This window comes from Sceloporus occidentalis, unplaced genomic scaffold, assembly GCF_023333645.1.
Source record: "Sceloporus occidentalis isolate IW3139 unplaced genomic scaffold, rSceOcc1.0.p SCAF_55, whole genome shotgun sequence".
Taxonomy (NCBI): Eukaryota; Metazoa; Chordata; class Lepidosauria; order Squamata; family Phrynosomatidae; genus Sceloporus; species Sceloporus occidentalis.
Genome location: NW_028317035.1, coordinates 4,333,278 through 4,405,366, shown reverse-complemented (window position 1 = coordinate 4,405,366; position 72,089 = coordinate 4,333,278). Strand labels below are relative to the sequence as shown.

Genomic DNA, 72,089 nt, shown 5'->3' with positions numbered 1-72,089 from the left:
ACATCGAGGCATTACAGCAACACCGTTTAAGCTTAGAAAGTGATCATTGATCACTTTCTAAGCTTGTTTAAGTCTGATGACGTGTCAGGCACGTCATAGGTCGTTAAGTGACCGTTTTGCATGACGTGCCTGACCCGGCAATGGACGTTAAGGGGTTAATAACATGATAATTAGGGAGCAGGGCTCTGCAGCCCTGGAGCCCTCATTACAATGTGCATATTCAGCCAACAGAGGGGGTCATAAGAGGTTCTGTACAAACCTTGCATGAATGATAACCCAGGCTGGCTGGTCAGATGTTCTTTCCTTTGTTGTCTATATGTCTGTATAGCCTAATAATTTCGTGACCATTTTCTAACAGTGGACTGTATTAATTGTCTAACGTATTACTGTAAAAGTCTAAATTTGGTTTAGAGATGACACCCCACATGTTCCTAATGAAAAACTTGGAGAGGAACCTGTGCTGAAGATTGTGGAATGGTTAACAAATCGAATTCGAGAGACTTTTCCAGGTAAAGTACAATGTACTTTAAAATATAGTATCCCAGTACATGGAGCTATTAGAATTGTAAGCTTATTAATAAAAGCTCATATTGTATGCAATTACCTACTTACATAGTGAAGTTAGAAACATCAATCCCTTGAAGTCAACCTTTTCAAGATATTGCTAGTTGCATTTACCCATATGCATTTGGAAAAATAATCTTCCTTTTATTTCCCTGGTCACCACATTCCTTTTCCCCACATTGTGATGAGGCCCTGTGATGGGCAACAGTTTTCTCTTAAAGTTCTTCATTCCCTTTATTAATTTGATGATACTTCTCTGTACTTCACAGCAACCAAAGTTTATCCAGCTTTGGGAAATCATGATTTTCATCCCAAAAACCAACTTCCATCACACAATAATTCCATTTACAACAAGATTTCAGCTTTTTGGAGTCCATGGCTCAACAATGAATCCATACCGAGTTTCCAAAAAGGTAGAGTGTAACAGTTTGGGAAGAATTTAGTATAAGACTATTCAGCTGTCAGGAGTATGGGGTATGGGCCATACCTAAGAGTGGTATTTTAATCCTAAGGGCCCTCCTTACCACCTATTTCTGTAAGTCAAATTGTTATGTACTATTTGTTATTTTCCTGTTTACTCATTGTCCAGCACTACGGAATATGATGGTGCTATATCACACCATAAATAATAAAATGTATATTGTCATGCATTTCATGGCTAGTAAGGATTCAAAGTTCATTAACTATTTATTTTGGAAAGTGCAAGCAAGATGTGTATTCAGTAGTTTGTAGGATGCTGTAATTACCCAACATATTCATAGAAGGACATGCAGAGACACATACAATTTCAAGATCTCATGGTTTCCTTCACCAGATCATATCAAAGTGCGATATAACTGGTGATTGTGGAACGCAATTGGTGTTAAGGAGCAGTATGTGTGCCAAGTGTTCAATAGATAAGTCTGTTTTTGAGATGTTTCTCTTAGCTTGATTCTCAAATACATTTCCTGAGCTGACAATTTGCTCTGCAAAAATAAATTCATATTTGTCAGTGACTAGAATGTGAAAAACGTATCTGAGATAATAGGTATGGAAATGCCTATCTCCTTTTTTTAGGTGCATTTTACAGTGAGGACATAGTGAATATTGGAACAGGTCGCATAATTGTTCTGAATACCAATCTGTATTATGACTCTAATAGTGCTACTGCCAATATGGAAGATCCTGGTGATCAATTAAAGTGGTTAGAAGAACAATTAACAAATGCCTCGCAACTAGGAAAAAAGGTACATCTGTTTTTTGTTGTTGTTTTTTTATCAATAACACGATTTAATTAAACATTTTACGATTTTATCATGTGCCCTCACCCACACCACACTTAACTGTTGTCCTAATGTTTGTTTGTTTTTCAAATGTACATTTTTATTAATTTCATTTCTGAGAATATATACTGAATTGTGGATACACCCATGTTCTTGTTTATATATTTATTTTTAAATTCCTTTTTAAATAGATAATGAAGTCAGCCTCCAAAAGGTTTAGCTTCTGAAACTGATCCTTAATTACTCTTTAGTGTGTAAGAGACTAAAACCTGACTTGGATCATCACAAGACTTAGGTCTTCTTGAGCTCAGCTTGAGAATGGAAAATGTACGCATGCACTAAAAGATGTTATATAACCTATTGTAACTTGTGCTTCAGGTACCAATGATATCACATACTGACTGTTTTGCAGGTATATATTGTGGGTCATGTCCCGCCAGGATATTTTGAAAAAAAAAGAGGAAAGCCTTGGTTCAGAGAAAAATTCAACAAACATTATGTGGATATAATACAAAAGCATCATGGTGTAATACAGGGGCAATTTTTTGGACATCATCATACAGACTCCTTCAGAATGTTCTACAGTAACTCAGGTAATTTGAAATCAAAGAGTTGTGTACAGACTCTCTTCACAAAGGATTGGGTTTGCTTTAAAAGTCCACAGATTAATGTTTTCACCAGGATTCTTTTGGTGTCTTGTGTCCCGCAGTTTTTTCTCATGAGATGCACTGCTGAGTTCAGTCCATCAATCTGCCAAAGTTAGAAGTTGTTCTGCAAATCAAGAATTCTCTGAGAACTTTCACGCTTGGCACTATTCAGAAACCGGTTCTCTCCTTTTTTAGTTTATGCTGAACTAATTTATTAGTGAATACAGACCTATGTTGCATATTAATATTACAGTATCAGTAACTTACAGTATCAACTTTTGCTACATTTGACTGATTCAGTATTGCATTTATGAGGGTTGGTGCCCTAGGCTAGAGACAGAGCAAGGCCCCCAACTGTCCCTTCAGATCAACCTTATGCAGGGTCTCTCCCTTGCGCCACGCGCCCTCTTTGCTGAGGACTAGGCATGGTATCTCATCCCAGTGCTTTGGGTCAAAAGGATGTTTGAGTGAAGAGGCAGGGTGAAGCGAAGATGTGCTGGCTTGGCACAGACCTCCATAGTGTAAACAGGTCAGTTAGATGAGTGCTCTCCCAAACCAGTCCATTGTGCCATAGCCCATCTACAAGCCTGATTGCTCGATACAGTGATCCCCCAAAAGTATTGAGGAACAGGGGCTGATGTCCTACAGTATATTGAATACAGATAAAAAAGTTACATTTTGAAACAAATAAACTAGTATTTAGAACAACTTTTCTACTTAGCTGTTTTTTTTCTACAGCTTATAAGAATCCAGAAATTCCATGGACCTATATATGTGAATGTTATGTAATGCTCTTTTTAGCTTTCATTTTTTGTAATTTTTGAATTTGTTTTTACTAAAGAATAATAATTGGGTTCCATAAATTGTACACATATACAAACACACTTAATATGCCGTTTGTTATTTTTGAAGCTTAAAAGTGATTCAAAACATGCAATTTAAACTCACAAGTATTAATTTACACCATACATCTAACTCCAATAAAGATCCAATTTTTGTATCATTCCTTGACAAGGTAACCCCATAAGCAGCATGTTTATTTCACCTGGAGTTTCTCCTTGGAAGACTACGCTGCCTGGGGTAGACAATGGAGCCAATAACCCAGGAATAAGAGTTTTTGAATATGATAGAAAGAACCTTAAGATTTTGGTGAGTAGACTAGATATCACATTGTACATAATGGAGTTAACCTTTGCTTAGCTTGAATGCGCTTGTCTTATATATAACAGTATATTCTCAGAGAGGGGGCATGGCTTGTTTGTCTGGGGAATAGATGCTTAACTTGTGTGTTCCCTACAGAGACTCAATTTTTTTTAAGATAGTTATCACATCTTTATATAGCTTGCATTGTCACAACCTTTACATTGCCATACTTTGTGCAAACCATGTCCTTTTAACATATAATTAGCCTGTCATCACATTTCCAAATAAGCCGATAGAACCAACGGTTAGTAAATATAATCTACAATATAAGGCATGGTATATGGTGGATGGTGGCTAAATGTGTAACATTAACACATTTCTGGGTGTTGTCAGAAGGCAGTCTGTTACGTGTGAATCCCACTTGTGGCTTCCCAGGCTTGGGGATTGTAACCATGTAAGCTTCGGACACCTCCCTAGGCATTTTATGAGCTTGCATCAGATGCTCTCATAAAATAGCTAACAAAATGATAGCCTTCCCAACAGCTGCTATAAAAATTTGCAATCAGGTCCAGGGGCTTTTTGAGGTTTTAATGATTTGATCAGCAAGGCCAACTCTTCCTCAGTCACTGGGCTGATAAGGACGCTCATTTGATGCTGATCTAGTCTGGAGATTAGCAGTGATTTCAGGAAGGCATTGATCTCCACTAGGTCGGGTTGGTGAAAGTCAAGCACTAAAGTGTATAACTTCTGATATTAGTCTGCAAATCTATTTCCAATGTTCTTAGGGTTATAAATTGTTGTTCCTGAAGGGAATAGAAGGTAGTTGGTAACATTCTGCATTGTCCGTTCTCTCAATTTGGCCGCCAGCATGGAATCCGCCCTATTACCCTTGGAATAATAGTGTTGCTTCAGTCTGCGGAGCCCCAATTCAGTACCTTGGACTTAAATTTTGTAAATGTCATTCTTGAGTAGTTGAGTTTGTTAGTATATATTTTCCATACACTTGGATTTGTTGAGGAGCTCCAGCTCCAGACTTCTAATGACTGCCTTGTGAGCTAACCTGAGTTTCTGGGGACACGTCCAGCATGTTGTTGCGTGAGAGATACAGAGGATAGTTCTGTAGCAATATAATCACAAATTGCTTCATTCAGTCCACTAATTACACAGGAGCATGGTCCAAACATGACATCCCACCAATTAGTGCTTCTGCAACTGCTTGCAGAGTAGATTGACCTAGTAGATTCAGATCAATTATCGAATAGCTGTGTTGGACTGCTGAGTAAAATGTGTAGTCTCTTCCCAAAGGATGTGCATTTCTGCAGAAATCAAAGAGGGAGAATTTGTGTAATACTTTAGAGAGTTCTTTGCCTTGAGTGTTTAGGGTTTTCAAATATTTGCCAGAGTGCATCGCTGTTGAATCCATGGAGGGGCATAGAATCATTTTGAAATCCCTACAAATAACAATACTTCTTTTTCTGACCGTCTGTGCTTTTTCTAAACCAAAAGATGCCCCATATCAATGGAGAAAAAAAGGTGCATGGGGAAGGGTTGGGAAGTTTTCCTCTTATGTATAAGAACAAACAAGCATCCTGCACAATCAGCCACAAATGTTATGTTAACATCCAAAAAATAAAACCCAAAGGAAGCATTTGAGCCACTCCTAAATCTGCACACAAAGGTGCGGACATTTATCTACAGGGTGGGGGCCCTGAGCAAGGCACTGTCTTTTGCAAGGGAAAGCTTGTGAGCATTTTAACATTGTTGTGTCGCAATATAGATGTAACTGAGGAGAAGGCCTTGCATTTTTTCATCAAAGCTGCTGACAGGACTGGGAGGATGTTTCAGCTGTCATTTGTAGTTGGCATGGAGCCCATTTTCCTCACCGTTTATATGAGAAACTCTTTAGTAAGAAAATAATACAATGGAATGATCACATCTCCCAGGTAGCCGTCAGCAACAGTTTTTGGTTTGGGAGTTCTGTGCGCGGAATCCAATAAGTATAGAGACATATACATGTACACTGCCCTTATACACACACATATACATGTACACTGCCCTTACACACAATCTTGCGGAACTCACCGATACAAGCAATTGCACTTTACAATGTCGCGCTTGCATCGCCACTTAAAGCACGCTTCGTTTTTGTCAGCACAGTCATGCATATTAAAAAAAAACAACACATTGAATTAATTTCCCGTGAGACTCAGCCAGACATACTACTTCCATGATGCTGACTAAGCATCATAGGAAGTGCAGCAACAGTAAAGCTGCAGATGCTAGCTGTGAACTAAAATTCCCATGATTCTCAGCCAGCCAGGTGTCCACTATAATGCTGGCTGAGCGTCACTGGAAGAGTAGTCCACAGCAGCAGAGATTTTTTTAAATTAAAAAAGGCTAATGTTAGCCTCCCTCCCAGGACCCTTACACACTGACTTTACACATACCTGCCCATAAACACACATATACACATACACTGCCCTCACACACACCTGCCCATAAACACACACATACACATACACTGCCCTTACACACACACATATACATGTACACTGCCCTTACACACACATATACATGTACACTGCCCTTACACACACACATAAACGTACACTGCCCTTGCACACACACACACATATACATGTACACTGTCCTTACACACACACATATACATGTACACTGCCCTTACAAGATGGTGTAAGAGGAGCAGCAGTAGTAGTAAGGCCACTGGGCCTGGTCAGGCAGGTACTGGCAGATGATGGAGCAATGAGATATCCCTGGATATTAAGCAACTCCAGATCCAGGACCGAAGGCTTTGGGTTGAGCTAATATAAGTTATTGTCTAAGCGCTTGTTACCACAGTTTAGGAAAGTTATAAATTCAATTTCAGAGGGCTCTCAGTTCGATCCATATTCACTGGTTGCCAATATTACTCTATTCCAATGGAGGGGAAGGACCCTACACTGCATTCAAATTACCACTTGATTTCTTTGCTTAACTGTCACCTTGAGATATTTGCCAAGGTACTAGCATCTGGATTTAAATCTGTATTGTCTCAGCTTATCCACCCTGATCAAACAGAGTTTGTCCCTGGTAGCCAGGGATAACATTATTGGAACCTTGAACCTCATGCATATCGCCAGTATTGTTTACCTCTATCCATGCCAAAAAGGTATTTGATGGGGTGAATTGAGATTTTTGACAGCCACCCTGTCACAGTTGGGCTTTTGTAATGGACTACTGCGTTGGTTCTTTTCCCTCTACTCTTCTCTTTCTGCATCAGAAAAAAATCAGAAGTAATAGACCCTTATCTCACTCTTCTGTCATCTCAAATGAAAAGAGGCAGTGTTGTGCCTTCTCCTCACTCTTGTTCATACCCTACAGCAATTAGGAGTAGTGCAGATGAGTACATAAAATATTAGCCTATGACTTGCTTTTTGTAGTACAGGTGTCTTTCCAACTCTCCAATTACAATTGCCCCCCAGGCCGCCCCAAAACCTAAACTAAAGCAGTAACCAAGCGGAGTCACGTGACTTCACATCACGTCACATGACCCTGCTCCGTTCCTGCTTCCCCTGGGCGGGACAAGATAAATTGTTTGCACAGAGCAGGAGCAACACAGAGGGAAGCAGAGGCCCCTGCGGAAGTCTGAGAGCAGCACCGAAAGATCAGCAGTGCAGGTAAGGGGGTGGTGGAGGCTATAGGAACAAGTATATGTGATTGAGGGACTGAATGAGTATCTGTGAATGAATATCTGTGAATGAGTAAATTAATGAGTATACGAATGAGGGAATGTTTGTAAATGAGGGATGCTGGCTGGGGGCATCACATAAATCAATACTAAAGGGGGGCTGAGTGGTTGGATAAATATACAATGTGGGGCTAGCTAGGGGCAATACACAATGGTGTGGGGGCATTAGACTAACCACATCGACCATGTTTTCCAGGACACACGTAATTTTTACATATTTCTGACCAGCCCAGATAAAATACTGCCCAGCAGTATAGGGGATTATACATCATGGAAGGAACCAAGTAGTCAGATATACAGCCCCCATACTGCAGGACAGCATTTTATATGTGCTGGCAGCATCAATACACAAGGAGGGCAGCTGGGGCCATTACATAAATGAATACTAAAGCGAGGGACAGGTTGGGGGCATAAATACACATAGTGCTGGCTGGGGGTGATACACAAGGGGGCACAAATACAAAAGGGGGGGTCAAACACAAAGCAGTGTGGAGAATACCTTTTTAAATTATTGTTGTAGCTTAGCCCGTCTGGATGTGGGTGTCTGTGTGGAAGAGCCGGTCCTGGTGTGTGCGTTTGGGTGTCAGTGTGGCAGAGCCTGTCCTGGCATGTGTGTGTTTTGGTGTCGGTGTGGCAGAGCCTGTCCTTGTGTGTTTTTGGTCATCTGTTTCCTAGCACTTTACTTATTGTAGGAATAAATAGAACTATTTAATTTTTACTTATCCAGAGATAAAACACCCTCCTGAATTTGTAGTCACTTCAGAGGACAAAACTTTCTAGACCCAGAAATCAGTGAGAGGAAAAGTAAAGGTTTTGTGTTATTTATTCTATTTCTATCTGCATATTTTATTAAAAAGGATTAGTGACACTAACTTGTGGCTTCAGGCGTCCCATGTATGATGACTTTTTTTTAGAGTACTTATGTATTGCCAATCCCATCACATTACATCAATATGTGTTAGAAAGTTAGTAAAAAGATAGGCATTGATGGTGGGCTGATTCATTGGCGCAATGGGCCACTTGACTAGACTTGCTCCCCAAGCCTTAGGCTGCCAACCCTCCCCTACCAGGCATCTGTCTTTTCCAGACTATCCCAATTCATATTCCAAAACCTCTTTCAGGAGTTTCTGGTCTGGGAATTCTGGGAACAAGCACTTCCTAGGGCGGGTACCTCATTCTTTCCCCTAATGTGCCCTTGTTTCTTTCTCCTTACCCCTTTCCTTTAACCCCCCCTTTTTTTTTACTATACTCAGAGGGCAAATACTCAAACACAGAAATTGTGTCACATAACCGTTCCGTAGACAAGATGTTTATTTTGGAGGTTATTATGTTATGCTTTCCGCCTCGAGTGGGGGCATAGTGTTTATGTATGTTCTTTGCTTTCCTTACCCAGTCTTGTTGAATCACTTCAATAAAATGTAATTAACAAAAAGAAGTGTATTCTCCACATATTCTCTGAGAGTGTTTCTAATCTGTAGAAAACAACAGAAGCCCTAATACAGCTTTAAAAAAACATTCAACCATATTATTTTCAAACATCTTAGAAATTGGTGCTCAAAAACTCTGGCTGCTGTGGAATAAAGCTTCCTACATAAAACTATATTTTTTACTCAGAATTTATCAATATTCAGTGGCCATAATTTTCCTTTTTAACCTGAAATTAAACAATGCTCTGTCACAAAGGAATATGCAAAATAGTAAAAGGTAGTTATTAATCTACAGATTATCACATTATAGATAACATACTCTGGTGCAACTCTAGGGGCCCAAAGAAAAAAACCTATGGCCACTCAGTTTGTTATGGAAGTTATGAAAAAATAACTATACTTAACACTAATACACGTGATTGTTTAACATGTGAAAACATTATCGTGATGATGTGACCTTGTGAGGAATCTGTCTCACTTTTCTCACAACCTCTTAGCCAAATTAGCCAGTTATTAACTGCTAATATCTCTGACTGAACCACTGTCACAAAAAAATCTAGTAAAGGAAACTATGAGTAAATAGTCATTATTGCATCTGCAGGACATGGTCACTTACTATCTGAATTTAACTTATGCCAACACTGTGGCTCCAAGATGGGAGAAGGAATATCGTCTAACAGAAGCATTCCAGGTTCCTGATGGATCTGCACAGTCCATGCACAGTGTTCTTGAGAAAATATCCAAAGACTCTTGTTTTCTTCAGAAATATTATGAGTACAATTCTGTCAGCTATGACTTGGAAACCTGTGAGGATTCCTGTAGGGTGGACCATGTTTGTGCCATACGTGAGGTGGATTTCATCAAGTATGATGAGTGTTTAAGAACTGAAAGTTCGTCCTGTAGACCCCTACTACAAAAATCATTGATTTCATGTGTGCTAATTATTTATTTGAAATTTCTGATATAAATGTGATTTGAAATCACTTTTGATTTATGTTCTTAAAAAATAAGAATACGTTTATTGATGTTCAAAATCTTTATTTAAATGGAATCATTGATTTCACCCATGCATGACATTTTGCTGCTATAAAATATCAAAATCCTATTACAGTATAAAATCATGTAAAACGGCTTGGATTGGTAATTTTCTGTGTAGTCATGTTTGTCTTAGATACCTTAAAGTATCGGGTAATTTACTAGACTTGTGCATGGCGAACAAAATCTGTTCGGACAAAATTTTCGTTTTTGCCACATTTGTTTCCCGGCCTTTTGGCTTGGCCAAACTTCAGGGCATTTCTTAATTTGGAAACAACATTTGAAAGGTATTTTCAAAGGGGGAGATCCCTAACACCTTCTGGACTCACCTTTCACCTACAGCAGCACCATTCCAATAAGGAAGAGTTCTACCAGCAACAGCAGCACTTCATCAATGGATACACACAGGGCACATCAATTACAGTTGTGTTCAAAAGTTTGCATACCCGTGGAGAACTGGTAATATATGTACCATTTTTAAAGAAAACATGTGTGCAGGCAAAACACATTTCTTTTATTTCTTATGGGATTTGTATTCAGCTGTAGGTTATACCAGAATGACACAATCATAAAACATGGCAACAAAGGAAAAAAATAAATTAAAATTAAATTAGTTCTTAATATTGTGTATTAGTATTTCCTGCAGATCCTAGGCGACAAACAGTTCCAGAGAATTATGGCTAAGACCTGGTCAGGTACAGGGCAAGGGGAATACAGATCCAATAAGTCCGGGTGACACAAGGGTGGAATTATACTCCTGGGCACAACCAAAACAGGTAAACATAACTGAAGGAGTCAAAAGTACCCTGCAGCCCTGGTTCTGTGACACATACACAGAACAAAAAATAGATCTTTATTTATTCCCTATAATTAAAAAAAAAAATCATACATTGATATACAGTATTTAAATAAGGCTTGTTGAAAGAATTTGAAGCCTTAGACAAATAATCATCAAACCCATATGGAATTTGGCAGTTAAGGGGGGAGGTATAATCCTAATGAATAAAGAATATTATGATAGAGAGCCAACAAAATTCTTAGTGATACTAATACTTACCAAAAAATATCTTTTGATCGCACGATACAGTATGTGATCGAACTACAAACTTTTTTAAATAAAGGAAAAGATGAAAATAATGGAGAAAGGGAATTTTTAGAGATGAACCCCTTGACGACCAGCGACGTTCCAGGTACATCACGGAAAAACAGTTACTTAATGACCAATGACAAGCCATGGCATTAAAGATGGTTAGAAAGCGATCTATGATTTTCTAACAAAGAAGTTTCCAAGAGGGTCATTCCCTGCAGGATAAATACAGGTACTGCATTCAACCATGTAAGTCAATGGAGCCCAGCTTTCTAATGTGATTAGTTAAAAAAAAAGAATAAAAAATGGAAAAAATAGCTAAAAAAAACAAACATAAAAATGTGGTAACATTTTAAAAAAATTATACAGTGATGTCACCATCATGGGAACCATCCAATTCCATCAAAATGTTAAAAAAAAAATAAAAATCCAAAAATATGAAAAAACAATTTGTGCAAAGTTAGCGCTGTTCAAAGTGGGCGGCTTCAAAGATGTCCCAAACAGGGCATAGGCACAGACTGACCAAAATGAAAAAAAGCACACTTCCCAAAACAACCAGAAAAATCCATGCATGGGTGGTATCTCTGTACTCAAGAGATGCTGCTGAACACATATTGGGGTATTGTTTGACAGTGAAATATCCCAGGAGCTGTAAATTCACACTTGACGTCTAATGTGTGTGTAAAAAACCCCAGAAAAAATACCACTACAAATTTTGACAAAGGCTGGTGGTAAGATTAGTGCACGAAATGGGTTAAAATACCAGCATTTGAAATACCTTGGGGTGTTCAGTTTTCAAAAATATATGGTTTGATGTGAGTAAATAGCCGGCTTCAAAGATGCCCCAAATAGCACAAGGGGCAGAATGACCAGATAACAACCTTGGGTAAAAAAAATAAAAAACAGCCTGGTCTTTAAGGGGTTAAATATCCTAATGTCCCTTTTTTTTTCTTTCCAAAATTGATAAGGATATAAAGAATCCCTTTGGGAGACTGATTATTGCAAGAACAGAATGGATAACAGCAAATGTCAGCTCTTTGTATACGTGTATTGACCATAGAGAGGGACTTCAATCCATGAGAAATATACATCGGATATGGATCCTAAACAGATTGATTTCATTTGTGAGGCAGCTATGTTTATTCTTACACATAAACAATCTTATCTTCAAATATGTGGCACTGCCATGGGTACCAAATGTGTCATGTTCTGCAAATCTTTAATGGAATCCATCTGAATCCCAAAACCAAGGCGGCAAAAGCAAAACGAAAATTTTGTCAAATGATTTTGCTCACCATGCACAAGTCTACTGTGAACCCCTAGGCTAATCACTTCCACAAAAGGAGTCAGTAAACCTGGAGTCCACTCAATAACCCGGGAACAGAGGTCTCTTTTAGTGCTAAAGCTGGAAAGGGTTGCAAAGTAATCTTAAAAAGTTGAGATATTCAGGTGATTTAGTACTGTGACTACGCTCCCTAGAAGTAGACACCCAGCCAAAACGACTCCAACGGCACAACATAGAATGCTCAATGAGGCAAAAAAAACAACAGAGTGACAGCTAAAGGCTTCAAGAAATCGTTGGAACTAGTTAACATCTCTGTTCATGAGTCTACCATATGCAAAACATTAAACAGGAATGGCGTCTATAGCAAGACACCACTGAGGAAGCCACAGCGTTTCAATTTAGCATCTCTGTTTACCTGAAGTTTGTCAAAAAGCATCTTGACACTCTACAACACTACTGGAAAAATGTTTTGTGGACCAATGAAACTAAATGTTGAATTGTTTGGGAAAAACATGCAGCACTACATATAACATAAAAAGGGTACCACATACTCACAAACATCATCCTGATGGTGAAGTATGGGAAGGAAGCATCATGATTTAGGGCTGCTTTGCTGCCTCAGAGTTTGAACAGCCCAAGTTTATTAAGGTAACATACAGGATGTCAGAGTAGCTGCCCGCCAGCTGAAGCTCAGTAAAAGTTGTGTAATGCAGCAGACAATGACCCTAATCAAAGTAAATTACCTTTTGGGGCTGCCCAGTCACAGGCCAGACCTTAACCCATTAGAGAATCTATGGAATGACCTCTAGAGAGCCTGCACACCAGACATCCTAGGAATATGGCTGAGCTTAAGTAGTCCTGTAAGGAAGAATGGTCTAAAATTTCTCCTGAATGTTGTGCAGATCTTATCAGTAGCTACCGTAAGTGCCTGTTTGAGGATATTGAGGCCAGATTCTACCAGTTATTAAATCCAAAGGCTCACTTATTTTTCCACCAGCACTGTGATTGTTTGAGTGTGTACAGTAAAGATATAAAAGATTATCATTGTTTGTGTGTTATCATCTTAAGCACATATGTTTGTCTATACCTGTGATTTAGCTGTAGATCAGATGAAATTTTAAGAGCAATTAACGCAGAAAACCAGGTAGTTCCAAAGGGTTTACTTATTTTTTTCTTGCCACTGTGTATACCCACCTGATTGTTGAAACATATTTTGGCTTTTCAGACATTGTTCTTTTTACCAGCCTTGATGTAACAAAAAATATACTGAAATTTGATTTTACAGGCCAGTTTTCCTCCAAATTGCTATGTTGAGTGCTCTATTTTCATTTGTTAATCGCAAAGAGAGACCTTCTGATTTATTAGGTCTACAAGGAAATGGCGTTCATTAGCACACTTTACACACAAAAAATGTCCTCAGCTTTAGTGTGCGTCAATAAAAGGGGATTAAAAATCATTTAGTAGGGAGCAAATGGTTTCCATATTGATAATACATGGTAACTGAGCTGGTTTGTTGTACACTGTTACAGGAACACCACTTTGCCTGCCTGGAATAATCACAATGAAACAAATTCATTTTCTAATATTTTATAGCAACACAGGAAAATATTTACAAAAAAAGCATCAGACCTTTGTTCAACAAATTCTTAAGCACTAAAAGCCTCTGAACATTTTTATTACAATTAAAAAACATTATAGCTATAGAAATACCTTACAAAAATAACCATATAATTGAATCTAGTAAAGCACTTGATAAATTAAACATTTGATCATTAAATGAATGTGTTGCTTTATAGTATATATTACCCAATACTATAAATTTTGTTCTTTGTAAACACAGATTTGAATATTTTTACATGGTGAGGTTATATTCAAATTATGGAATTTTTTACTATGCTATAATTTAAAGGTGACTGAATTTTTAAAAAGGAAGGCTGAATGGTATATGCAATATTTTTATGATCAAAAGACAGACATACTTCTATAATTCACCGCTGAGAAACCACTTTGGATTGAAGAAATTTGCTGTTTCTCTTAAAAACAAAACCTGGACAATCATGTAGCTGAATGCACATTCAAGTTTTTTTTTTATCCCACAAGTCTTTACACATACCACTCTTTTCTAGAAATAACAGAACCATCCATGTGCGATACCAGGTCACCTTCATTGTCATTACAATGGTTTTTCTTGTATTGTGATATTATAGGTATGTTTTTATCAATGTATGTATTCATAGGTTGGTGAAACTGTTCTTGATATCGGTTATACGCATCAATGTTAAAATCAGAATTCTGATCATGCATGTATTCATTATAGATATGATTGTTTGTTTCAAGGTTGACTTCCTTTTTCAAATTTTCGCTAAAAGGGTTTACATCTTCATGTTGAAGAACATCAATCTGTGACTCTTTCTGCATATCTGATGGAGGGATGTAGCTCTTCGTGAAGTAGTCACCACGAAATGTAAATTTGCGCCTATAATAGATAACTCCACATAACACAATCAGAAGAATCAGGAAAAGACTCCCTCCAACTACACTTCCAACAAATGTTCCAACATTCCCATCCTGTATTGTTGCCATGGTTGATTCTGGAAAATTAAGCATTTTATAAGTTGCCTCTAAGTCTATGACGTCAAAAGCTGACTTGGTTGGTGGAATTGTAGGAAGTAAAGTGGTAACAGGGGGAGCATCTAATGGAAGAAGAAAAAAAGAAAACAAGCTGGTTACCAATTATGTGATCAAACATTTCAAGGCTTAAATAATTGCTTTGAAAGAACAATGGAACAACTTACCAGTGGTAATTAACAAAAAGCAATCATCTGCACAAGGATTCACACTATATGGTTTATATGTAATTAGATCAAACTGTACCCCTATATGTGTTATCCACAGAACAAAACCTTTAAGGTGTGTCTTAAGGGAATACTGTATTGCTTACACATGGTTTTATGTATTACAATGGCATCTCTTCATGAATCCATTGGGTCTATTCACTAAAGCAATAACTGTAAGAAAAGTTTCCATGATAGTTGACGAAGGGTGCGTCGAATAACGAACATACGAACACGACGGCGGCAAAACGTACACGAAGATACACAACACAAAGAATCTTCGTGGCGAGCAATAGGCTCACTCACACAGCCCTTTAACTCCTGGTGCCGCAACCTAGCCTGGGGCCTGCTCCAAGAGTTAAAGATCCGTACAAGCGACTTTATTGGTCGTTCGTACAAACATTTAACTCTCGGAGCGGGGAGAGCAGTAGTCTCTGCTGGCCAAGTTGCGGCACCAGGATTTTAAAAGTCTGTACGAGCGACTCTATTGGTCGCCAGCATGGGGCCTGTCTGCAATCAACCAATGAAGTACAGGTGTGAACACAGGAAAGAGTGAATATTCTCGGAATACCAAGATTCCTCCCCCGCAAAGACGATTAACTAAGCCCAGCTTTCATTTTTTGTTCAGTGTCTGTGCAATAGTTTTAAAATTATTTACTAGAGTGAAAACATTAAAATTTCTCCTTTACTGAAGACTAGAGGGTATGTACAAATCACTAAATTTGTATTACATTTTCTAAATTGCATACATGAATATAATACTTTAGCAGATGTACATTGTTTTTAATATTCTTTTGCATTCAACTCACCTACAATAGTGATGATCTTTTGGCCGCTTTTCTGACCAAGGTTATTGGCCACTTTGCAAATATATATTCCAGAAAAATTGTGAGTAAGTGGGTATGTAAAATGCAACGTATTGTTAAGAGACAATAACCCCTCGGGCCAATATCCATCTGACCTGTATTAACATAAGGCAATGTTAAAAAAATGGTATTAATACCACAAAGGGTTTGGGGAGAACATGTACATGTTCAGTATGTTGTCAAACAGGAAATAATTTGGGTTAACACATGCACTGCTGTATACAAATAAAATCAGCATTACAGACACTATATTTTCCGTATTCAAGCTATTAATGCTGTTAAATCACTGGAACACGTCACGTTATAAAACATAACTGAATCTTTATACTGACGACTCAGACGCTGTGGACTGTAAATGGTGAAAATAAAACTGTCTTTACCATTGCAGGAGCTTCAGCTATTCTCTGTCATTTAATAGGGATATTTGTAGTGTGCTGATGCAGAAAGGGTTAAACCAGATAATATATAAATGCTGGCTAGGATGTGTGGATTTGGTTTGCTGAAGTAAGCAAATGCTAGGTAACTTTCTGGCTTGGCACTTCATCATAAATAGGACTGCCCAGGGATTAAGATTACAACCAAGCAGGATTTTTTTCCCCCAACAAGTGTTACTGTGGGTTCTTGGTGTTGAGATAGCATACAGACAATGTAAGGGAGCATGATAAAATCCTAATAGTAAAAAGATAAATTACAGTCATAGGTGTACACATAACAATTAAGGGTGGGGTACAGGTGATGGAAAATCTCTACGCCTAAAAATAGAGTAGCAGAGGCATTATCAAACACTAGTCTACACCATCCAGACAAGGCAGAAGGACTTGTTTTTTCCTCAGAAATCTTGAAGTGCTGCCATAACTGCAAATTATGTTAATAATGATCATCTTTGGCAGTACGAGTAGCACCTCACCATAACTTTTATGTTATGTTTTTTTCTTGTATTGCTCTTAGCCTCAAGTAGTAAGCCAGTATTATCACAACTTCATGAAGGGTTGAACTTGATGGACCTAGGTCTTTTTTTTCAACCTTATTTACTATGTAACTATGCTGATGATTCCCATAAAGGACCAAACAGCTGTCCATGAGCAGTGATCTGTCTTCTGCACCTCTGTCTCAGTTTTTGTTTAAAGGCTGTTTACTACAGAGGACATTTGCTCCAAGAGGTCCATATATAAAGTGGATATAGAGGCAAAAAGTGAACATTAACCTTTTGTGGAACACCTACCCAGAATCCCTTGCAGTTGCGGCAGCACTGCAAGATTTCTGAGTAAAAAAACCAAACGTCTAGGTGGTGTAGACTAATGCTTAATAATGCCTCTGCTACCCCCTTAAGTCATATAAGTAGAAGAAATTAAAGTGAACTGATCTAACTAAAGAACATTTGGCACAAGATGTATCATGGTCACAGGAAGGGCATATGGAGAATTTAGCCTTCTGACATGGGCTTTAAGGGCTACAAATGTACTTAAATAAATGTACAAAGGCAAATGGTAGTTCCTGTTTGTAAAAAATCTGACAGCTTGATAGTATCTGTAAAAATAAACCTGTAGCATTTGTTTAGAGTGTCTTCTGTAAATTAGTCATTAGAATGTAACAACGCCTTTGTCTAGAAATTAACCGACAGCCGAATAATAGATGTTATTACACCAATTGATGGTACTCATTTTTCTACCTCAGGTGAGGTAAACGGGCCCCCTTTTTGTACCAGGTCTTGGTCTTACGTAGCACCAGGTACTGCTGAAGACACTGGTCAGAAAGATCTATACCCCCATGTTCCTGTTGTATTCAGTGATGCACTGAGGCTTGAGCACCTGTGCATCACCTTCCCCACATACACTGACAGGTACCACCTCCTCATTGTGTATAGTGGAGAGGATATACACATCCTTCCTGTCAATGTACCTGAGGGCCAGCAGCTCATTACTGCACAGAGCACACGCCTCTGCTTGGGGTAGGTGAAGGTCTTGGGAAAACCGTTCCGGGTTTTCCTAACAGGGCCACATGCTGGGGTCTGTGTCAAAAATAAAAAATGAAATACACCAGCCCAGAGTTAATAGTTATCCACCCAGAGGTGGTAGCCCTTATTCAAATAGGAGGACAGCAGGTCCCACACTATCTTCCCACAGATTGTGGGCCGCCAGGGGGATCAAGGTGTCCTTCCCTTCATGACTTGCTCTCGCAAAGTTTAAATAACTTCACACTAGGGCTGCAACTTACGATTATTTTCATAATCGATTAGTTGGCCGTTAATCGATTAATCGGATTAAAAAAATAAATGTAAATTTTTCATTTATTTAAAATAATTGTATTTAACATCATTTGTTTATTAAAACAGCAGAATAAAAAAAAACTTTGATAAAATGCATTTCTTGTCTTTATTTCCCACCAGCCCCCCCAATTTATCCACATTTGAGCCCAGGCTTGCCACGCTGCCTCCCACATACACCACTCCACGCTGCCTCCCACATACGCCACTCCACGCTGTCTCCCACATACGCCACTCCACGCTGCCTCCCACATACGCCACTCCACGCTGCCTCCCACATATGCCACGCTGCCTCCCTAAACACCCCATTAAACCATAACTGCCCCTAAATTAACCCCAACCTCTCCTAACTTTCAGCAGCCCAAATATTAATTTTATACCTACAGTTAGATGAGTGTCACAGCCATGTGGTTCTGGAGAAGGAAGGGGGCGGGGCCAGTTGTCACAGTGATTACAGGGAGGGACTGGTAAGTAGGAGCTGCTGCTGTGAGTCACTGAAACGGATTATATAATGAATGGTATTTTTCAGAGCGTTTGCTCTGAAAATAGCCTCATTTTATAATCGATAAAAATCGATTCAACTAATCGATAATGAAATGTGTTGGCAACGATTTTCATTATCGATTTTATCGATTAGTTGTTGCAGCCCTACTTCACACCATACCGTGAGCACTTGGACGGGACATACTGTTTGAAGTGCAGTCTACCTTGAACAGAACCAGACACTCATCTATGGAAACATTTTTATCTGGGGTATAAATTTCAGGGAATTTACTACGAGAAAAATATGGGCCTCAATTTACATAAACTGTCAAATTGGGGATGCTCTCTACAGGGCCCTGGGAAAAAAAACATTTTAGGAGCTCCAAGTACCTGTTCCGGTTGATTATTTGGGGAAAAACAGGGGTGGATAAGATCGGATCTGTGCTCCAATATGAACAAATAGTGGGCCTTTTTTTTTTTTTTTTTTTTTTTTATAATGCCCATCATAAGGGTCATGGTCCAAAATATGTTTAAGTTCAATGGGGTCAACAGTGGGGTACCAGGTCTGGCTTTTGCCCCCCCTTGGTCAGCTGCCTGACACTGGGCTGCATAAATGTTTGTTTGAGCTGCTAGCAGCTCAAAAATGGCTCACTGGCATCAATGGCACATCTGATACCAGGAGTCTCAATGAATGCAGGGATTACTGGGTCAGGAGTAGAATTGTGCGCATGCAAAGTAGCACCGACAGTGTGAGTGACATGCTACCTCCCAAGCTCAATCCCCCAAAACCCCAAAGGTTTAAGTTGGGAGGTATGTCAAATAGGCACTTCAAGCAAGCTTATTGTACTTGATCTAGGAGCCCAGGAGATGACAGATTGCTTTTTTTTTTTTTTTTTGCAGTATGAAAGACCTTCATCAAAACCTATCTTTGCTCTTAATTTACCATCTACCAGACTGGAGTGTCTCATTAAGCATTTGATATTATGTTCTTTATGTTCTTATATCTTTTACCAGAGTAAACATTCTTTATACAGTAACTGAGTTTATTAAAGCTGGTTTCAAATACAGTTTGTTTTGGAGATACTTGATTAAACAGGGTAATTTTACTACCTATCCTGTAGACATCTCCCTTCTCCTAAGCTGCCATCAAAAGCATAAATAATCATGGTAATATCATCAAAATGTACTGAAATTTACAACAGAGGCTTTCAGTAAGTGTAAAAATATATCAAACATTGATTTTTTTAAGGCTTTCAAGGCCTTTTTTTTTTTTATATATACCTGCTCCATTTTATTTCCATGGGGGGTGGATTAGCATCAGCATTACACTTAATGTTGACATTTGTTCTGCCAACAAACCAATTTCCATCGTAACCGGTTACTGAAACTTCAGGCGCATCTGTGGTCATAAGCAAAAAAAACCCAATTAAATGAATCAAGTTAAATATAAAACAAAATATAAAAAGATATGCATGTTATATAGTAATACAACAGAAATCGTTCATCATTTAAACAAGTACAAAGTGGTACACTTACAGTAGTATGAAAAATAAGGTATACCTTATACCTCTCCCTTTTTCACCCTCATATCCATTTGTCCTAAGATCTTTAATCCTACACACATCCCACCTTCTGCCACTCACAAAGTACGCCCCAAGCCGACATTACATAATGTGTAGACTTTCACCTTCTTTGAATTCTATAGTTTTACATATCAGGACATAACAATCAGCAAACAACACGACATATTACACCATTTCATGATTTATTCAAGAAAAAAAAAATCCAAAAGGACAACCTTCTTGTATTTATTCAGAAATGTATACCACTAAACCAGGTGAAGGATAACACTCATTTATTCAATAATCAAAGCCAGGCAGGCAGTCCCTCTTTTTCATGAGTTTGACTCAATCAAGGAAAAAAAAAAAAAAATCTACCATGAGGTGGCAGCATTCCCTGAGGAATGGAGGTGCATGAATATCTACATGAATGACATGAATCTACATGAATGACACAAGTATTGGTCTTCACAGCATTTGCTGCTTCAGTGTTTCTAGATATTTTTGTGAGATTTTACTATGGTGTACTGAAGTATAATTACAAGCCAAAGGCTTTTATTGACAATTACATTAAGTTTATGCAAAGATTCTGGGCCATATCCTGACTGATGGCAGCCTATTCTTGCATAATCAATGCTTGGAGTTTCAGAATTTGTGGGTTTTTTTGTTTGTCTACCTGCTTTTTGAGGATTGAGCACAGGTTATTAAGGTCTGGGGAGTTTCCTGGCCATGGACCCAAAATTTCAAAGTTTTGTTCCCCAAGCTACTTTTGCCTTATGGCAAGGTGCTCCATTATGCTGGGAAAGGCATTGTTTGTCACCAAACTGTTCTTGGACGGTTGGGAGAAGTTGCTTTTTTAGGATGTGTACCATATTCCTTATTTTTAGGCAAAATTGTGAGTGAGCCCACTCCCTTGGCTGAGAAACAACCCCACACAAGAATGGTCTCAGGATGCTTTACTGTTGGCATGACACAGAACTGATGGTAGCGCTCCCCTTGTCTTCTCCGGATAAGCCTTTTTTCCGGATTCCCCAAACAATCGGACAGGGGATTCATCAGAGAAAATGACTTTACCCCAGTCCTCAGAAGTTCAATCACCGTACCTTTTGCAGAATATCAGTCTGTCCCTGATGTTTTTCCTGGAGAGAATTGGCTTCTTTGTTGCCCTTCTTGACACTAGGCCATCCTCCAAAAGTCTTCGCCTCACTATGCGTGCAGATGCACTCACACCCACCTGCTGCCATTCTTGAGCAAGCTCTGCACTGGTGGCCCCCGATCCCGCAGCTGAATCAACTTTAGGAGATGCTCCTAGCGCTTGCTGGACTTTCTTGGGCACCCTGACGCATTCTCTCTACTTGAAGTTCTTGATGATCCAATAAATGGTTGATTTAGGTGCAATATTGTTGCCCTCTTTGTGCAAAGCAATCATGACAGCACGGGTTTCCTTGCAGGTAACCATGGAACATAGGAAGAACAATGATTTCAAGCACCACCCTCCTTTTATAGCTTCCACTCTGTTATTCTACCTCAATCAGTATAACAGAGCGATCGTCAGCCTTGGTCTTTTTGGGGCAGGGCTGAAATGCAGTGGAAATGTTTGCTTTGGGATTAAGTTTATTTTCATGGCAAAGAGGGACTTGGCAATTTTCATGTACTCCAGAGTGCAATCAATTGCAATCATCTAAACTTAGGCAGCAGGCTTTGTGAAAATTAATATTTGTGTCATTCTCAAAACGTCCCCTCCCCACAGCTACTACAGTTAACCAAGACACTCTATATATATGTCCACATTCTCCTCATTTCTCCCATGCTGCACTTTGTTTCTGGAATTCCCTACTCTGTTGTCACACTCTCCTCTAAACTTTCTTACTTTACATACTCGGTAAAAAGCAACCTGTTCCGAGACACACAAAATCCTCAATAACAAAAAATGTGCTTCCTTGAAAAAAAAACGTTTGTCTCCAGGTCAAGGTCTTCAGGTCACTGACCTAAGCCTGTAGGCTTCACTACAAAACAAATCAAACATCCAAGCAGTCCCTTACCTTGTGTTGTGTATATTGCTCAATATATAAAAACCATATCCTATTTAAAGAATGTATCTGTTTTAATTACTTGGCATATATAGATGTATCATAACAGACTGTGGGTGCAATATAAAATGTCTCACATATCCATAAGCTGCCCAATGGAAGGTATGTAAGGAATGCTGCTATCTCATGTCTCTAAACCAACATTAATATACAAAGACTTGCTTGCAAAACACCTGTTGGCTGTAGCCAAGTGTCATAATCCTCTATACTGGAAAAACAATACCCCACTAATAAAGACTGGATACAAAAGCCTTACCAAAAAAGTCTTCTGTACCAGCAGGGATCTCCTCTTGTTTCGGTATGTCAAATTGTTCTGTTATGTACTATTTGTTATGTCCTGTTCATCCAAGCTTTGTGTTATATTATGGTGCAATATAAAGCAATAACTAATAATAATTTACTGAGATTTGAGCATTAGAAATGGGGAAACTCCCCCTTCTCCTTCACCTCCAAACTGAACAGGCAACTCTCCCCCTTACACTGTTGTTGAATATCACAGAGGATGACAGCTGCTGCATCTTCTAGGTCAGTTAAGTATTTTTTTGTTTTTGAAAAATATTTTAAAGTACTTTACAAGCATTCTTCTTAAATGAGGTGTCAGGAACCGCAAAAAGTCCCTTCAATGCTTGATGTAAAATAGAAAAACCCTACTCAGATATATACGGATACAAACAGCTAAAATATTTCAGTTGGTAGGCTTGTTACCAAATTGACTTGCATAATTTATAAGATAACTTTGCTCGACAAACTGTCCCTATGCATAACAAAAAAAAGTATATTGTTAGTGCAACAGAAATTTGTTTTTATCCATATATCTCCAGGCAAATGAAATATAACAAACATTAATCAGGGATACTCACATTGTATATCCAAAGTAAATGGATACCTAAATTCATTCTCTAGGGTGGGATGCTTTACCACACAGGTTATATTTCTTCTTTTGACAAACTTGGTTGGAACCAGCCTATACTGGCTCACGACAGTTGTCGTTTTGTTTGCATGAGACACAGCACTTGTTTGCATTCGGCCAAATGACTCTTCCCAGTATACTTCAGCAGCAGGCTTTCCAGTTGCAGCTGTGCATGAAGCGGCTACAGTTTCATTGCCTCCATCCACCAAGGGGTCTGGTCCCTTTGTTATACTCACAGTTGGCTCAACTTTAAAAAGAAAACAAAAATATTTTAAGGATACCACTGAAAAAGTGATGACTTTTACATATGGGTTATTTACTTGTGCTGACATTTACTGCTCTCTTTTTCTAGTGCAGTTTAAATTACGGACATAGGTGAAAGGTCAAAACATTAAAATTCGTATCTCACAGACAGCATGATCACCAAATCCCATACAAAATACACAAATCATACACTTGCAAAATGTTGTGAGAAAATAAAAATACGAGGCTGCTCAAAGTAAAAAAAAAAACAACAAAAAAAAAAAAACTTCACTCTTTTACCTTGCAAAATTATTTTATTTACATTGAATTATATTATTTGTTGCCATACAACCAGGAATTAAAATGGATTTTTATTTGGATTTCATGTAACGGACATACACAAAAGAGTCCAAATTGGTGAAGTGAATTGGTGAACTTTTTCTAAAAAAATAAACAGAAAATTGGTGCGTGCATATGTATTTGCTATGAATCCCCTAAATAAGATCTGGTGAAACTACCTTCAGAAGTCACAATCAGTTAAATAAAGTCCACCTGTGTGCAATCTAAGTGTCACATGGTCGGTCACATTATTTTTGGGCCATCAAGGAAAAGCTGTCTGGTGCAACACCTCTCATTACCCCGAAAGCACCATCCTCATATTGAGGCATGGTGGTGCGCAGCATCATGCTGTGGGGATGTTTTTCGCCCCAGAACTGGGAAACTGTTCAGGATTGAGGAAATGATGGATGGCTCTAAAGTAGTATTGACTTTGGGGGGGTTGAATACTTATACACGCTCAAGTTTTATGTTTTTTCTTGTTTGTTTCACAATAAAAAATAAATATTTTACATCACAATTTTCATGTTTACCACAGAAAGACATACCAACTAATAGGAAAACAGTCCCAAAAGGATTCAGCACCTTGGTGACTAACCAATACCTTTAGAGCCGACTTCATTTGGAAATACGGATAAAAAAACCCCCAAAGAAAATCAGAACACAGGGTGGTTTGAATGAGTTATTGCATCAGTTCTGGTTAACGTTTAGAGATAAATTGCAAGGCCAAGGCACCATGATAGAATCAACAGAAGTAGGGGCTGGAGATGACATACGCAAGACCAGAACACAGGCTGACATCATTTGGAAAAATGAGCCTGCATCACAGGCTCAGATTGAGCTTTTTTGAATGTAACCATAGCAGGCGAAACATTATACAAATAAGAGCTTCCCCATGGGGAATAGTTGTGCTCAAAAGTTGCATACCCTGGCAGAAATTGTGAAATGTTGGTATTGATTTTGAAAATATGACTGATCCTGCATAAAACAGTCTTTTATTTAAAAGATAGTGATCATATGAAGCCATTTATTATCACACAGTTGTTTGGCTCCTTTTTAAATCATGATGATAACCCAAATGGCCCTGATCAAAAGTTTAAATACCCTTAAATGTTTGCCCTTGTTACAGACACACAAGGTGACACGCACAGGTTAAAATGCAATAAAAGGTTAATTTCCCACACCTGGGGATTTTGAAATTGCAATTAGCGTCTATGTATAAATAGTCAATGAGTTTGTTAGCTCTCACCTGAGCAGGCTAGATGCTGAGCCATGGGGAGCAGAAAAAACTGTCAAAAGACCTGCGTAACAAGGTAAAGATGCAAAAGGATATAAAAAGATATCCAAAGCCTTGAAAATGCCACTCAGTACGGTTCCATCACTTATTAAGAAGTAGAAAATCTTGATACCAAGCCAAGGTCAGGTAGACCAAGAAATATTTTAGCCACAATTGCCAGAAGAATTTTTCGGGATACAAAGAAAAACCCACAGGTAACCTGTCGGAAATATAGACTGTTCTGGAAAAAGACGGTGTGGTTGTTTCAAGGAGCACAATACAACGATACTTTAACAGAAACGAGCTGCACTGTCGAGTTGCCAGAAAGAAGCCTTTACTGTGCCAATGCCACAAAAAAGGCCTGGTTACCATATGGCTGACAACCCCTTCACATGCATCACAGCATCTGGCACACCGTAATTTGGCGTGACAAGACCAAAATAAAGCTTTATGGTCACAACCAAAAGCGCTATGTTTGGAGAGAGGTCAACAAGGCCTGTAGCGAAAAGAATACCATCCCCGCTGTGAAGCATGGTGGTGGCGGGGATGAGCTCTCTTGTGAAATCTGATGGCAAGATGAATGCTGCATGTTATCAGAAAATACTGGCAGACAATTTGCATTGTCGCTCTTGGACTTTCCAGCACAATGACCCTAAGGCCAAGTTGACCCACCAGTGTTTACAACACAAAAAGGCGAAGGTTCTGGAGTGGCCATCACAGTCTCCTGACCTTAATATCATCAAGCCACTCTGGGGAGATCTCAAGCCTGTGGTTCATGCAAAACAACCAAAGACCGTGCAAGGCCTGGAGGCATTTTGTCATGACGAATGGGCAGCCGTACTACCTGAAAGAATGTAGGGCCTCGTAGACAAAATTACAAAAGACTGCACGCTGTCATTGATGCTAAAAAGGACAATACACATTTCATTTTTCTCTTTCTTGCCATGTTTTGTTTTATGATTGTGCCATTCTGTTATAACCTACAGTTGAATCTTAAGTCTCATATGAAATAAAAGAAATGTGCTTTGCCTGCTCACTCATGTTTTCTTTAAAAACAGTACAGATGTTACCAATTCTCCAAGGGCATGCAAACTTTTGAGCATAACTGTAAGCTAAATAGAATCTTAGATTAGGGCAGGGCTATAGATATAGCCTGTTTAGATTTTGTTGAGGTATTCGATACATTACATTCGGTATAATTGCAGGCCAGTATTTGTACCCAGATTGAGTATACCTTGTTAACCTTATTTGCATGTGCCTACCCAGAATCCCTTGTGGTTGTGAAAGCACCATGAGATTTCTGAGGGGAGAAAAAGCCTTCTGGCTTGTCTGGTGTCTGTAGATGAGTGTTTAATAATACTTCTACAACCCCTTAAATTTAAGTGGAAGGGTTTCCATCACCTTTTACCCACCATAATTTATGTAATGGTACCCGGATTGAAAAAGATAGGGGGGGCATGGGATTAACATAAATGGAACTTCATTATGTAGTAGCAGTTAAAATGCAGGATACCGCAGGGCTGCATTTAATCACTTTTTTCATTCAGGTAATGGGGTGGATGATAATGTAACTTGTATTTTTGCAAATGCCACCAAATTGTGTAGAATCATAAACTGAAATTAAATCATGTCATTCACTTTTGAAGAGTAGTATCATACTTTATAAACAATAAAAGTCATCACCCGTAAAACCAAACAAATTACTAGCATGCATTAACCTCTTCAATCCCAGGGGTTTTTGCGCTGTCGGTTCAAGAGAATTTAGAATGAGAAATTTAGTAAAAGCTAGCGAAAATTAGAAAAACATTTTTTCCTCTGAATCCTCACAAAATTAGGTAAAGTAATGGAAAATCACCTCCAAGTTTATCAATTCAGGTGTCCCGATTTCAGAAATACCTAATTTATATAGATTTTCCATACTTTCTCAGCACTTATAGGGAACATACTATAAGGTGTACATTATTCGTAGAATTTTTATGATTATGGCTTAACGGGTTTGGGGGTTGTGAACGGGGGCAGGAGGGTTATACTGGCTAGATGTTGTGTTAGGGCATAATTTTTTATATATATATTTTTTCCTTTATTTTATTTTTAGTATTTACTTTTAAAAAATGGTTAGAGGTCCTCTTAGGGCCAGTGATGCCGACTTTATTTATTTTTTTAAAATTTTTTATTGTATTTTAGTGATTTTTTATTTTTTAAAACATTTTTAAATCACTAACCTTTTTTTTCTCCGTTTCGTTTTTCAGCATGGGAGGAGGGTGAGAAACCCCGTCCGACCTCCCTGCACCGATCACACTGTGATCTCTATGCAAGTTCCCACAGACTTGCATAGAGATCACAGTGTCTGTGCCTCATCGGAGCGAATGGACATCCCAGGAGGGTCTGGACAGACCCTGCAGGGGATATCTTGTCCTCCAATGACCTTCCGGGTGACATCAGCAGTGATGCAACCTGGAAGGGAATGCCCGATCAGCATTTAAAAATTTAACAGTTTCCCAGCTTCCGCACCAGAAGCTGTTACATCAGATCGGGCAGCAGAAAGCCGGCAACGGCTCTCAGGGGGAGTCCAGGCTGTCAAACAAGAAGGGCAGAACGTACCGGTACGTCCACAGGGGATTCTTGGGATGTGTTTTTTGGACGTACCGGTACGTCCATAGGGGACTGAAGGGGGTTAAAAGGCACAAGAGCGGAGGATGTAATTATACCTGTATAGAAGGCATGATTTAGGTGCAGCTTAATGGCCATAAGCTAAAAGAATGTGCGCTACATAAACCAGCTTGGGTCTATTCACTAAAGGGAGAGTTTGGGTTTTAACACCTTCACTCTACTATACACTGTGTACAGCTGATGCCATCAAATGTCTACTGTCAGACACTTGGATTGCTGAATCAGCTTTCTCATGCATTATACAGGGCCAGGTCAACTCTTCTTGCTGGAAAAACCTGGCATTGCTGGCCATCCACAGTGAATACTGAAGGGAGTTGAAAGCACATTTCTGCAGACCAGACTCTCCATCTGACTCTCCCTTTTAGTAAATAGAGCCCACTTTGACACTAAATGCTAAACATTCTTTGCTGTTGAGCAAAATTTGTTGCAAATTTTCTTTTAAGTACTGTTTTTTCTTAGAAGTAGTACCCAAGGAAGAAAGAATATTCTCTGCCAACTTTGGCCAAAGCGTACAAAAACGTACCTACAAAAAAAGAACAGCTCATACAAAACTAATAGTGAGACCATTTATACTCTGAAGAGTGAAAGAGAAATTGTCACTATCACACCCTGCACCGTAACTACATACAATTTACTGAAACAGTGGCAGTATTATCTACTCAATCTTTTTTCAAAAGCAGTCAGCAACTTAACAGGGCAGGGGTAAGTTATGTGCAAACACAAAGATAATGTTTAATTCATATATGTTATTTTGATCTCTAAACACTATTACATAGATTTATGTATTGCATGTACCTGTGAAATTGAGGATTTGGGATAGTGACAGATATGCTTTAAGATGCTGCCATTTTTACTTGTTTCTGTTATGTCACAAGTGTATCTAGCATCCGCCTAGGCCAGGGGCGTCCTAGGTGCGGCCCGCGTGAGATCGGCAGCCAGGATCACAAGAGCCCTGCTGCTTACTTGTGGGAGGGTCTATTCTCTGCTCTGCCTCCTCTGTGGGGAGAACGAGGGAGGCGGCGCCCCCTGCTGAAGTCTGTGAGCGGCATCGAGAGCTGTAGAGCAGGTAAGGGGGTGGGGGAGGGTGTTTGAATGAGTATGTCTAATTGAGGGAATTAATCTGTGAATGAATTAATTTGTGTGTGTGTGTGATAGCATGGATGTGTAAGTGCTGGAACCTAGGCATGATGGGACTGTGATTGCTATTAGTTAGCAATCACACTCCTATCATGCCAAGTCATATTGCTATTTGAATTTTCATTTTGGTGCATCCCTAGAATAAATAGAACTATTTCATTTTTAATTATCCTGAATTTGTAGTCACAAATTTCTAAGCTTGATTTTCTAGGCCCAGAAATCAGTGAGAGGAAAAGTAAAGGTTTTGTGTCATTTACTTTATTTTAATCTGCATATTTTATTAAAGGCCATATTTTCTCACAGTGAAAAATGTGTGGCCCGCGCACGTATACAATTCTGATGAAGTGGCCCACTTCAGAAAAAACTTGGACACCCCTGCCATAGTCCCATGTTTAGTGACAAGGATGCCTATGGAAACTGGGGACAGAGTTAATAAATGGGGTTAATTAATAGTATGTACTGGTGCTTTTTAGTGTGGGAAAAGTGCTGGGGCAAAGCGTGAGTGCTGGGGCAAAGCAAAAGTCCTGGCTCCTAACTTTTTTTAGCTGGCTCCTAGATTTAAAAAAGTTTGTCAAGCCCTGCTTTATACCATATCTCCCTTTTTCATCCTCCTATCCATTTGTCTTATGATCTCACATCCGACAAACATCTTACCTTCTGCCACTTACAAGGTACCCCCAACATGACATGACTCTGCATAGTTTCACAAGCTTTAATTTCTATGATTTTACATACGCCCACCTCTACAAATGCCAAAGTTTTAGCAGTTTGCTGGTCTTGGCATTAACACAATGCTAAGGAGGAAAGACATCAGCAATGAGTAGCAATTGTTGCTGCCCATCTATCTGGGAATGGGTTATTAGGCCATTTCTAAACAATCTACAGCGAGAAAGATTATTTAAGCGTGGAAAAGCAATCTTGCCAGTCTTCCTAGGAGTGGACGTTCCAGCAAATTTACCCCAAGGTCAGACTGTGCAATGCTCAGAGAAATAAACCCCCAAGAGTTACATCTCAGATACTACAGGCCTCAGTTAGCATGTTAAATATTAAAGTTCATGACAGTACAATTAGAAAAAGACTGAACAAGTATGGCTTGTTTAAATGGGTTGCCAGGAGAAAGCCTATTCTAATGTTCTAAAAATAACATGGCAGCACAGATTAGGTTTGCAAAGATGCTTCTAAAAAAACCACAAGACTTCTGGAACAATGTTGTTTGGACACACTAGACCCAAGTGTAGATGTTTGGCCATAATGCACCTTGCCACGTTTCAGTGAAAACCAAACACAGCATATCAGCACAAACACCTCATACCAACTGTCAAGCACAGTGGTGAAGGGGTGATGATTTGGGCTTGTTTTGCAGCCTCAGGACCTGGGAGCCTTGCAGTGATTGAGTCAACCATGAACTCCTCTGACTACCAAGGTATTCTAAATGTGTAAAACATGAGGACACCTGACTGAAAGCTAAAGTTTGTCTGAAATTGGGTCATGCAACAGGACAAATGATCCCAAGCACACCTGCAATTCTACTACAATGGCTGAAAAAGAAAATAATCAAGGTGTGGCAATGGCCCAGTCAAAGTCCAGACCTTAACCCTATTGAAGCAGCGTTGTAAAGAAGAATGGGCCAAAATTCCTCCACAACTATGTGAGAGTATTTATATTCTTTATTTATATAGTATTTATAAATGATGTATTTATATTCAATAAGTTGTGCTGTAAAAAGAAAATGTTGTATATCACCCTAACAGTGCAATAAATAGTTTGGAATTCACAAGCTGGCGCCTAGTCCCTCGTATTTGGCATTGTTTGTGGGCATAACAGAGACCTGATCCAGTGCATCTGTTTTTGCACATATAAAGAAATCCTCCAGGACAAGGGCTATTTTCCATCTTAAATATTTTATTTGGTTTAAAAACACCAATTTCTCTCTTTTTTCAACTAATTAAATACACAAATATTATTATAGCCTAAATAGTACACAAAGGGAATTCCTTTAAAAACACACTTTTATATATTATATAAACCATCATTTAGTATAAATAAAATTTTTAAAAATCTGTGCACATGATAAATACCTAAAAAATACACCAATCAGCCATAGCATTATGACCACTGACAGGTGAAGTGAATAATCTTGTTATCATGGCACCTCTCAGTAGGTAGGATATATTAAGCCACAAGTGAACATTTTGTCCTCACATTTGATGTATTAGAAGCATGAAAAATTGTCGTAAGGATCTGAGGGACTTTGATGGCTAGACGACTGGGTCAAAGCATCTCCGAAACTGCAGCTCTTGTGGGGTGTTTCCGGCACTGCAGTAATCAGTACCTATTAAAAGTGATCCAAGGAAGAAAAAGCGCTGAACCGGAGAAAGGGTCATGAGCGGCCAAGGCTTACAGATGCACGTAGGGGCGAAGGCTGGTCCATGTGGTAAAATCCAACAGACAAGCTACTGTAAGCTCAGGTTGCTCAAAAAAGTAAATGCTGGTTCTGATAGAAAGGTGTCTGAACACACAGTGCATCTCAGTTTGCGTATGGGGCTGCAGGGCTGCAGACCAGTCAGGGTTCCCATGCAGACCCCTGTCCACTGCCGAAAGTGCCTACAATGGTCACATGAGCAACTGGACCACAGAGCAATGGAAGAAGGTGGCCTGCTTTGATGAATCAGGTTTTCTTTTACATCATGTGGACGGCTGTGCCACTCACCTGGAGAACACATGGCACCCGGATGCATCCATAGCCCCCACCTTGCAATTTACAGAATCTGCTGCCCACTTTCAAAGGTCTAGTGGAGTCCATGCCTCGATGGGTCAGGGCTGAGTGGCAAAGGGGGACCTACACAACATTAGGCAGGTGGTCATAATTTTATGGCTGATCGGTGTATATTAGTTTACCTGACACTTACACAGTTACATTTTATTTTAGAAAGCACAGGACCAACGTTGTAAGATGTGCATTACTATATTCAAGCTAAGAGTTATTTTTAGGGTGTAGTAGAACTCAAAACTATCGACAAATAGTAATATTTGGAAACAAAAAAATTTATATATATATGGGATTTGTGGTGTCACACTGTCATTCATTATATATTGTGTCTGGTTCGCTATGTAATGATAGGAGTCATACTGTATTTCCATCTGTGTCTGGATCACTATATGATAGGAGTCATGCTGTACCACTGTCTGTGTTTGGATATACTGTATAGTAATACGAGTTATGCTGTACCACTGTCTGTGTCTGGATCATTATGTAATGATGGGATTTGCAGTGTCACACTGTTGTTCAGTATATATTAATGGGAGTTATACTGTACCCCCGGCAGGCTCCGTGTATGCTGTATCACTGCCATAACTAATGATGGGAGTTGTGCAGTACAATCAGTGTCTGAATTACGGTCACGGAAACACACACAGCAACCCTTACCGGCTCTCACTGTGATGTTAAAGGGGAATGTGGGCATCAAAGGTTAAATGGTAAAAAGCAGCCTACACGTGCTTCTCTCCCCGCAGGGCCCAGAACAATTACACCAAATCTGTGCTCCCCGCAACCCCCAAACTTTCACTGCCGACACAAAGTTCTGTTTTAAGGTCTTTAAAATATCTAAGGAGGCTTCAGTAACCCCTGAACTGCTCAAACTCTATATAATAAAAAAAAAACCAAAAAATAAAACCTTCCCAAAATCAGGAAAACTAACGTGATAACTTTGGTTATTGCCAAAAGCTATGAGTTTATGTTTAGAGCACAGAGACAGAACTGATTAATCTATATTTAATCTGAGTAAAAAATAGTCACAGCGCTTGACAAAAGTAATGGTTACAGAAGAGAAACAAAAAAATACATACAAACAGTATAAAACAAGCAGGGATAAAACACAGAAAACTCCAGATGTTAAGTCTCATCAGAAATGATGTTTTAGGAAATTCTAATTTTTACTCTCAGGTTCCTATTTTTATAGGTATTCACCTTCCTTTTGGAAGACACCCATTTGGCTTCACGTGGTTAGAGGAGTGTGTAGCCCAGGCACTTTACAACACTCTTAATAAGCTGGGTCAGAAAACTCCTGCCTGACATTTTATTATGCCATATTCTGATGTTATGGTACCATGTACATTAATAACTCTGGGGTGATCACGTTCGCCATGTTATTACAAGCATACACATACTAAACACAGAGCACTAAGCTGGAAGGGGGTCTACTGTGAAATTCTCAATTACGTTAGCAAGAAAGTGCATTCTGGAGTGGCACTAGAGACCTAGTTTGCAAGATTTTGGCCTTGTGTAGATGTCTGGAAAGAGACTGAGCCTTTTCTAAAACTTTTCTGAAGTATGTTACATGTATGAGAGATTAATATCCCATTAATGAGCATCCTGGCCTGTGAACCAAGCCACCAGGTGTAAATGGATGTAAACAAACTCTAAATGGCGTTGTGCCATGTTCGCTAACATAGCGACCACGTTGATTGTTACTTGTCATCAGCAGGGTACTGCAAAGTGGATCCCTTTAGCAGCCTTCAATACTTATAAAACCGACAGCAAAGTAGTTGTGGGTTTGGTTGGTTGTTTGTTAAAGGCTTGCTAATGAAACTTGTTTCATTGCAAACATTTACAATAGCTCTACTAGGTCATGCTCAGTACCCACTTGGAGTTATAAATAAGTGAGAGCTGACCCACACACCAATTTCTGCCACAATTTACCAGCATTTGAATTTACATTCAAAAGGCTGCATCAGTTATAATCATGCCAACTAGAAAATTGGCAATGTTTTTACTGAAAGTATTCTATAGCATTTAACTGGTTCGTCCTTAAAAGTTGTGCCAAGGCGCCCCCTAGGATGTACGGATGCGTTTTCTGCCGTTCAGGAAGTGTAATTATACACCATTATCACGCAATCAGGCATTCCCTTAAGGTAGGAGTCAATGATAATACTCACAGGAAGGTGACTGGAGGACAGGGAGGACCCAGTAGGCCCCCCTAGTGGCTGACCACAACTATTGCAACCAGCAGTGCAAGGCTATGGAGCACAGTGTTAATCAGCACAGACAGACCACATTTATTCAAAAAATGAAAGAAAAAATAGAGAGGAAAAATGAAATAAATAAAAACTCTGGGCTTTTAGGTTAAAGACTATTTCCCCAAAATTGATTCGTCATGGGCAGAAAGAAAGTCTTATATCTACCACTCAGTCACAACACATCACCTTTTCTGAAGAAAAAGGAGTGACTGTGCCATAATGTGTCTATTTTGCAGGCATCTGAAGCTTCTGCTTCTGTCACAGGAGAAAATTTGCTTCACTGATGCTTCCAAAATGTTGTCCTGCTTCATAATTAACATTTAATCGGAGTCGGTTTCTTCTCCTTAAAAAGATGGCCTATATTATGTGCACTTACCTTTTCCGATAGTTCTTGCTGCTATTGTTTTTGATATAAAACCTTTTCTGGGATTCTGCTTTCCGCATTATGGGGAGCTGGAGGTCTTGCGATTCCTGCTGGGGTGCTCTAAATTTCCAAGAGAAAACATTAGATTCATCAAAGTACTCTGACCTACAGGGGCTGTAAGATCATAAAAGGGTTTTTTCTTCTTAGTTAAAGAAACTGTGAGAAAAGGTAAGTGCATATAAAATTCTATTGTAATGTATTTACGGATGAGTAAACACTCCGCAAAAGCCTTCCATCTACAGCAATCAGGAAAGTGAGTTGATACACTGGCATTGCAGGCTGAAGGCTCTGTAAGCACCCAAGTGACTAGATACACAAGGATATTCGTTACTATACTAATATGCTAAGATAATGTAACTATACAGAAATAAAATATGAAGTCAAAGAGAAATAGTGGGGGATCACTTCCACATTTTATTTTGATCTATGATTTGTTGCATTTTCACGGATCCATAGGTGGGAATTAAAGCAAAAAGATTTCAAAGAGATTTCCTTTTACAACAAGACCGGCAACTAAGTTGACAACATAAGAAGATCGCAGGGGCATTGTGGCAAGCTCAATGGAAAACTGGCATCTGATGGCAAAAGAGAGCAGGCGAGCGATGGTGGGGAGAAGAGAGCAGGCGAGCGGTGGTGGGGAGAAGAGAGCGAGCGAGCGGTGGTGGGGAGAAGAGAGCGAGCGAGCGGTGGTGGGGAGAAGAGAGCGAGCGAGCGGTGGTGGGGAGAAGAGAGCGAGCGAGCGGTGGTGGGGAGAAGAGAGCGAGCGAGCGGTGGTGGGGAGAAGAGAGCGAGCGAGTGGTGGTGGGGAGAAGAGAGCGAGCGAGTGGTGGTGGGGAGAAGAGTGAGCGGAATGAGAAAAAAGTGCACATTTGATTGACAGATACATACGTTAGCTTAGATTATACTGAAGACACGTGCATAGCAATCAAATGACTAGGGACCTTTGGGATTGGTGTTCCAAGGTTTGCCCCAGTTTGTTAGATGGCCTTCTGCGCCATCATATGGTAGGCACGGAGGCGTATCGCAATGTTTTCTGTAGGACGTTCTATGCCATGCTTAGAATCTTTCCGTTCCAGTGCTGCCAGGGTGGCATGGAACATCAGTGGGAGGGGGTTAAAGAACTCAACTGGTTCTTTAGTCTAATCCTTTACAAAATTGGTATGCATTGTAGACTGCACAGACAAGAAACAGATAAACATTGCTGATTGTCGTTCAATGAAACAAAAATATGCAAATCTCTATATATGAATGGTAAATTGTGAATTCTTACCTTCCTTTTCCATTGTGGCACCAGGAGATGGCTCAGGTAGGGCAGGAACAAGATAAAAAAAAAAAAAAGTGTAATTCCTCCCCAGTGTAATTAAAAAATATAGATGCAAAAATACAAATTTATTGGGAGGGGTAAATGTGCTACCATGGAAACGGACAAGGAAAATAAATTCCCAGGTAAGAATTCACAAAATTTACAGGTGGCACCAGAAGAGAAAGAGGGGGCATAACGGCAACCTGAAGGACTCAACAGCCAAACTAGAATCCTCTGTAGAATGGAGGCAAAAAATACTTTGGTGGTAGTTTCTTTGAAAGATCTTGCATATAGAGATACAAAATGTGCAGAAGACAATAGCAGAAAAATAGATACAGATTCCAGGGGGCACGTATTGGATACAACAGGGGTGAAGTCTGGCTTTTTTTTAGAACCTCTGGACCCACGGATGTTCCGCAAAGCGGAAATCAATGGAGATGTTTAATGCAGCCATCTTTGCTTTGAGTGAAGTAGGTTGTAGGCCAGCATTAGATCCTTTCAGTAGAAAATCTAAGACTTGATGGATGAGAAATGCTATATATGCTCTACACAACAGAAGGATTCCCAGTATCTAGCTTAAGTGACTGGTTTCCTACTGAAACAGTAGTACAGAATGGATCCAAGCTCACTGCCAAAGAGCTCTTTCCTCTGGAAGGGAATTCCACAGAGATGATGCTTAGAGGCGTTCAAACAAAGTGCCCTCTTTTGGATACTGCTGAAAATACCGTCGCTCAGGCTGTGTTAATTTTTGCCGCCAGTTCTGCTTCTGGAATAGATGCTCGATCTTCAAGGGACTACTGAAGCCCGATCCTCACATCATGGGAGCATAAGGCAATGGCAAGTAAAAGTTAGCAACTGCTACCTCAAAGGATCTTTTGATGACCCCCTCAGCCCTCTTATCCATCGGATCCTTGAAGTAAGAGGCATTTTCCAATGGTATATGTGTCTTTCTTAAGCCTTGGAAAACAATCCATCTTATTTAGGAGCTTACCATAGATCCGAGTACTCGGGGTCCAAAGGAAACAGCCTCTTGACAAGCATTAGTCCCGTCTTGGTTGTCATCGTTGCTCAGAGATAACGGAAGAGGACAAGTGGGTCATGGACTGGGAAGATCTTCATTTCTCTAGTATGTCCCTGAAAAGGATCAACCTTTCTGGACATATCTTCTTCCTCCATATCCAGGGATGATCTAATAATGCAGACCAATTTATCATTTTCTTCCACCGGAAAAAAAGAAAGACTTTTATTTCTCCTCCTCCTTCCTCAGAGGTTGGAGTGTGGTAGGAAAGAAATTGGTTTCTGTTTAAGAGCTTGGTTCTTTAACTGGACAGACCAAGGTATCACCTGAGAAACATGCTTAGGAGCTAGCCATCACTTTAAAGTAGTTGAAGGTAGACTGTAATTCCTCCTTCAGCCAGTGGGTGGAATCTGCCGCAGACTCTTGCGTCACCTTGGCGCAAGGAGGGAACAGTTATGTGCATGAGTCCTGTAAGGTCTTCTTACAGCTGAAGCAAGCTCAATGTTTTGTTTTCAGAGCGACTTTCCCTAGAAGAACAGCAGGAGGGTCAGACATCCCAACAAAAAATCCAAAAAAAAAAATAAAAAATTAAGAAATCACCAATAACAAAGAAAAAAAAAAAAGGTTTGTTCTCCCTGGGACCTTGCACAGACATGGGAACAGAATCCAGGCAGAGGCAGGACAATCAGAAAAACAGCAATGTTTATACAGAAATGAGAGCATCCATGCAGTATGGGTACTGAATAAATATAGAAAATCAAGGGTACTGGAAGTTTTCAGGGCTCAAGAGGTCACTGGGAACCGCTTGCTGACAGAAGTACTGCTCATCATGGGGGCACCAAGATGGTGTCCCGGAAGGTCAAGCTCAGGGCAATAAGGAGACACGCGCCATCCCAATTGTTCTAGTGTGGGCAAGATGACACACTCCTTCCAGATGCTCTGGCGTGGGCAAGATGGCAGTCAGCAGTGAGATTTTAGGAGCTCCAGACCATGCCCATCCCAGGGATATGCGAAAAACAAAGGTAAGCTGGGGTAAAATGGGGGCCTGCCCAAGGACCTTTGAAAATCCCCTTGGAAGGTCCCCCAAGGACCCAAACAATCTTCCCCACAGCACTCATGTGAATGGATGGAAACATAACTTGGAACCACCGATGATTCATGGAAAAATAAAAGTGATGACCCTACTCGAGTAGGGCAGGAACAACACTGCCCTACCCGATAAGCAGAGCCATCTCTCCTAGAATGGCATGAAAATATAAATTACAAATGAAGATCAAAAGGCTGATCAGCCAAGATAGGTGAACTAGATTCAAGTCTAGTTCTAGTTCAAGCCACCTAGATGTTGAAATATCCAAAATAAATCAAACAGGTTAAAACAATATGGTGCCATGTTTACTGAGTGTTTATTTCAACTGCTAATCAATCATGAACTTAATAAACTTAGAATTAGACATAGAATCATGAAAGCTGTCAAGAGATAAATATATAGATCTACATAAAATATAAAAAGCTTGTTGTCTACAAATGGTTAAAATAAAATTAAAAATTTTAAAGTTTAGGGTATAAGGGAATATTTTGGCCCAATGAAACATTAAACCTTTATTACTACAATTTTTAAGCAACATCTGTGAAACAAAATTTGGGAAGAAAAGATTGCTGGTTTTAAGTTTTAATTCAAATTAATCATAAGAATATATGTCTTCAAAAGAACCAACAATTTATTTTGATACACTAAACATAAAAAATGAGAATCAAAGTAAATATGCCACAGTATTCTGTCCTTTTTGATACAAAGCATTGTGGGACATGTAAAAGGTTAACACACTATATGACAGTTCGGAGGGGGGGATCCAAACAAATTTGCACCAAAATACACAAGGCTTTACAGAACTGCTAGATGCTTAGAAATGTCAAATGCTGTGTTAAAATAATATTAAGATAACCTTGTAATGCCAGAAAAGACAAAATCCAGCCACTGCAAAGGAGTAGAAGTGGTCGGAGGATTTCAAAAGCAAGATAAGTACTTAGCTTGATAAAATCAAAGCAATATCAAGGTCAAAATAAAGCCGTAATCAGGACGGCCAACAGGAGATAAGAATGGCCAAACAAGGCTTTCCACATTAAAACTGTACAAGACAAGTGTTGTCTATTTACAGCTGGGTGAGACAGAAAATAAGAAATCAAAAATTAAACACACAAAAAAAAAAATCCCCAAAAAGCAGGAGGTAAATGTATGAGTTGGAAAAGGCCCACTGGGCTAATATACAAGGCTTTGTCATTAGCTACAACATAGATGAGGTCATCATATACCTTCTCCAATATATGGTAATTAGAAAAAAAAAAAACCCAAAAAACCAACTGCTAAACATTAAAAGCCCGTACATGTACGGGCTCAAAATGCATTGTTTTCAATGGGTTTAGGGACCGCCCATTGTCCTTAAGGGGTTAAGGGATGTAAAACTACACTTTTGCAAATTCTTATCTTCAAATTCTTCAGCAGAACACAATAGTATAGGGTTGCAGAATATGATGGCACTAAACAGATCAATAATAATAAGATAAGCTCCTGTTATCTCTTGTAGTGGCAGGTAAAAACTCTGGTATTTTTCTGCTTCATTGTGAATTCTTATTTTAGGACTCCTCATACTTAAAGTACTCTAAGTTGGGTATAGTTCCTACCTCCAGGTATGTTGAGGGTGGGACTGGAAATAGACCCTAAGCTGTGTCATTGACTGGCTACTTTGGTCCATGGTTACGTCAAGAATGGGAGCTTACCAACAGGTGTAACTCAGCTGCACTGACACTGTTACTGTGGTAAGTAAGAAGTGGTCATGATGGATGAAAATATTAACTCTCAGCTGGCTGACCACATAAAAAGTTAAAAAACGTAGCATAATATTTTTTTTTAAAAAACCTTTTTTATAAAAATAATAATAACGTTGACCATCTACTGCATGGGAAATAGCACCGGTATTTTAAGTAACTTTGAAGTTATGATCTATCACCACTAGCTGACACCACTATACCGACAAAGCTGTAGGTGTCTGATTTCGGGATGTATTCTAATTAAAAGATGGAAATATATACCAGATGTTGCTCTGGGACTTGAGGGATCATATCCCTTTCCAGTGGAGTATGCTTATCTCTTAAATACATAAAGAGACACTCACCATGCACAAGGTACTGTACTGTCAGCTCATGCGGATATCCTTCTATGAGCATGTACCTCCATGACCAAAGATCTAAGGTGACCTTTGTTAACTGTTTAAGACAGACAATTTAAATGACTGTTTAGTATGTTTATATATTAAAAAAGGAGAATAAACAGATACTCCGCCGCCATCTTTATTGCCACCAATATAAAAGGGAATAGAAAATTTTAAGACACACTGCCTCTGCTACCAAAGATTAGCATGAAGATATATGTCAAACTGATGAGAAACAAACTGAAGGCCACTACCTCTTCAAGAAGCAGAATAACGAATTCCGATGCAAAACACAGACCTTCAATAGAGCAAAGAAAAACACCACTGTAAAACAGTGAGGACGAAATGGAAGACATATTGAATGGAAGCAGATGGAACCGCTATATCATAAGACTCCCCTGAATCAATCAAAGGCAAAGATCCAAGAGGCTTCCTGATACTCTCTGCTGATCCGCAAAAAGGAGAGGACACAGATTAGGGCAGCTCAAGTTCAAAAACTCCAGAAATTCATTCACAGTGATTTTCAACTTAATGAACTTCATGGACAAAAACGATACCCTTCAAATGCTTTTGAAGTTTCCATTTCTTTATCAGCAAAATTAGTCTTTGAAGACTATTTAGCTTTGATAACACTCAAACAAAACACTATCTGTTCCTGGTTTTCCAAGGAAATGTCTTTATTACAGCATCTATTTCATCTCATGTTGTTGAGGTGTTATTGTTCTGATTTTGTGTTCCTTTATAAACTCACTATATAAACGGGATGCCTAACCATACTTAATTTCTGTATAGATGCTTTACTCGATTAATATGCAACATTCTAGAATGTAATAGGGTACAGCTAGTTAAGCTTGGCAAGACCATCCAACATATCTGTTCCTTAAGTGCCCATATAGGCCTCATTCAAGAAACACAGCTCAATGGACTACCCAAATTACAAAGACAATGGGTAGGCAAAGTAGTAGGAATTTTATTTAATAAAAACCTAGGTCTACAGTATAGACTTCACACCATCTTAGAAACAGATGGGAGGACTCAGAGTGCACTATTCATTGTCCGATACTATGTAATATTTATTCTCTGTACCAATCTATATAACCCTTTTGTTACGCAACTGATAGCATACATGCTTTCAGTAGATGACGCAAACTTAATTATAGGGGGCAATTTCAATACTTATACAAATAATAATTACCTTATTGTGTAAATACCTGCAGCTCTAGGATTACTGGCAATTACCTGTCTAAAACAAAGAATACACATTTCATTCTAATCTCTCGTTTACACGTATTGATTACTTTCTATGTCCCTCTAAATGACGCAACACTGGAGAGCTGCTGAAACCCATTACCCTAATCTCTTTCGGAATGCAGCAAAGGCTGTATTACAAGAACATATAATTTATGTTTCTAAGAAAGAAGCCCATTCTAACCTGACGAAACCACCAAGCAATTCCAATGTGCCCTTACACTAAGTAAACAAAAAAAATCAACGTGGCTGATGCATGAATACATCTGCTGCATACTATAGTCATGCCAAAAGGCCAGAAAAACATCTTGCATACAAAACAGCAGTTCTTCCCAAAAATAAATGGGGCAGTCCAGAGGATTGGTAACATTTTATTGTACTATGGGCAAGCGGTAAAACATGAATTATGGAAGGATAAATGTACAATCCTCTAAAGTCAGGAAGCCATTTTTACGTATATATAGTAACCAGGTTATTCAGGCATATACTTGGGTCTTTAAAGAGACTCTCCAGTGATCGTATGCACTTTAATTGCATGATAGCCAAGTGTTCTCTTTATATTTTGATTTGGTTTCCCTTGCAAATGCAATGGAGGGATCATGCAGAATAAAACCACATGCGTTTGGCTTTTCCTCCCAGCAAGCTCCAGCTCTGGTTTATGCAAGAATTCCTATCAGCCTAACAAGATCTCAGTGTGCATGCACAGAAAGCCCTCTAAGGTGAAGCTTTTAACTTTAGATGTCTTAAATATTTCATATTGGTCATTGTTTATAATGACAATTTTACCACTGATGGAACAATGACCAATATGAACTGTTCTACTTTATATATCATAATAAATTACTATTTATAACTTTTTTTACTCACTCTTAATAGAGTAGAATATATAACTGGTAAGGTTTGAGGGATAAAAGCAGGTTTCCATGTTCAATACATACATGCTGTACAAATAATTTGGAACTGGAGAGAGCTACCCTATCTTATAGTTCCAGTTAAAACATTCTGAGAGATCTCAAAAAGACAAAAATGTCCCACCGCTGCCTTTCCTGTCCCTCCATATCAGGGCTCTGCATCGATATTAGTTTTATTTAACATCATATTTAGTACAAGGTAATAAAGTCTGCGTCATCGTGGATGGGATGATAATCCTTACTTATCAAAAATGTATTTGTAAGCAACATTTGTGGTATAAAATGTGTCATGCCAAGGCATACGTTGCCCTGTCCAGGGCTAAGTCCTGTATGTATATTTTTTTGTAGTTTTTTTATGCTGGAGCATACAGGATATTCTTTGATCATCAGTCCTAGGCAATACATTGAATAAGTACGGTATATATAACCAGAGCTGGACCTAGGGTGACAAAATGTACTGGAACATCTGCTCAGAGGTATGTCATCCAGGGGACAGCAGCACAAAATGAAAAATGAAGAATGAGTCTATATATTTTTTAGAAGGATCAATATAAATATATATTTAGAATAGCCTTGTTAAATCCTTTTGTGGATACCAAACATGCCCAAGGAAATGTGTTCCTGTTATGAGTCACAAGAACTACTACGCAAGCAGTTAAACCTAGTATATTTTATGTCCAGATATTCATAAAAATATGAGGAATGTGATCATGGAGGTATACTGTAAATTGCATGTTTATGTATTTTAATGTAGAACTTTCAGGTAACATGAAAATGAAAGGAAAAACAATATCCGAGCCAAATCTACATGTTATCCATGCTACTGTAAACAGTGTCCCCGCCCATAGGTTGTGTCTTATTTAGATTACCCGACATTTGAAACAACGCACAGTATGTACTTACAACCAAAGTTGTTTTTTTTTAGCCCTATAGAGTAGCATTTGTAATAGCTCCCTGTGATCCTCCTGCTATCACCACTTGCATTGGGGATTGCAATGTGTGTGATTGGCCAGTAGGGGGGGGGGAGCAATCGGCTATCCCAGCAAGGTCTAGACGGGGTCCACAGTGACATCTCCAGGAAAAGAATGTATGATCACGTGATTCGGCATTCCTTTATAACAGCTAGTGGCACAAACATAACAATCGGTCAGCAGGAAACCATTCATGCTGGCTTCTGCTGGCAGGGGGGAGTCCAGGCTATCAAAAGTCAGGGTGTATATGTACGTCATAAAGGGCTGTGGGCTTTTTTTGGACGTACATGAACATCAATAGGGGACCGAAGGGGTTAAAAAGCAGTTAAAGCAGTAACTGAGCTCTTTTGAAACACAATGCAATGAAATGCCCCAACCTTTTCTTTGCTTCACCATGCGTTACTCAGTTACCCAAGTCTATTTTATATTAGAGATTATTCTGTAATATATAATTTTCTGCTACATATTGGGTTTTTTTGTGTTAACATTTTTGATTTGGCAAAAGTACAAAAAAAATGTAAGCAACCCACCAAGTTTCTGCCCTGCACATTACAAAAGGAAAGAAAAAAAAGGCTATGCGAATGGAGTATTTCCATAATCTGGAGATTCAGGCTGTACACGTAACCTGTGCAAAAACAATCCTAAGCAACACAGAAGTAATGTGATGGCTAGCTTAGCCATGAATTCGCAATCAAATAATAAACAAGTGCAAAGAAACCTCATCTCCATTGTAAGTAGTAGAAAATCTGCATCTAATGTTAAATACCAGCACAGGGAATACACGTCATGTACACACATGTAGAAAAGGTATTCCTTTCCCCCCAAAAAAGAATAAAAAAATAGCAGGACAGTACATTTTTTTAAAAATGCCTTTTAAAGCATAATATACCATTCTTACCAAATACGGTCACAATTGAGGATGCCTGAATATTTCCAAGTGGGAAAGTAACAGCTTTGCATATGTATTCTCCCGAGTCAGAGAAGTCTATATTATTTATGACAATTGTTGCATCATGGAGAGAAGTATTTCTGAACATAATTCTTTCTTGATAGGATTCCTGAAATGACGTTCCATAAACTGGGTGATGGACAGCTATCGTTTGAGCACCTTTGCCAATAACTCTCTCCCAGGAGATTTGTGTTATAGTTTCATTAACTTCAATTAAGCACTTTAAAGTGATATTCTTTCCCCAAACAGCAGTCACGTAAGGATCCACATGAACTGGTCCAGACAATGAACCTGATAAGAAATGAGGGAAAAAATCAATTACATTAGTTTTGGATGATACCAATTGTTAATTGGACTGTTATATGTAAAGATAAATTGGAGTACCGGTACATCTATTATTTTAGGAGAAAATATGAGATTTAAAGCAAACTTTAAACTATAGATGATTTTCCAAAGTGTCATTAGCACGTTTTATACACTTGTTCAATTTAATGGTAGACCTTCCCTCTTCTAAACTACAAAACGTACACATGCAATAAAAGGACACACACAAATAAAAGTGGGCAACTTACATATGCACACTTATCTGTCAATCTTTCGCATAAAAGAAGGGTTTTACAGCAGAAGCATAATAATAAGCTGCCCCCCCCATATAACGTTTGATTGCAGTAGAGCTTTTGGCCGAATTTTTGGATTCAACAAGTTTCAACTAAATCTGCTCTAGTAACAAAATGTGGAATAATCTACTTTGGTTTGGATATTATAGGACATTAAGACTTCCAGCCTGACCCAGAAGCCAGTATATGAGGAAATATCTACTTTTAACCCCCCCTAAAAACATCAATCTGTAGGAAGCTCATCTTGTTAGCAACCACTGGCCAGTCTAGTTTCCTCATGCACAACTGGAGAGCTTTAATATACAACCAATTAAAATTAAATAGTAACTGCATTCTTTGCATCTTGCTTTAATGCAAATATCCCATGCTCTGTTAAAAACCACAAAAATAAATAATCTTAGATTCCTTGCTATAATACTATAATAAACCATCAGAGACAATTTTATTTCATAGCAGGTAAACTGAGGACATGGATGGGACCAACGCAAAAAGAAAACTGCAACTCGTCACATGTGACAACTCGGAATCCAATAAACTCACGAATAGAAGATGGCAATCAGAGCTCATATTTAAGAAAAAATTGGGTACTGGTACATGGATAGGAGACACAGAGAAGCATACCCTAAGAACAGGTGCATTCAACAAGCATGGAAACTACACAGTATAGGTCTGTGACTACGTCAAAGTTTCCCGGCATAGGACCGCGTGATACCTGGGAAGTACATACTGTAAATGAAGAGATTATGCAAAAGTCTGACAAAGATAGTTGGTTAACGTGCCAATATTGGCACAATTTTCATCGTAACAAAAGCCCAAAGCAATATAACAAAAATGTCACAAAGTCTAAATTAAGCCTAACAATTTCTTAAATCTTTCTAAAACAATATTTCTGTATGCCGGCTATATATTTTTACACTTTTCATTTTGCTTTATTTTTAACCGTGTTACAGACATCCCAAGCCACATTTCAGGGAGGTGGAGTCATAATCATAGTCGTGGACCCACCATGCATATACAGCCAACAGCTGCACATCACCGCCAGATTTATCCTAGGGATAGATACTACTTCAAGTAGGCACCCCCTGCAACTGGCAGCAATATGTCACTCTGGCCCCAATGACCATGCATGGCCAAGCATGTTTAATGTATGAGACCAATGAACATAATGGGCAACAGTGGTTCCAAGGGGAGCAACAACAGGCATCCTCTACCTCCTTCACCGTAACACAGGGCTTGGCAAATCCCGGGCGCCAGGTTGCCATCATGAATCTGGCACCCTATGCTTTCCTGCAGGGGGTGTGGTGTAGCGGGTGCCGTGAGGCTCCTATTGGGTTGACATAATACATGGCACTTGCCTCACCATGCCCCTGAAGGAAAGCATAGGGTGCCAGATTTATAACAATACCAGAATAGCAGTCTGGCTGGTCTCCACAAAGTGAGAGGGGGAGGGAGAGGTAGTAGTGTATGTGAGTGTATGCATACTATTGTGTATCTGTGTATATATAGTGCTAGAGTCAGTGTGTGTGTGTGTGTAAGATGTAGTATCAGGGTGTGTATATCTGTATATCTATATAAATGTACAGTGCCAGAGTCCGTATTCCTACTATCTTGTAGTGCCAGATTCAGTGTGCATGTGTCCATAAAAGTGTGTAGTTCAATATACGTATAGCGTTAGCCAGTGTGTGTGTGCGCGCGCACATGTGTAAGAGTGTGGTGCTAACATACATGGTGCTGTTTATGTTACAGTATCACATTAGCATGAGTTTGTATCTTAGCATATAGTGCGTGTGTGTGTTAGTCTACAGTGTTAGCATACATGTTCCATCTCCATCTTACCATCCCACTGCTTCATTTCCTGTAACTGTGGACTATTGACATTATAGGACTTGGGTTATATAAAACATATAGGTTTGGGTTATATAAAAAATGTTTTAAGTATGATTCCTTCCAGGGCCGGCCGAAGACTTAACGCCGCCTGGGGCGAAGTTTAAAATGCCGCCCCCCGCCGACGCCGGGGGGGGGGGGGGGGCGGCATTATCTACCCCCCCCCCGGTACTTACTCTTAAACAGTCCTGCGGCGAGTCTCCCTGTGCTGCCACGGTGCCGGCTTGTAATGCTGAGCGCCGGAAATTCGCGTCACTTCCGGCGCTCTGCATTACAAGCCGGCACCGAGACCGAACAGGGAAACTCGCCGCAGAGGAGAGAGAGAGGGGCGCCGAGCGGGTAAGCGAAAATCACTCGGTGCCCCTCTCTCTCTCCTCCGCTTCAAAGTGCCGCCCCTTCTGAAGTGCCGCCTGGGGCAATTGCCCCAGTCGACCCCATTGTAGGGCCGGCCCTGATTCCTTCTATTCATAGAGTGTTCACTATTCTCCTACAAGTCCTATGACTTCAGAGCTTTGCAAATATGGATATATGTAGATTACCCAGTAACAGTTTGGTGAACAATCGAAGTTCCCACAATTTATGCTGTAGGTTTAAAGACCCCTTCTAAAAAGCGACACTAGACATTATATGCACTTTTAAAGCATATGATAGTCGAGTGCCCCCTTGCAAATGCATAGAGGGATCCAGCAGAACCTTTCCCTATGTTTTTCCTTCTTCCCCACGCCTAGCTCTTAGGCTTCCCAGAGGGGGGTGGCAAGAAACTAGCACAATTGTTCTAGGGTCATCCCGCACACAAATGTGCATAAAGCACTGCTTTCAATGAAAGCAATCTCTTGTCAGTAATTGGCCAAAACTGGCATAGAAAGTCCTTTACCCCCATGTTCACTCATGCATATTAAAACTACTTACATATTACTTTAACATGAATTCTTCATTGGTGGCGCTGTATGGGACGCAACTTGACCAGCACATAGAAAATGTTCATGTTTATGTACATTAAAATCTTAAAAATTTAATGAAATTTGCCAAATTCATTCATTCGTACGAACGTCCAAAAACACGGAAGGACCCAATGAAAAACAATGCAGAGAACTCGAAATGTCCGATTGCATTCTGTTGCTTTTTCACACTCACCCATGAGGGTGACCGACAGTGAATTTTGTTTCAGAATGGAAAAAGCATTCTGAATTTAATTTGAACGGAAAGGGCAGCAAACTAAATTCACTGTTGAAAAACTATTACAAAAATTCGTCCGAAATGTTTTTGGGCCATTTGAACAGGCGCCTGGAGGCCGCAATTTTCTGTTATTTATTTTGTAATAACGTGTCCACATATTTGGCTATACCGTTGGCATTGCAGATGGTACAAGACCTACATGTATTAAATTATTGGTTTTAAGATACCACCTGCTGAACCGAGTATTATTTTAATCCTCAACTTGCTTGGATCTACCTCTTCATATTGGATATGAGTGTTTTGCACTCCAACTTAAATGTGAGTGCACAGGAGTGTTTCATTTAAAGGGTCAAATTTGTGCAATATTACACCATCTGTTGCCTCTTTTTTTCTTCTATGTTTATGTCCTGATATGTTGGATATTTAAGACCAAGCTTCTAAATATAATTGGGTAAATTATTCATTTTTCTATTAGAGCCCACCATATCACTCTTTTGTTTGTTGATCTGTTCTAATGCGCATTTGATTGAGGAAAGCACATAGATACCGGTGTTTATTAGAGGCACTGGTACATTTAACATTTTCTTTTATGATATATAAAAGACAAGCTTTCAAGAGTTTTCCTCTTTTCTTCAGGTCTGGAGCGATACTAATCAACTTAAGACAAGTGACATTGTTAGGGGGGTGGGGGGGGGTCAAAAATGGGCCTGGGAACCAAAACGGCAGAGTGATTGAGAGATAACCAAGGGCCAGAACAAAAAAAAGTTTAAACAAACACATTAACACAACAACACATCACAGATAAGTATAACAAATAGACATGCGCTGGACATTAAGGTGTATGCTTACATAAAGTTCTGGTAGTGTGACAGGAAACCAGGTGTCATTGTCAGGTTTTATTGTGTGAGAGTCTTTCAAAATCCCTTTAAGTACTTTAATTTTGAAATTTTGGACAGAGTGATCATTTTGGGTGAAGTGATGCCCTAAAGGAGCGCAATATTTGCCTTCCTTGTGGTTTTTCGATAGAGCTTCTGTGCAGTTTCATTCTGAGATGCCGCTTAAGACCACAATGTAGCACCCTTTATCACATGAACACCATCATGTACACCACATTTGTTACTGTCACATGTATGTTTGCAAGGTTTGCAGCAGGATTTGTTGCATCCTATGGTGCCACTGTGTAAGCTCCTGTTCTGGGGTCAGTTTGCTGTGGACCAATCTTCTTCTCAGGTTTCGGTGGTTGCTTAAATGCCAGTATCAGAGGCTGATGGAATATCTCTGTAAGTATGGGTTCTTCTGAGAGTACTGGCTGTAGGGCTTTAATAATTATCTAATCTACTTATCTAATTTTTGTACCCGTTGTCACAGTGGCTGTTTCAACATTTCTGCGGTGCTCAGGTTTAGCTCATGCAAATTATATATTGCGTTTTTCAGGACAAGAAGGGCTTTTTTTTTTTTTTTTACTGTATAAAAAAATATATTATCTTTTATTTATATAGCGCCAACATTTATAAACAAACTCTGGTAATTTTTTTTTATTTTTTCTTTAATTTGAAAAATATCTTGCTCATCTACAAAAGCGAATGAAAAAGCCTTTAGAAATGTTTATGTTTTTTTAAGCAGGTTATAGGCCAATAAGTACAAGTAGCATATTGCTATTCCAAAACCTTTTATTTATTTATTTATTTTTTTTAAATCTGGCCATTCTGCCCCCATTTGGTATATGGAATATCTTTGATGCCAGCCAATTCAATTTACCCCCCCTCCAACCACATATTTTTGAAAATGGCGCTTGCGGGTGCTCGCTGGAGAGGTCACAGCGCGTCCTAGGGTAGGTTTTCAGTGTCCTTAAATGCCTCTATATCGTTTGAGCTTAGGAGGCGATTATTGATTTAATATGATTTAATATTAAGCTCCGGGAAGCAATCAGACCCCCTGGTACAGTTTTCAGTGTTGCTAAATTCGTCAAAGCATTACAGAAACACTGTTTAGAACAAGAAAGCGATCTTTGATTGCTTTCTAAACAAGTTTGACTTCATGATGTCCCAGGCATGTCAATTATTGTCAAGGGGATAATATTTTAATATATTTATCATGTTACGAAGTAAGAATTAAACACTGGAGGTCACACTACTCTTTGTCAAGCAAACTCTGTTTTGTGGTAATGAAATGAAAACAAAACCCTCATATACTCTAGACAGAAACCAGAGCCAGAGGGAATCAGGGTGGGGTATCTATATGTAATGTTACCATACTTAGCCTCACCAACTCTCTGCGTGAAACAAGATACAGGGGAGTTGAATTACCTCATCTGCACAAAAGGTATACAAGCTACTCTTGAGTAGGTCTAACTTGCTAATGTCAGTGAACCCCATCTGCACAAATTGCCTACAATAAACACAATATGAAATTTCCATGGCCAGCAAGGCCAGATGAACACCATGGGATCCACAAGCCTCACATATGCATCCATAAGTGAGGGGTCTATCATTACTACAAAGTAATCAGAAACAAGAACTTTTGTAGGTCCTTCAGAATATGCACAATGTACCCCTTTTTCATATATCGTGAAAAGGAGGTGCGTGTTATGCAACTTTGTTCATGCTGTATGACTGATTCATGATGCGATTCAATGCCAGCGGTCACGATGGAGCACCAGAATTGGAGAAAAAAAAGCTAATCTTAGGATAGCGAATTTATTCTGCATAATTTATAATCATAGGTTAACTTCCGAGAAATCAACTGGTAGTTGGACGACTCTGTACTTAGTAAAAGGATAAAGACCTTTATGTATTCACTTTGGTGGAACCAATCAGGGATCAGACACACCATGCAGAAGACGTGTTTGGCCGACCTCGTGTCCGTTTAATGTTGTTAACTGTAATAGCACTACAGAATCTGCTGGCACGCCTTGAATACAAAGTAACGCAATATACCAAGATTACATGGTACTAAATTTCCCCACACGTTACATTAAAAGTTTTTTTTTTCCTTTCACTGTGGTTGGTTAAATATATATATATATATATATATATATATATTTATTTATTTATTTAATGGAGTTGTCAACTAGGTATCTATGAATAGATTAACTTGCCCTACCCTAAACGAATGAAATATATATATATATATATATATATATATATATATATATATATAATGTACTCTGCCTGTTACAGTGTAAGCTATTTATATGGCCATCATATAAGTCTAATAGCAAACAATGAAAATTGGTCTGGTTTCCTAGAAGAAAAATGTCTCACCTTATTACCAGTTCTGCTGAATGCACTTATCTACCACCCCCTCTGTAAAGTAAAGCTTCTTTACATTACATTATGTGTCTCGAGTATAGTTTTAGACTAGAAACTCATGTTCTAACATTTTGTCTCTAATGGCGCTTACAGGCTGCATCCGAGTACGTTAATTTGCATTCTTCTATAGTAGGGGTATCAGAGACATCAGACTGTCTCGCTTTAAGGTCTGTGTCTTTACATTAGGGAAAACGTGCAAATTCTATGGGCTGAAATGTTCTTATACGCTGTCAAATCATATGTTCTTTGTACCTAATCATTAAGCAAACAAACGCACTCTCAAATTTGTGCACACGCATGCTCTGTTGGGAACGCATAAGCATTTCTCAGTGAAACAACCACTCCATAGATTAAAAACACTTGGACGTGACTTGACATTTAAGTGCGAATCACATCAATTTAAGAATGTATATCAAAACCATACAATGCAAAACACAAGTCTAGCCTTCTCCGGTAGCCAAGACGGCTACTGAAAAATACACATTAAGGAATAACATTCCCCTTATTCAGTAAGCTTTAAAAATACATATAAAACAAAGAAAGGGCTACAACTGCCGTCTTTTACTGTTTCTTTACAATGGTATTTATGCACATTTCTGTTAAATTTGATGTAACTTTAGGATAATTTTTGACAACACATGCTCACAAAAGTCTATTACCAACTTGGACTGATGGTTACCAGTGGATGGAATGCCATGCAAAACCCTGATTTCTTGCAAGTTACTTGTCAGAGGAGACCTGGGGGGAAATCGGAACCAAAGATCCCAATAGTTTAAGAGTCCTGAATACATCGGGCCAAAAACTACTACACAGAACTGATCCAAACAGGGTGCAAGTGCTGCTTCAAATGTTATGCTAGCACCCCTTAGTGGCTATGTTTGGAACTGCAAGTGAAACACAAAAGATTCTGCAAGTGGTCCAAAACCAGCGCAGCCAAGAAACAATTGCCTCTTTGCCCCATCACACAGTTCCTGATGGCGCAAAGTTCCTGATACCCTCACAAGGCCCCACACGTATCAAGTTACTTCATGACTGACAGTTGCCACAAAAAGCGGCTTAAACTTAGTCAAGAAAAAAAAAAAAAAAAGCTTTGCAGGCCTACATCACCTCAGTTGAAAAAAAAAGCAACTTTAACCCCCTAAAAGTAGGAAAAAATATCCCAAAAAGACAACAAAAAACCAGACGAGGAGGGATGCAAAGTACTTGAGGTGTGTACTGCATGCAAGTTTAGCAACAGCCGTGAGATTCATCTAACGGGAAAGCTAAGCAGTGACATTCCTGCATACGATAGGCCACATGCCAATGAGTTACACAAACGCTGTACATCAAACGACTACGCGATGATGCCCCTCGTGGTGCCTTATAGCCGGTTTGAAGGTTTCATTAAAGGGGCCTTCGCTTAGCGGCATGGGTTAAATCAAAACATGAAATCTTTATTCATTTAGTCCGCATACATCTGATTTAGGGCGCGGTTTTGCCAGAAAAAAAATGAAAGGCTAAGATTTAAGGACTTTACATAGAAAGGAAGAAAAAAAAAGAAAAGTTAAGCAGTGCACATCGGCAGTCGCATGTCGACCGATACTCAGCAAATATCGCCCCCACCCCCTCTCCGCAAAGAAAACCGCAACTCACCGTACACCCTACAAAGGAGCAGAAATGTTAGTGCATTATTGGGTCTCGGGAACAGCTTTACTGCCGGTTTAGAATCCGAGGCTCTTCTACACGCCATGATGATCTAAGGATTGGAGCGGAACCCTCCCTGTCCTCCCGTTACCCCTCTACGGCTAACCCCCGATCCCTCACAAAATTCAACCTATCCTCTGCACTCACAGTGTTTAGAAGAGGAGGTGGTTCGGCTGCGCCGCAGAGACCCAGCCGATTGGGAGGGGCCAGGTTCTCAGGGGTCACCCGATCGGTCTTGGACAGCACGGTTCACCACGAACCTTTTGATTAAAAGGGATATTACCCGCTTCCACGTGGAAACAGCCTCCCCGTGTTATGTTTAATCTTTCTATGCGGTACATGAAGTGGGGTGTGTGAAACTAGTGCCGCGCTCCACAATATTAGTCTATATAGGGTGTTCCAGCGAACTGCAATGGCTACGCGTTCTCTCATTTTTTAGAGGCGGAATTCTGGTGTAAACTGAAGGCTTCCCCTCTGTTGTGTTGCCTCCATAGGTTAATGTTTACCCGCCTGAGCTGTATTTTCACCTGGCCTTCCATAATACCAATACTGGTAGGCCTGGGGAAAGGGAGGCTAGATTAACACTTCAGCCATTCTATCATATCTGCCAACAGTCCCGTTTTTAGACACTGTCTCAGATAGCTGCCACATTGACCTGCTTTTGCAGGCAGTAAGGACAATGGGCCATATACCCCATCAGTGGTGGTATGTTCTGTCAGCTCCTAGCCAATCAGTGAAAAGAGTTGTCAGACCACTTAAGAGTTAGTTTTTTAGGTGATTTTTAATTATTACACTAGTGAATCTATGTATGTTGGCCGCCATCGAAGGCAACCTGCATCAAATCCCTAAACAGGCTTGTGGGAAGTTGCTCTGGCATAGTATAGGAAAATTGTGAAATTTGATGAAGATTACAAACCGTAGAAAGCCCACAACAAGTTCACACTCCAGTTCCAATAAATCTTGGAGTTTGTAGTCATCATGAGCCTGGACCTTCAGGATAGTTTCCTTTTAAAATCCCCTCAACACTCCAAAAAATAAAACCACAGTAGGAATGTAGCATGTGCTACACCAATAGGTTTCAAAGAAGCGAGTTTGACCATCCTTATTACGTTGGTTAGCCTTACTTATATTGGCAACTGTTTCAGACAGTATCACACAGGTCGAAATAATTGAAGCAGGATATTTTATTTAATTTTGTACTCATCTCCCCAAAATAAATCTGTGTGTAGCATCACTCACTACAAAGGTCAAAATTGCCTCTGGAAGCAACATCAGCACAAGAACTGTGTGTCAGGAGCTTCATGAAAGGGATTTTATGAGCAAACCGCTGCACACAAGCCAAAGATTGCTATGCGCAATGCCAAGTGTTGGCTGGAGTGTTGTAAAGCACGCTGCTACTGGACTCTGGAGCAGTGAAAAACATTCTCTGTAGTGATTAATCATGCTTTATCTTGAAGTATAATGGACGTTTGGCGAATGCCCAAAGAACGCTACTTACCAGTATGCATAGTGTGTACTGGAAAGCTTTACGGAGGAGGGATGCCTTGGGATGTTTTTCAGGGTTTGGGCTAGGCCTCTTAATTCCAAAGAAGAGTGATATTAATGCTACAGCATGCAAAGACATTTTTGATGGTTGTGTGCTTCCAATATTGCGACATCAGTTTATGGAAGCCCCATTCCGGTTTCAGCATGACTGCACAAAGTAAGGTCTATAATGACATGGTTTGGTGTGAAGAAACTGAGTGGCCTGCACAGGGCCAGACGTTAACCCAAATGAACATCCTTGGAATTATTTGGAACACTGTTTGCGAGCTAGGCTTCTTTTCCATCAGCAGTGACCAACCTCACAAATTCCCACAGTCACACTAACCTTCCCAGAAGAACTATAGCAGCAAAGTGGGGTGTTAATGCCCATGCTTTTGGATTGGAATATATAGGTGTGTTGGTCAGGTGCCCACATACTTTTGCTCATATAGTGAAGTTATTGCCAAAATACAAGTCAAACCTGCACACGTGCTGTCCATGGAAAGTAGCTGAATATAATGAATAACATATACCACAAATATATTTTATGCTATATTTACTACAAAAAAATTGGGATGACAATTCAAAAGGCAGATAAAAACTGTGTAAGCACTATAAATAAATAAAATGTAAAAATTCCAAAATTTGGCAATGCTAAGGCAAAAGCCCAATAGAACATCATCCAGCCATATGAGTCATGCTTGGTACCCTAGGAATTATGAATTCCAAAATAGTTGTCAAACATATATATATGTATATATACATCTGCACAAAGATCAGAAGCAGCTGAAAAATAGTTTTTGGTAGATTTCTTCAACTAAACAGTTTGAAATAATTATACAAAAATAACTACCGGTAATATGTTAGTCAGCATATACTCTATTTGGAAGACATTACATAAATCAAATTGTGTTGAATCGGCTAGACAAAACTGATTACCTGAGATTAAAGATTTAAAGGAGGGTGTGATTACCAATTTTTCTCACTGAATCACAAAATAAGGTATATAAATAGGTTAAGCCTAAAAGACAAGACAACGATTTTGCATCCGAGGATTTCAGATTACTATCTGTCAGCAAATTTCACAAACCACCCAAGTAACCTCTAGAGCTGTGACCCTGTGTAAAGGTGACTTGGTGAGCTATCATAAAAAGAGCCTTAGACCATGGGTTGCACAAATCCCTACTGTCACCTACACATTACCAAGCTTTTGCGTAAGGCTCATTTGGTGTTTACATATTTTATTATTATTATTACATTTTAGAATAAATTGTAGAATGTCAGAATACAAAATGAACAATAACATTAATATTAACAACTTATAAACTAGTAATCATTTGAACAAATATATAACGGCTACCGGTACAGATAGAAATGAGCAGCGTGATCTTGCAAACTCAGTCTTTTTGGGGGCTGAGGACGGAATGAGACATTAGATAAGTGACTGGGCGTGGGCAACAGGTGCAGGGAAAATATTTATTTCTAGAGTATGAAAAAAAAATGTTGAAAGAGATGACAAGTAGTGGGCAGAGCTGGATGGGGACAAAGGAAAATATTTGGAGATGAGACAGTGTTCCTCTTGTTTTTACTTAGTAGTTAATCATAAATCTTATTTGAAGCTCATGCACATCAAACAGACAAACGATCAGCTGCTATGATGACTACAGTCAAATTAGACTGCAATTATATATTTTATGTTTACTGTTAAAATAATTCAACCACATATGTTGCATATTAATTTTCATGCATGGACCTATTTATGTGCTTGTGGGATCATTTATTACAGTACGATACATATTAGCATTTTTAAAACGTCAATTGTCAAGGGGTTGAACCAGAACGGGACTATTCTTTCCTTAATTTCTTTAATTAGCCAAGAAACACTGGGCTCAATTCAGTGACCCGATTAAACCATAACATGCCTCAACAGTGTAAAAAAACAACAACACAGCAATGCAACAGCCTGACTAAGCCTCATAGAACGATCGTACATTGAACTGTAAACACACAGAAAATGCTGCCTTTAAAATGATTCAGCTTTTTTTCAACGTTTTGCCTGGACATTACACATGAAATGCCCCTTTTCTGGGTCTCGAGGTCACTACAAGGTAGCGGAAGCGGCTTTGCGGCACCTCCGACTGCCTGCCCACTTCCCCTCAACAGTTGCGTGTGTACATAATAAAACTTTTCAGTGCTGGAGTTCAAGACTTCCGTGTATTTACCCTCTTCAATACTGGAGTGTGAGTCTTTGTGAATGTGATAAATAAAATGCAAACAATGTGTCAAATTGTTGGGTGAGTGTGTGGCACCATGGCTGAAATGTGGGAGGCTGTTGCAAATATGCTGTGTAAAGGCCAAGCTTTTAATTTTTTTGGGTTTAATATGGATATGTTAATTTAATCTCGAATGAAAAGGCTGAATAATGGGGCTGATCAAGGTACACTATAAAATTAGCTGGTAACAGTATGTTGTTTGTTGAACAGTGACTAAGGTAAGAAAGAATACTATGGTTGCTATGCAAATTCCACCTGAACTGAGGCATGTCATGGTTGCCAGGAAACAAGAAGTCTGATTTAAGCAACTGCTAAATGTCCACAATTCTATCTTGACTTATGTACTTAAAATCATCTATATATATTACTGTAATAATATAGTGTACTGTGTAGTATGTAAATGTTAATGGATTTATATGAGGTTATATAAGTACAGTTTGATGTATTAGCGATTCTCATATATTACCAATCTTTGAGTGTTTTATGTTATGCATAATAAGCAGGGTCCGACAAATATATATCTTAGGAGCCAGACAGACAAATCTGGGCCAGCCAGCTCGATTACTTTTAGAAGCCAGAATAAAGTATACCCATAGAGATCAAGTTTAAGTTAAAAAATATAGCATGTAACTTCCCAAAAATCCAGCATTTGAAATACTATGGAGTGTCTAGTAGTATGGTTTGATGGGGTAATTGAATTGGCCGGGTTCAAAGATGTCCCAAATAAGACATGGGTGCAGACTGACCAAAATGTCAAAATTTAAAAAAAAATGCGCACCTCACAAATGTGACCTTTTTTTCCCTCAAACAACCTGGCAAACCTATAAATGGGTGGTAACACTATACTCAGGAGTTTGGCAGTGACACATACCAGGAGCTGTAAATTCATACCTAAAGTACAACGAGTTTGAAGCAAAACACACATAACAATTGCCAAGTTACTACCACAAACTTTGTTAAAGGCTGGTGGTAGAATTAGTGCCTAGAAAAAGTTCAAATACCAGCATTTGAAATACCTTAGAGTGTCCAGTTTTCAAAAATATATGGTTTGATGGGGGTTAATTCAATTGGCCCGCTTGAAACATGTCCCGAATAGGACATGGGTGCAGTATGACCAGATTTAAAAAAATAAAATAAAATAAATGGCAATATGCGACTTGTACTTATTGCTTATAACTTGCACAAATAATTGGGTTTTTCTAAACTCTAGTGAAGGGGGGAAGGGGTTATATTGAGCAAAAGTTTATTTACAAAAGTGAATCGAACAGACAAACTAATCACAAATTGCCATCTTCAAAATGTCTTCTCTTTTATGTCTGTATTATTGGTTGCACAGTAAATCTCCTCAAAATGCAACAACTACAAAGATGCCAACACTAATGCCGACCTCAGAAATGCTAAACATGCATGACACATATATGGCCGTCATCTTCTGTGACAGGTTGCCTGTGGCAAACATCTGTTGTTGTGCTGCCATTGTTTCCAGCTCCTGCTCATTAATTAGGGATTTGCTTTAATTTAGATTAATCAGGCTAGGGGGCATAACCTTGACAGCAAAGTAAGCATGTTTGATTAATCTTAAATTCAACACATTTTGCACATCATAATGGTATGAGCCAGGATGTAAGGAAATGTGATGACATAGATAAATGACCCTTTTTACATCTCTTGACCATCACCACCAGGTGATGTGGTCAGACAGTTCATGGTGAAGGGTTAGCCAATAGTAACTGTATAACTCTTTTGGGCAATTTAAAGATGCATGGGATAGGCATAAAGCTATCCTGAATCTAAGACAAGACTAAGGATTGATTAAGATCTAAATCCTTTTCATTATAAAAAATAGGCAGACTGGAGGTGGTGATTGGTTCTTATCTGCCGTCAAAGTCTGTTTTTTTTATGTAACTCAACATTAGTCAAATTCAACAATTACAACAAGCCATGGTTACTCTGTCACACTTTTTTATGCGTCCTGATTGTTCCACGATGCTCTGCATTTCAGTCTTGATACTTAAACTACAAGAAGCTATGCACAGGGTAGATACTACCGCTGTCTTCCAAATGTGAAGATTTTGCAGCCTACTTTTCAGTACCTCTATTGCAGTAGGACAGCCAAAGGAATTACAGAGGTACACAAACGGGGGTTCAAATTCCCCCACCCTGTGGGCACGTTTTAACATCCTGGGCAAGGAAGAAATCATCTCTCAAAACCTGCGGGCAACCACCTGGGACTTAGATCCTGCCCCTACATATGTCCTCCTTACTTGCTCGAAAACAGTAGGCCCAGTTTTTACAAAAATAGTCCAATGTTCTCTGGACTCCAGGAGTTTTCCCAGACCTACTGAAAGAAGCAATCGTGAAACCTCATCTAAAAAAAGCCTTCCTTAGACCCAGAATGCTTAACGAACTAAAGGCCTGTCTCCAACCTCCCTTTTCTGGGAAAAATTGAAAAATGCGTGTTAATGCAACTAGAGGCCCATCTGTCATAAGATCATTGATCATAAGATTCTTATTGAGGGGCTGCAAAACCTATGCGGGCTGGGAGGCACAGTTCTAACATGGTTTAAATTAGACTTGGGCACCAGGGGGCTCTTCGTGTTCGTCTTCGTGCTAGTCTTCGGCAAAAAAAAAAAATCTTCATATTTCGCGAATATTCGCCCGTTCCTGTCTTCTCTTCGGGCGAATATTCGTGGACATTCTTCGTGTTCGTTTTTTAGTTTTCCCGTTTTTTAGGGGTTAATACAGGGTTAACGCGTACCGCAGCAGCTCTGGCGCCAGGAGTTTAAATGTCCGTATGAGCAACTCTATTGGTCGCCAGCAGGGGGCTCGTCTGCCAATGGCTCGTACACACTTTTAAACTCCTGGTGCCATAAATTGTCTGGCAGATACCACTGGTCTCCCTGCTCTATCAGTTAAATGTCCGTATGAACGACCAATAAAGTCGCTTGTACGGACATTTAACTGAGAGAACAGGGAGACCAGTGGTATCTGCCGGACAAGTTGCTGCATTAGGATTTGAAAAGTCTGTACGAGCGACTCTATTGGTCGCTCGTACAGGCTTTTAAACTTTTGGTGCAGTAACTTGTCCGGCAGATACCACTGGTCTCCCTGCTCTATCAGTTAAATGTCCGTACGAACGACCAATAAAGTCACTTGTACGGACATTTAACTGATACAACAGGGAGACCAGTGGTATCTGCCAGACAAGTTGCTGCATTAGGATTTTAAAAGTCTGTATGAGCGACTCTATTGGTCGCTCGTACAGACTTTTAAAATTCTGGTGCCGTAACTTGTTGCACCTTAAGGGGTTAAGAGGCAATCCGTAGGTTAAAGGGCCGTGCAAGCGATCAATAGGCTCACTCGCACGGCCCTTTAACCTACGGATTGCCGCTTCCGTTATCTAACGCAGCATCGCAGGGGTTAGCGGGAGCGGAAATCCGTAGGTTCGCTGTCATGGTTGATGCCAGAGGAGGTCCCTGTAGGCGACCAATAGGCGCACTCGCACTGCCCTGTAACCCCTGACGTCGAACCTACGGATTTCCTCTTCTGTCAAATCCCGCGATGCGGCGAAGATAAGGTAGGCTAGTTGGGGAAGGGACTGGGGAGATTAGTAGACGAAGACGATCGCGAAGATCTTTGTGGTGTGTGTGTCTTCGTCTACGTTTTACCGCCGCTGTCTTCTCTTCTTTGTGTCTTCAGAACGAACATGAAAACGCACTGTTCGTGTTCGTTTTCATGTTTGCCCGAAGACGAATGCACAAATCTAGTTTAAATCCTTCCTCACAAACAGGTCACTGAGGGTGTCATCAGGAATGTGTTCCTCAGATCCCACACCACGTATGGAGTACCACAAGGATCAATTCTATCTCCTACTCTATTTGCCATATACATGCTACCACTGGGGGACATCATCAGACAACATGGACTAAGATACCACTGCAATGCAGATGACACGCAGCTCTACCTTTCCTTTACACCAGGAACTAAGGATCCAGCAGATCTCTTAGAATGGATGCAAACTAGCTGGTTAAAGGTAAATCCTGATAAAACAGAATTCCTGTTGATCAGAGGACAAAGGATAACGGTGCCGATCCTATGAAATACTAACCAAACTGGCATAGAATTCGGGGGGTTCAGAGCTACTCAGGTCAAGTGAAGTGCGAAATCTCAGAGTATTCCTTGTCAGTGGTTTGTCACTTAAACGTCAAATTTCTACTGCAACAAAATATGCCTTCTTCCACCTGAGGAATATACCCAGGATAAAGAACCTAATCCAACCAGAGGATATTGCCACCCTAATCCATGCCTTTGTGACATCTCGTCTGGATTATTGCAATGCACTGTATGTAGGCCTCCCAGAAAACGAACTTCACAAACTGCAATTGGCTCAGAACGCAGCAGGCAGACTATTAACAAATCAACCCCCGCTCATGCCATATTAAACCTATTCTACGGTCTCTCCATTGGCTTCCTATCAAATGGAGAATTCACTTTAAGATAGACGTTTTGTCTTAAAGCCCTAAAGGACCAGGGACCCTGTTACCTGAAAGAGCTACTAACACCCTACATCCCTGCTCCCCCCTTCGATCCAGACATATGTCTCTTCTCTCAATACCCAAAGTGCGCACAAAATCAGGTTCAAACCCATTCCGTCATGCTGCTCCCACATTCTGGAACTCTCTACCACTGCCAATCAGAGAGGCCCCATCTTTAGAGACTTTAAAAAAAGACTTAAAACCCATCTTTTCTCCCAATCCTTCAGATAATTCACTCTTTTTTTTCTCTTGTATGCATATACCTGTAAAGTGCTTTGAGTCCCACCAGGAGAAAAGGGCTATATAAATACTTGTTGTTGTTGTCTTGACAGACAGATGTTTCTGCTGCTCCAGGGGCATACCTAAAACCACAGGGGCTGGTGTGAAAATTGTCACCTTTGCCCCCAATCAGCTTATGAGTGTAACCTTTGCTGCCCATCCTAACCTCCAAACCTGCCTGTGCCATTTTCGCTCCAGCTTGTCAGTGCCCCCAAACAGCTTGTCTGTGCCATTATTACCTTCCCTCCAACATACACTCTGGCACATATTTGTAAACACACTTGTACAATCATGCTGGAAAGGAAAGGACCTTCCCCAAACTGTTCCCACAAAGTTGGAAGCATAGCATTGTCCAAAATGTCTTGGTATGTCCCCTTTGGACAATGCTATGCTTCCAACTTTGTGGGAATTATTTTGGTGAAGGCCCTTTCCTATTCCAGCATGACTGTGCCCCAGTGCACAAAACAAGGTCCATAAACACATGGTTGGATGTGTTTGGTAACATGGTCAGGTGTTCCAAATACTTTTATCCATATAGTGTACATAACATCCTCCAGTCTTCACACTGTGCAAGCAGCCTCAGTTTCACCGCAGGGTCACATGACCCTGCTGTGCCCCTGTCTTTCTGTGCCGGTTTGTTTAGAAAGGGCCCTTCCAACCTCAATTCTGAAAAAAGTGGTACAATGAGACAGGAACAAGTGGTTCCCCTGTAGTCATGCCACTGAGATGCTCTGGAATTATCACAGCTACTAGGTTTCATGTGTCAGGGTCATTGATATCTTTAGCCATTGTCGCAGTATACAGAATTAATTGATGCATCTTGTTAGTTGTTTAGCTATCAGTTGCAATCTCCCTTCTGCTTCACAGCTGCAGTAACCTTGCATTGAGTGTATAGCACTGTTAGTAGCATGCTGCTGTTCTAGAAATGCCCCACGTTTACATCGTTATGATAGAATCCTCACAAACCTAAGAACGCATTTAAATCAGAATCAGAATAAACATCAAATATACAATTAAGGCAACCATTAAAATTGCTTTATTGATCCCACCTTAAATGGGGTCTTCTGATGACCAATAAATGAAACAACCAACTTGTCTGCTCCACGATTAGTCCAACTCCCCAGAGCCAAGTAACCTACTAACCCTTTTTGACTTTTGTAAGAGTAGAGGAAAAAATCCTTACACTTTGTGGGCAGTCCTTTTAATCCATTCATTTGCATTTCCCTGTTACTTACAAACTATTAGATGTAATTGGTAATATGCTTTGGAGAGAGAAAACAGATATACACAAGCAGAGGTGAGCCTAGGGTTATTGATGCCTAGATGACATAATTCTTTGGCATCCCCCCTAACTAAAACACACACATGCTAGCACACAAACTTGTGACCATGCAGTCACAGCACCTGCCTTGGCGCACCCCTGTAGGGGTCCTGCTTTAGCTTACACTTTTGCTATAAGCCTTATAAAAAAAACCCCACTAACATTTAAGGTATCCACTATCATCTCCCCTTACCTTTATGTAGCACTCAATAGGATGAAATCACTCCAACAGCATCATATGTTAACCATAACAATTTTGCAAATATCTAATATTTTAATTTTCATGCAAAGTGACTCTTTTGTTCTCCTTCAACCTCCTAAAAGGATGTACATTGGGAGCAATTGAGGCTTGAGAGGCAATTCAGTTTGTTGTTTTAAGTTTGTCGACATTTTTTTTCCTAATGCGTGTTTTTAAGACATTATATTGCAGTGATTTTTTTTATTCCATACAGTATGTGGCAGCTAACCCAAACTCATAATACAGGGAGTCCTGATGCCCCATTGATCTGACTGAGATAAAAACATGAGCATTTATCCTGTTTATCGTTTAAATATTTATATCACCTTGGCTGTTAGTAAAAGGAGAAGAGGTTTAACCCAGCAGCTTCTGTGCAGAACCCAAAAGCATGACTTATAACTGCCGGCCCTTCCTTACACAGACAAAATTGGTGAGTATGCCCTCTCTAGAGATCTGTGCCAACGCTGACCGGGAAGGGAGTGGATGCAGTCAGTAAAGTATAACAAAAATCCTTGAATACAAGAAGCTTGTGAGGAGAGTAGATTTAGCCAACTTGTGCCTACAGTCATATACGTTATATGGCAATATGTTTCAAAGGTGTTCCTATCTACATTAATAAGTGATATGCAAAATTAAATAAATATATTTTTTTTAAGTTTAAAATGCTGTGGGGCATGCATTTGTCTAGCAGGATTGCAGCCAGTTCTTCCTAACAGACCCCTTGGCCATTTCAGATGCTCCATACAGAGCCAGTCCAATACAGGTGTTCAATGGGATCATGTACAGTTGCCATTATTTGACCAGATTGACCATGTTTTAGGTGGTCAAGTCAGAGCTGGTCAAGCTTTATAGAGAGCCATTTTGTGTTAGGCGTAGGCTGTTCTTTGACAGCCTTGTCTCAATCCCAACATAGAAGCCATGTAGCCGGCTCTTTACTGTCAGAAACAGTGTATCTACTCGCAAAAGCAGGTCATTCATTCTGTATAGCAATGCTTTAAACAATTCAAGAAGGAGGCGTTTGATTCAGTTTGGCTCCATCTTAACACTCCTCCCTATTTCTCAAGACTGGCACAGGCATATGTTAGTCCACATTGCTATTGTTTTAAAAAGTATTTTGACAACAATTCTAGTAATAAATAAGTACAATTTAGTTCACATTGGCTGCCACTGATTAGTGGCCAGTTTAATGCATGAATTTTTTTTTCTGCATGCAACATCAGATTGTGAATACAGAGTAATCAATGTTTGGAAATATGAAATAAATAACATATCTAATTTCTTTATGTATTTACAATATAAATATTGCAACATATAATGTTAGTTGCTCCACAGTTCTGGTTCTAAAATGGTTAAGACATCTTTAAAACCGCAATTCATTTTTATACACCATTAGTATAAAGTAGTTTTTGAATATCTGCATATCTAGGAAAATTAGTTCTTACTAATTCCTCCAGCTTGAAAGGGGCAAATGCCTTGAGAGTGACAAGATTTGCACAAGTGTCATAATCATATTCATTGTACATTTTATAGCTCCTGATAAAAGGAAAACAATGACTGGGCCTCAGACATCATGGAGCAGAGTGATTCTATTCATTGGATGGAAATGAAAGAGACTTAGTAACATTTGCTAATCATTCATGACATGGCATGGTTTTTAAATCTTCGTAAGACATTCTTCTAGTTAGTGTTCAACTGTCTAGGTAAGAGATCCAGTGAGAGTTTCGCCAAACAGAGGAAAATGCTGGTTCGACATTGACTAAAATTTTAACGTCTGAGGTGTAACCTCGAAAAATTGTTTTCTTAGCAGCTGAGAATTTCCAAACATGAATCTTATTCATGTCTCCTGAGTCAGTTTGTTCTGCAGTTTGCTGACAATCAGCTGGGATTACTTTATGGAGGGGAACAAGATGGAAGTTAAGGGCTTGACCAATCACAAGGTGATCTGTCAAAACCTGCAGTGATCTGTTAGTTAATTCAGAAGAAAGGGATCATCCACTTCAGTAATCCTCAAAGGGCTGTCTGGATTTCGGCTTGAAACATACTGCCAAACATTGCCTAAAAAATACAGGAAGCAGAGTAAATGGAGAGGTATGGGAATAAACCACTAACTAGCTTTGAAACCATCAAATATTTCTGTCGTTGAAAAATCTACAGATGAGCAAGTTCACTAACATTATCATACAATCAAGTTGGTGGACCAGGAGGAGACATCATCAGCTGTAGATGAACATGATTTTACTTTAATGCTTTGAGTGACGGGGGATGGCACACATTTGTCTTTATGGGAGGCCAGGCAATTTTATTTTTTACTATAGTTACTTTTAGGTGACAGCATTAGAAATTGCTTACACTTTTATTTGGGAAATATATATATATATTTTAGGACAAGTTAAGCTAGCTTAGAGATATTCAAAGTCAAGTTTTCACAACACAAACCATTTCATGTTACCATACGTTTCTTTTTGGTAAATCAATAAATCTACTGCACACCAGAGGCAATATAAAACAATTACAGATTTTTGTTTCAGCTTTAATTCACTATATCAAAATTCCAGTTGGTCAAAAGTTGACATACACCAAGTTGACTGCGACTGATTTCTTATGATCTTCTGATTTGCCAAAGCTCTGTGTCTGTATTTAGGGGCCTACCTGCAGAGCCAGGGTCTTTCTGCCCTTGAAACAGGAAAACTCCAACAACTGAGTCAAGACCTCTGAAAAAACATTTTGGACTTCCACAAGTCTAGTTAGCCTTAGGAGCAATTTCCAAGAAACTGAAGTAAACTGAAGCAAATATTGTTCAGCAAAGAGGCACACAATAACTCACTCAAATTAACCTAAAGACCACAGCAAAGGAGCTAATGAAGGGTTTGGAGGCATCAGGTGCAACAAAATCCACCATTAAGAGAGTCCTACATAGCCATTGTCTAAAAGGCTGTCACATCAGGAAGAATCCTCTACTCTAAGACTGACATAGAAAATGGATAACATACAGTGGATATGAAAAGTCTACACACCCCTGTTAAAATGCCAGGTTCTTGTGATGTTAATGAATGAGACAAAGATAAATCATGTCAGAGCTTTTTCCACCTTTAATGTAACCTATAATGTGAACAATTCAATTACAAAACAAACTGAAATCTTTGAGGGAAAAAACACAATGCGTGTACACTTTTTATATCAACTGTAAAGAAGAAAGAGGCTTATCTAGAAATACTGAAGCAACACATCAAGACCTCAGCTAGAAAGTCCAAACCTGGTCGCAACTGGGTTTTCCAGCAGCACAGTGATCATAAGCATACCCCTTAAGTTTATATGGCTTACAGACAACAAATTGAAAGTACTGGAGTGGCCATCACAAATCCCTGACCTGTATCACATAGAAAATGTGTGGACTGAACTGGCAAAAGGGTGTCTGAGCAACGAGGTCCAGAAACATGAGTTACGCCAGTTCTGTTAGCTGGAATTTTCTATTGTTGTGAGAAGCATATGAAAGGCTACCCCAAACATTTCAAGTAGCAATGGCACCAAATACTCACAAAGTGTATGCTAGCTTTTTACAGGACTTCTGAATTAAAGCTGAAATAATTCTGTTGGGAAAGCATGACTTTGAATGTATTTAGCCTAGGTGTATGTAAACATTTTGGCCTCAAATGTAGGACCTACAGATACATGTTCATTCTTAACAGTAACTGGTTATTATTGCTCATTTTGGAATCATAAATCTTGTTACTCACCTCCTCTAAATTTGGATAATCATCACTGATTTCATCTTGTGTGTCTTGTATACAAATCTCAGTGTCGTGTGTGCTCTAAAACAAGATTTACAGATAATAATATTAGTTTATTATGGTTGTAATATTCAACTCTTTTTCTTTAGTTGGTGAAGAGAACTATGTTAGCACATATTTGTCCAATGACAAATTTTAAAAATGTATTTAAATTTTAGAATTATCCATCTAAAATAACCATGTACCCAGTCTGAAAGCAGGGAGCATGCCTTGGTATGCATCCAGTCCTTGCTGTTTAGAACTCCCACTATAGTTAATGGAAGTAGCAGAAACCAGTCATATATGTTTGCTATCTGAACGCTCATGTTGCTAGCATGTTATTGGCTGCTGATTCAGTTACTTCAATGGGAGTGCTACTGCCCATTACATACTATTGCTTCCTAGTTTTAGTAGAGAAAGCCATGAGTGTGTTTAAATACAAGTCTTTTTCGTATTTTTTTTTTGTTTTAGTTTACTAGCCTGGACCATAAACCTGTTAATCTTTATTGTTGAAAACCATCTTCATTGAACATTGTTACTGAGTACAAAGTTGTACAATAAATGTGTCTAGTTCTCGCAGCGTTCCTAGATTTCGTTTAAGATATTTAACTATAATAAGAAGCGGTAAAATTAAAGGTTACATTAAAATTTAACCCCTGCAATGCCAGGATCTATTTGATTTAATTGGATAGCGAAACAGTTGGCTTTTCTATGTTAAACTTTAGTCTCCTCTGCTCATGTACTATGTGTTTGTTATACCTTTTTATGGTGGGCAAAATTAGTGATGTTTCTGGTATTTTATTACTGTGCGCACACATACATACTGTGGATACCAAGTTTGTTTTAGTTCATATCTTGAGCAAAATTACATTGCTCCATAATATATGTGCACATAAGTGAACACTAAGTTCATGTATTTGTTGCAAGACATAGTTATTTAAAAATGATCTATGTACATGGTGAGGGGTCCTCAACAAAGGGAGAATTTGCAGAAGAGTTGTTCATTATGAAGGGCCTATACTAGCAAGTCTCTCCGGGTAAAAGGGAGAATTTGCAGAAGAGCTGTTTATTATGAAGGGCCTACTCTAGCAAGTCTCTCCAGGTCTTGATATCAAGTCTCTATACAAGCTGGCCCTGTATAACCTATAATTCAACTTGGCTTTGATTAAATCTCAAGCTCTTGCTGCAACAGAATCTCACTTGGGTTGGACCTTCATCATTTATAATAAGGTCTAAGAGATACCACAATTATCCTGCAAGCTCTCCCGACAACTCTCCTTTTAATGAATAAACCTTTATGTATTTCATAACTGATTGCTTGTTGTCAAGAGCTAGGACAGTGAAAGGAACTTGACAGGAAAAAATGTAGAAATGTATACATTTATAGAAATGTAGTGTGAGTTCTGGATTTGTAAGAGCAGTATGGGGATAATCCTTTCATACCTTTGTGGTGCAGGCTGTTTGTCTGGATTCTGTATTGTTGGCCAGTGCATATAATACAGCATCATGCACAGTGAGGAAAAGGTGGTCACGGCTGAGACCCCCCTCAACAAACACTCCTCCAAGCTCAATATCATCATATACTTGAGCTGAAACCGACACAGACAGATTAGGAATCCCTTTTTGGTATGGTTCTCGTTATATGAATTTCTTCTCACCATTTATTGCCTCAGCCACACAACTTTAATGAATACCCGTAAATGAACTAATCCTCCATACTAACTTCTACCAAATGACATACGTTTGGCAGAGCAAGACTACTTTCATTCTGTTAGCTTGAAGAAAATGCTGTGAAATCACAACTATTAAAAGTGTGAACATTTAAATTGTACAGCTAATATATTGTTGTAGGTACTGTGTGCAGATACCACTGTATCTGTCTGCTACGATATAATGTATTAGCATGCATTGATACTGCAAGTAGTCATTTAAGTTAATTCAACAGATTGTACTGAGGTTGAGGGCCCTCACATGGTAACACTTATAGAACAGCTTGCATATTAACACAAATATGTTATGTGAGCAGAATGAAAACATGCCCTCTCTTGCAAATTGCAAAATTTAGTTTTAAAAAATTGCCCCCCCAACACACCACAATAAAAATAAATAAACGCTAAAGCATAAAAACATACAAATTAAACAGAGGTCCCTAGAACCCAATATTAACTGTGCAGACTGATGTTTCCATACATTGTACACAGTGGGGCAGGGGTATTTAAGTACTTGAAAAAACCTTTAGAGAGACATTGAACCCATACCATGCCTCTACCCTTCACCTACACGTGTGATGGTGGTGATGAGGGAAAGAAATACCGTACTTTCCTTATAGTTTCAGGGCCCATCAAGGGACAAACCACACGGTCATCAAGTCTTTATCTCTGGCCCAGAGAAGAGGCCATCAAAAAAAGTCAGATGCAAAAATAAAAACCATAGCAATTTTTTTTTAATCCACCCCACATATGTTGGCAGTGTTGGCACATTGTTAACTGTGCCCCTTAGTGGTTGGATGATGAATTGCTGTTTTCATTCACTTGATAGACTTGAATGTGGCTCATACATAGGATAAGCATAAAGCTATGCTGAAATGAAGGGGAAATGTATCGCTGATTAAGGTCTGAGTCTTCACATTAAGAAAAATTAGGAGTCTAGATGGGCCAAATGATTCCCATGTGCCGCTAATTTCTATGTTCCTGTTTAAGTTGGACTTTTGCACTCGTAGAATAGACCTTTGTATATTCAGGGATATTAACATTAGCACATGCATTAAAACTTCTGTAAGTGTGTTGTATCTTAAAATAGAAACACTACTATCTATTTCATGCTGTATAGTTAGTCTTACATTAGTTTTTACAATTGACAGGATATTACCTTGAACATCTGCTAAAAAGAAGTTCACCCCAATCCTTTGGTAACTGGAGCACAACTGGGAAAGAGAAGGTATACAAAAACTTACACAAGATAATCACATTATGCAATATTATATGAAGTGAACACCAATTTGGGGGTACATTAGCACAGAGACAAGTTACCCAAAGGCCCCAATGTGTTAGGGGACTGCTTAGGTTAAGTGCAGGTCCAATAGTTGGGTGGACTGCTTAAGGAACATATTATTAAGGATCAATTATATTGTTTTGAAGACAATAATGTTAGAAGGAACATCCTACTACTTCTAAGGAACCCTTTTTACCAATGAAGCCTAATTATCTTATATTATAATGTAACCCCTAGCTTTCATACTTTCATAAGTTAAAGGTAGCTTATTTTCTACAATAACATACCTCAAGTGTGAATAACATACTATTGAATTAAGTATTGACAGCCATGATGAAAAAGGATTTGCATGCAGTACCTTCCCTAGAGCTTTGATTCCCATGAGGTCTACGAAGCACACGCCACTCATGTCAATAATGACAGTGTGGAAATTAACAATAGGAGGAGCTGTAATCATAGGATCTATAGTCTGAGCTGAAGAAGACATGCCATTCGGAATATGTGCCAGAGATGAGGACCCCACAGTCAGGGTATTAGATGCTATGTAGCTGATTGTACTGTTATTGCCGTTAACTGTGCTGTTGTTATTAGAATCAGTTGGTGGAGTTCCATCAAAATCCTCCTGAAGCTCTTGAAGTGACAAAGTCTGTAATATAAAGTGGAGCATTCTGTAATATAAGGAGGAGAAGGTTCACAAAATACAGGGACCACATTTTCAGTAGTCCACTAGCCTGGGATGAGCAAGAAAATCAAGCAGATACATAGAATATTTCACTCAACATAAACATTTCTGTGACATTTCCAAATCAAGGAAGTGTTTGTAAGGATTATAAATGGCATAAAATGATTGGGCCTGTTTTCTTAAAGCAAAAGAAGACCTCACACACAGGTGTCTGATGCTGGTAGATATATTTTATTAATTAGCAAGTGCTAGAATACACAGCCACTTGAAGGGTTAATACATTTTGTGCCAAATGGTGCTCATAAGCAGAAAACGCATTTATCCTTCTAGTCTCCATTTATACTAGCACTGGCTTATAAATAAAACTGTTTGCCAGGGTTTCTTGGCAAACATAAACTGATTATGTCATCACACATTTGTTAAACTCAATTAGACAAAACTTTGGTTATGGGTCAATTAGACTGAAATCATGGAGCTTGGTGAAAGTTGGTTGGTGAACAGTGTGTTTGCCAAAGGTACCACCACAAATGCATTAAAACTGTGCAAGATATGCCCAACACCTGCTTTGGGTTTTACGTAGCTTACTTGGTATTTACTGGTGATAGAATCCTGATGATACTGTGTTTAATTTTTTAGCAGTAAAAGTTGGTCAGTGTTGCAAAATGTGACCCCCATATGTTATAGTAAACTATTGTCATGATGAGAGCTGGGGAGAATATAGCAGAAGAAAATTTTTTTGTAACTACAAAAAACACATGACAATTTAGTAATAATATATATATTTTAAATTATTAAAACTAATGTATGTATTTGTGTAGATAAAGTAATTACCTATTATATGACAATGGTAATTTAAGACCATGAGGACAGCATAGGCCATGTTCTATGGCTCACCACCTATGCAGTAACTCTGATGCACGGGAGATCAGGCTGTCTAATGACAACCAAGTCTCACTTCCGTTAGCAGTAGCCATCATTGCTGGCTCTAAACTGACAGAGAAAGCAAAATGGTGCTCCATGCGTTTCCTGCAGTGTCACAGCTGACATCACAGGAAACATCAAATAGCATAATATAGACCAAGGAAGATCTGTATTCTCCTGCTTCTGATCACACACGGTATGGCTCATGTAAAACAATGAGACCAAATAATAATAATAAGGGGAGGCATAAATATCATATTGAAATCACATGACTGAAAAAGAATGGAGATATGGTAGCTAGATAGGATATCTTTGAAGAAATTGGAAGGGTACGATAAATAATTAAATAAACTCTCTTGTACATTTATTAAAAGATATTTATATGACAAGCAATCACATATTAATGAATAAAGGGCATTTCCACATATGTAAATCATAAAGGGCTGGGGATACTTTTAACTTGATTTCAGCGTAACATACCTGAGTTCAAGATAACTTTGTTTTTATGCTTATATATCCACTATTATTTCTACACCCCCTGGTCTAGTGATATAACCAATATTACAAATAATTCTATTCAAATTTTTTTAAGCCCATGTTTTCCAAGTACAATCAGAGGTGATGAAGAATGACCTTACTTTACTCTTCATGAACAGAGATCCTCTTTGTCTCTTACGCTCTTCCTTCTCCTGCTTTTTCAGGTACTTCTTTTTAGAGAGATAGACCTTGCAAGGGTCTAAACCAGTCTAAAAGATATATATATATAAAAAACAAATATCTCAATATGATTACATGGAATCAAGACTACACCATTGTTCATGAGAAAACGTGGTGCGAAAAGGCAATCAGATTCCTTGTCAGTATTCTATGCTAAGGAGATCAACATTCTAATAGGGCTTGGCGACGTGCTTATATAATGTAAGCTGATCACCTGAATCCCTGTGTGCGCTGAAGTGAGAATAATTGACAATGGTTT

The 72,089-nt window shown here is 39.2% G+C and overlaps 3 protein-coding genes across 3 annotated transcripts in view; 1 reads left to right on the top strand and 2 right to left on the bottom strand.

The window, feature by feature from the left end:
• Window positions 1-10,510, top strand: part of LOC149287954 (cyclic GMP-AMP phosphodiesterase SMPDL3A-like) — an 18,511-nt gene extending 8,001 nt beyond the window's left edge. Inside the window, exons 4-10 of the mRNA XM_089492295.1 lie at window positions 412-509; window positions 834-977; window positions 1,621-1,790; window positions 2,239-2,419; window positions 3,489-3,622; window positions 9,393-9,690; window positions 10,473-10,510. Coding sequence (XP_089348421.1) covers window positions 412-509; window positions 834-977; window positions 1,621-1,790; window positions 2,239-2,419; window positions 3,489-3,622; window positions 9,393-9,690; window positions 10,473-10,510 — 1,063 coding nt within the window. The remainder of the gene's footprint in view (window positions 1-411; window positions 510-833; window positions 978-1,620; window positions 1,791-2,238; window positions 2,420-3,488; window positions 3,623-9,392; window positions 9,691-10,472) is intronic.
• Window positions 10,511-14,301: 3,791 nt separating this feature from the next.
• LOC149287953 (nectin-3-like) lies at window positions 14,302-46,380 on the bottom strand. The gene is made up of 6 exons (XM_089492294.1): window positions 46,365-46,380; window positions 43,861-44,202; window positions 23,154-23,450; window positions 19,926-20,043; window positions 15,842-15,993; window positions 14,302-14,891 (listed from the first exon to the last, which is right to left on the bottom strand). Exons 1-6 carry the CDS (start codon window positions 46,378-46,380, stop codon window positions 14,302-14,304), a joined length of 1,515 nt encoding a protein of 504 aa, XP_089348420.1.
• An 18,379-nt stretch (window positions 46,381-64,759) lies between these two features.
• Window positions 64,760-72,089, bottom strand: part of LOC149287952 (solute carrier family 26 member 9-like) — a 16,568-nt gene continuing 9,238 nt past the window's right edge. Inside the window, exons 15-20 of the mRNA XM_089492365.1 lie at window positions 71,752-71,859; window positions 69,869-70,156; window positions 69,388-69,442; window positions 67,963-68,108; window positions 66,487-66,561; window positions 64,760-64,807 (exon numbers count right to left, since the gene is read on the bottom strand). Of these exons, the coding sequence (XP_089348491.1) occupies window positions 64,760-64,807; window positions 66,487-66,561; window positions 67,963-68,108; window positions 69,388-69,442; window positions 69,869-70,156; window positions 71,752-71,859 (720 nt within the window). The remainder of the gene's footprint in view (window positions 64,808-66,486; window positions 66,562-67,962; window positions 68,109-69,387; window positions 69,443-69,868; window positions 70,157-71,751; window positions 71,860-72,089) is intronic.

Excerpts from the sequence above, each read along its gene's own strand:
- LOC149287953 (XM_089492294.1), bottom strand. Across the intron at positions 23,451-43,860 it reads CTCAATTGTGACCGTATTTG|TTGAGCCAACTGTGAGTATA; the intron begins GTAAGAATGGTA and ends TTCTTTTTAAAG. Across the intron at positions 15,994-19,925 it reads ATGGAAATAAAATGGAGCAG|GTCAGATGGATATTGGCCCG; the intron begins GTATATATAAAA and ends ATGTTAATACAG.